Source organism: Podarcis bocagei, assembly GCF_964188305.1.
Source record: "Podarcis bocagei genome assembly, chromosome: 13".
NCBI classification, from domain to species: Eukaryota; Metazoa; Chordata; class Lepidosauria; order Squamata; family Lacertidae; genus Podarcis; species Podarcis bocagei.
This window is the reverse complement of record NC_138138.1, coordinates 46704515-46775666: the sequence shown is the minus strand read 5'-3', so window position 1 is coordinate 46775666 and position 71152 is coordinate 46704515. Positions and strand designations below refer to the sequence as shown.

The 71152-nt window shown below is 47.6% G+C and overlaps 2 protein-coding genes across 4 annotated transcripts in view; both read right to left on the bottom strand.

Annotated features, from left to right (window-relative positions):
* Nucleotides 1-6595, bottom strand: part of SLC25A35 (solute carrier family 25 member 35) — an 11194-nt gene extending 4599 nt beyond the window's left edge. For both annotated transcript variants that reach the window (XM_081168155.1, XM_081168156.1), the window contains exons 1-3: nucleotides 5173-6595; nucleotides 2425-2490; nucleotides 868-1020 (exon numbers count right to left, since the gene is read on the bottom strand). In XM_081168155.1, the coding sequence (XP_081024281.1) occupies nucleotides 868-1020; nucleotides 2425-2490; nucleotides 5173-5547 (594 nt within the window). In that variant the 5' untranslated portion in view covers nucleotides 5548-6595. The remainder of the gene's footprint in view (nucleotides 1-867; nucleotides 1021-2424; nucleotides 2491-5172) is intronic.
* A 4383-nt stretch (nucleotides 6596-10978) lies between these two features.
* Nucleotides 10979-67594, bottom strand: LOC308571997 (vigilin-like). Of its 2 annotated transcripts, XM_081167707.1 has the most exons (29): nucleotides 67348-67594; nucleotides 65617-65696; nucleotides 43855-43934; nucleotides 42180-42292; nucleotides 40523-40671; nucleotides 38329-38544; nucleotides 37891-38097; nucleotides 36212-36427; nucleotides 34756-34962; nucleotides 32687-32794; nucleotides 31095-31199; nucleotides 30256-30334; nucleotides 29805-29944; nucleotides 28224-28328; nucleotides 26959-27072; nucleotides 25870-25956; nucleotides 24981-25112; nucleotides 23933-24151; nucleotides 22332-22553; nucleotides 21500-21718; nucleotides 20407-20545; nucleotides 20196-20323; nucleotides 18705-18809; nucleotides 15958-16092; nucleotides 15654-15797; nucleotides 14595-14774; nucleotides 14296-14412; nucleotides 13333-13464; nucleotides 10979-12840 (listed from the first exon to the last, which is right to left on the bottom strand). In XM_081167707.1, exons 4-29 carry the CDS (start codon nucleotides 42253-42255, stop codon nucleotides 12748-12750), a joined length of 3774 nt encoding a protein of 1257 aa, XP_081023833.1. In that variant the 5' UTR covers nucleotides 42256-42292; nucleotides 43855-43934; nucleotides 65617-65696; nucleotides 67348-67594; the 3' UTR covers nucleotides 10979-12747. The 2 variants fall into 2 exon arrangements, with proteins under 2 accessions (XP_081023833.1, XP_081023832.1); XM_081167706.1 differs by lacking the exon at nucleotides 65617-65696.
* Nucleotides 67595-71152: the final 3558 nt, after the last annotated feature.

Sequence of the window (71152 nt, the reverse complement as noted above, 5' to 3'; positions counted from 1 at the left end):
AAAACTTCCAGTAGATGAGGGAGGAAGAGTTTCAGCATCTTACTCTGCTCCTTGGCACCAGAGCCATTTTTTCTTCCCCACAACAGGTAAAAGTAGAATAAATTTACACAAAGCAATCACACAGATGCACATTTCTTTTGTCTGCATTATCTATTCAGTTTGCAGGGGGAGGTTGGTATAAGATTTGAACCAATGTATTAATTATCTTAAAAATGGGCAGCAGCACACACACAATCCTGGCCTCAGCCGTCCTGAACGCAATAGAGAATCCACTTGCAACCTGCTCTCCTGGCACAAATCAAGCCTGACTCGTAATGCAAATCACAATGCAAACACAATTAAGCCCTCTAGGAAAGGTTAGCAGGTTGACATCATACGTACAACAAAACCACCAAACAAACAAAAACACACACTTGTATGGATAGATTCTGAAATACACTATTTGGGCTTGAATGCTCAGAGGTGTGAGGGTAAAGAGCAATGTCACCATGACTTACTTAGGGCAGTTATGAAGAACCTTTGCCCCTCCAAATGTTGATGAACTACATTTCCCATCAGCCCCAGCAGAAAAACGGCCAATGGTCAGGGATGATGGGAGTTGTAGTTCAGCAACGTCTGGAGCACTCAAAGTTCCTTCACACCTGACTTAGGGAGTTCAAAATAAACCAAAGATGCATACCAACCTAACTTTGTCAGGTGTGGGCTGCTATATTGCAGCTATACGGCAACTAGCATCTATATCCATCAGAGCAGAGTGGATCCCCAAATCCCACCAGCACCATTGCAATCCAAACCCAGGATGCTGTTGCAGTTGCTATGGTAACACACAAAAGCCCAGTCACCTCTACATCTCTGCACCCTCTTTACCTCAAGTCGGCTAAAGAATTCTTTGGAAGAAGAGAAGGTAGCAAGTTGTGTAGAAGAGCCAACCATGACACGAGGTGAAGCTGAGAGGGACCCGCGCCACAGTCCCAGCACGCCGTGCTCTTTGTGGATCATGGCCAGAGCATGGAGCATCCCCTGAGCATGGGAAGAGAGAGAAAACGAGAACCAAACGTCCCCCTGAAATGTCATTGGTCAGTTAGGACTGAAACGTGCAGCCAGTTCGATCGTATAAAGAGCTTGCTACATCAAGCCAACATCCTGTTCTTACAGTGGCCAAGCAGACGCCCTGGGGAATCAGTTGAAGATATTGTGATATATTGTGACAATATAATTGATATTGTGATATATTGTGCAATTAATTGGGCACCCGGTTTAATGGTTCGCAATACAAGGTCTCGTACTGTTGGACTTCAACTCCCATCAGCCCCAGCCAATATGGCCAATGGTTAAGGATGATGGGAACGGCAGTCTAACATCTGGAGTCCCAGAAGCTCCCACCACTGGCCAAGACATTTCCAGCATGGGAATACAGAGACTTACTCTGTTACACTTGTAAGGCTGAAGGAACAGCATCCATTTAAAGCACATGACTTCCCCCCAAAAAAAATCATGGGAACTGTAGTTTAAGGGTGCTAGGAATTGTAGTTCTAAGGGGGTAAACTACACTTCTCAGAAGAAATCATGTCCTTGAAATGTCCCTTAAATGTTTGGCGGGCACACAGTCTAAGTGTAGACATTCCGTCGTTGAGTGTGAAATGCACAGTTTCCCAAACTTGGCCCTCCAGATGTTTTGAGATTACAATTCCCATCATCCCTGCTCACTGGTCCTGCTAGCTAGGGATTATGGGAGCTGTAGGCCAGAAACATCTGGAGGGCCGAGTTTGAAGAAGCCTGCTCTGGTGTAACACAACCCCATCCTGCAATACACATTTTTGCCATTGGGGGCAGCCCGCTGAGAACGAGACACAGGTGGGCAACCTGTGGCCTTTCACATTTTTGAGCACCAAACCCCGTCAGCCCATGTCCATAGAGCAAATGGCCAAGAACTATGGGAGCTGGGAGTCCAGCAACATACAGAGGGCTGCAGGTCCCCTACCCATTTCCACACGATTACCTGAAGCATGTGAATGTGAAAAGAGAACATCACCTTGTCTCTCTGGAACCCAGCCATCCTCTGTGGCCGTTGAGTACACTTCATCAACGGTGTTGCTGGCTGTTCCTGGTAGTGACCCCCACGGGGATCAGGTTGCTGGGCAACCCTGAGGGTTGCCAGGGTAATAAAATCTTTTCATGGGAGATACTGTCCCCTTGGTACAAGCAAGCTGGGAGTTCTTAAAGGGCCAGCATGCCTGGCTAGGCCCCTGAAAACTATCATCAATGCTCTTAAGGAAGGGCCTTAGCTCAGGAGCAGAGCTCTGCATGCAGAAGGTTCCATGTTCAATCCAGGAAAGCCACTGCAAGCCAGTGTAGACAATGCTCAGCTAGATGGACCAGTAGTTGACTCTGGACAATGTAAAAAACTGAGCGAGCCCCACATACCTGGTGCTGGTATTGGTGCCCTACAGCTATCTCAGCAGCGGACTGAGCCTGGATGTGGGTCTTCACCTGCAGTGGAAATGAAAGAAACATCTTGTCACAACATAGGTAAAGGTAAAGGGACCCCTGACTATTAGGTCCAGTCATGGACGACTCTGGGGTTGCGGCACTCATCTCGCTTTATTGGCCGAGGGAGCCGGCGTACAGCTTCGGGTCATGTGGCCAGCATGACTAAGCCACTTCTGGCGAACCAGAGCAGCGCACGGAAATGCAGTTTACCTTCCCGCCGGAGTGGTACCTATTTATCTACTTGCACTTTGACGTGCTTTCGAACTGCTAGGTTGGCAGGAGCAGGGACCGAGCAACGGGAGCTCACCCCGTCGCGGGGATTCGAACCGCTGACCTTCTGATCGGCAAGCCCTAGGCTCTGTGGTTTAACTCACAGCACCACCCACATCCCTGTCACAACATAAGGGGCCTATTAATAAAAATACGGATATGCCTCCCTATAGAGAAATGCCATCTCCGAAAACCAGAAACGACACTTCCGTTCCAGGTCAGGGAAGTGTTTCTCAGGTGGAACTTTGTTCCATGAACCAGGGCATTCAAACGCCTACATTCAAGGCTGTCCAATATTTCCAAGTATAGGAAAACAGAGTGCGTTACTTAACACTTACACAAACGCACACAAAGGCTGTCCTGTAGCATCTTGCTGTTGGCCAGTGTTGGCAGGGAGGAGGATGCAGGAATGGATGGACCACAATGACAAGATGTCCAGAAAGTCAACATCTGACACTGTGTGACAGATAATGACAGTGTTTTGATCTCAGGGACTTTAAGACCCAGTTGGTTGTAAATGAAAGAAAAATAACAGCTGTGTGTGTCTGTCCCTCTCTGTGTTTTAAATGCTGAGGACTAGTGTGGTGTATGTAGCATTTAAAGGAGGATCTTTTCAGCCTAGGCACCACATCCCCTCTTGGCCAAATCCCCAACAGCTAGCAGCAGTGGGTGCTGTCAGATGGATAAAAAGGGAGTAATTGGAAAGTCATTTTTGACAAGACTGTCAATGAACTTAAATTGGCCTTAAGACCAGTGAGACAAATCAAGACGTACGTTTTGAAGGGAAACTGGGACTTTACCTAGGAATGATTGCGTCGACAGAAAACCACAGAAGAACTTCAAGTTGGAACTCAGTGATAAATATATATACCGTATTTTTTGCTCTATAAGACTCACTTTTTCCCTCCTAAAAAGTAAGGGGAAATGTGTGTGCGTCTTATGGAGTGAATGCAGGCTGCACAGCTATCCCAGAAGCCCGAACAGCAAAAGGGATTGCTGCTTTTGCTGCGCAGCGATCCGTCTTGTTGTTCTGGCTTCTGAGATTCAGAATTTTTTTTTCTTGTTTTCCTCCTCCAAAAACTAGGTGCGTCTTATTGTCTGGTGCATCTTATAGAGCAGAAAATACGGTATATATACATGCCATACCAGCAACAGAGGCTGCTGGTCCATTAGAGGAAATCGGGCACTGTGCCACCAGCCCCACTGGCCTATTATTCCTTACAACCAGCCCAAGGCTTCCTCCTGAGTCTCAGTGTTGCTTTTGTGAGACTCAGCAAAGAGCAGATGGGGAGAAAACTAGAATCAGTGGGCTCTGTTTGCCACTGGTTGTGGTGGTGAACCTACTACTGGTCTCCCTGCCTTGTACCCTACCAGTCTCCATTGCGCATCAGGACAGACACATGCAAAGTTTCATGCATCACCCAGTTCTACACAGCGCACAAACCTGACTTTCTTGCCACTCAAGATTGCAGAATTCCGGAATTGGGACGACGGAATTCCACCCACCCAGAGGCGTAGGAAGGTCTGGTGGTACCCAGCACAGAAAATTTCTTGTCACCCTCCCCCCCCCCAATGATTTTTTTTTTTTTGCCTGCAAAAACGGTTTTACATTATTTTATATTTTCTTACAAAGGAATGTGAATTCTGGGCCTCTGATAACAAGTAGGCGACTGTGGACAATACTTAAATTTACAGGATGGATTGTGTTTTGGCTTGTGTTATTTTATTTATATTTATTGTTTATTTACTTAATAAAATTTATTTTTAAAAACCTGCAAAGTGGTTTATCAAAACAAAAACCAAAAAAACACCACAGCAGTAAAATCAAGAAAAATTAACAATCCTACTTTAAAACAAAAGCTAAATTATTAAGATCAAAATTACTTCAACTTCCTAAGCATCTAGGAATGCTTGCCTAAAGAAGAATGCTTTTAGCAAGTGCCCGAAAAGAGTCTAGCAAAGGCACGTGCTTTGTTGCAATAGGCGGGGAGTTCCAAAGTGCAGGTGCTGTCACAGTAAACAATGCAGTACAGACATTATGTATATATCTTGACCCTGCTCCACTGAACTGAAATTTCAGCCTTCACGACATAGGAAAACGGCCAAATAAACAGCTGTTTTGTGGAGGAGGGTCAAGATATTAACTGATAAGCATGAAATTTCATATATAGCTATATAATCCCTAGTGGAGTAAGATAAGACCTTTGGAGCAGGCATTTTCATAAAAAGTTTTTTTATGAACCTCCCTAGTAGGGCAGCAATTGTTCCTTGATAATTTGTCACCCCCCTCCATGATGGTACCTGGGGTGAACCACCCCCCGCCCTCCTACGCTCCTGCACCCACCTACCCAACGGCTTGCAACCCCCCTCTCCATCCATCCCTGTACTGATTCCCCACGCTTTGTGACCCACCATATAGATGGGGCTGCTCACGGTGGCGCTGACCACCCCAGACAATGCCCCAGCCACAGTGGTGCGCAGCAGGCTGATGCTCCCGTCGGAGGCGTGAATGTAGCCCGCCGTGTCGGCGATCCCGTAGAGGCCCAAGCGGAGTCCGTTAAAGCCAAACTGGTAAAACAAGGCAGGCAAGAGGCCTCGCTGGAGAGCTGACAGGCCGTCCACCCGTCCAATGGTGTAGAAGGCATGGAAGACGTTCCGGTAATGGCGGGTGTAGGTCCCCGGAGCACGGAGCTCTCCTTGCAGCTGCATGCGGGTCTTTACCACCTCCAGCGGGTTGGTAAACAGGCAAGCCCCACAGGCTGCCACCCCACTGAGGAGGAAGTCCATTGTTGGGGAGCCAAGGGAGAAAGAAATATGGTTGGGGTGGGTGAGGGGAAGGCAGGCGATGTGGGTTTTCTATGGAAGAAGACCAGGTGTTATAAGGAGCTGGGGAGAGGGGGACAAGGGACCTGGATGGATTAGGGGGATATACCCCCCCAAAAAAAAAACACTGGACCTTGGTTATAGGTCTCCAGAAGGCCAAAACAGCACTAGTGCTGGCATTAGCAGATAAGAAATGGAGGGAAACAGATGCTGTGAAGGATGGAGTAGATACATTTATGGAAGGGTCAGCTTTGAGAAAGGAGGAAACAGGCAATCTAAAAGGTCCCAGAAACTTTCAGGCGCTAAGGGTTCAGAAGGGGTGGGAGGCAGCGGGGTGACTGGCGATTTTAGATTTTCCTTTTTTCTAGGTTGGGGGCCAGGTGGGGGAAAATGATATTCAAGGAACTGGGGAATTAAGGGCTGGAGGAAACAGGTACTGGTCTGAGAGGTGCTAATTTGAAAGGGGTCCAAATAGGGGCATAATTTGGGTTTGGCGAGGCTAGCAGGGGGAAATGTTATTTTCAAAGCAGCTGATCGGTGGCTAACGGATCTCTGGCTATTTGGGATCCAGTCTCTGGGGAGGATTCTGCTGCACAGGGGGTTCTATTTTGCGGGGTGGGGGTTAAAAGAGAATATAGTGATGGATGGAGAAAAAGGAGCAGGACTTCTGCACCAGTAATGGGAGCCGGGATGGAGGACTGCAGAAAAGACAGGGGTGGTGTTGGGGAGCAACCTTCCAGGGAAATCACAACATTAAGGACAGGGTGGGGGCATTGGGTGAGAAATCTGGGGAAATTCGGGGTGGGGTCCGCTGTCAGATGGGAAGCGGGATCCCCGGTTCCTCACGTGGCCAGTGCGCAAAGGCGGCGCTCCCACCAAACACCTTCGCCCTTCGCCTCCTCCTCTCCATCTGAGCCGGCGCCGGCTTTGCCGGGAGGTAATACCCGCAGCGGCAGGGATGGGCCACGCCCCCAACCGGCGCAGTTGTCCAACGGCCGGCCACTTCCCACGACGTCGCTCCTCTGGTGCACCAATCAGGGAAGCGATGCCTGACGCGCCCCCTCCTTTTTCCTTCTCTGCACAGCCGTGGTGGGCGGGGCCTGTTTAGCCCAGCCTGACCTGGGCGCTCCAAGGGCTTATGAATGAAAACCTGGCGGGTTAAACCAGGACAGGCGGGAGGGGAAATGCGATTTTTCTTGGGGGGGTGGGGGCGGGTCTGTCTATCTTTCCGCGATCATCTCGATATTAGAAGCTACTGTGCCAAACTCAGTTTCTGCAGAAGCGATGCGGGTATGAGGACAGGCAGACTTGCTCCGGAGTCAGCCCAATGCCGCGTCCAATGGGCCTTAATAAACTGAATTCTTAGCGCGTAGGATCAGACCTTTAAAATCAAAATGCTAATATTTTCGTTGGGGCGAGTGACGATGCAGGAGGGCTGAATGCTGCAAACGGCCCGAGTGTACACCTATCTGCGTCGCTTTCAAGGGCATTGGTGGGCGTGAGTAATTAAACTGGATTAAGTTTGCAAGGCGCGCTTGCATAGGGCACATGCCCTTTGGAGTTCCGGAGCGATGGACAGGAAATGCCGGGGCCTGAATCCCCGCGGCGGAAAGGTGGAACCGAGATCCGCCAGGGGTAGCCAACGTGGTGCCCTCCAGATGGTTTGGACCACACTTCCCATCATCCCTGGCGGTTGGCCATGCTGGCTGGGGCTGATGGGAGTTGCTGGCGCCGCATTGGCTCCCTTTGCAATCGCTCTCCCGGTGATTCCCCGAGGGCTGGGCGAAATACAAAACACGCGCACGCATGCAAAGCATTTAAAGCAGGGATGGGGAGGCTGCGCAGCCCTCTTGGCATTGCTGAACTACAACTCCCATCATCCCTGATCATTGGCCATGGGGGCTGAGGCTGATGGGAATTGGGGTTTATCCACAGATCCAAGAGATGGTCTGCTCAATGCATTGCTGTTTGCAGAGCCGACTTGAGCGCCTTCTACCGCACAGGGCCCGGAGGCACGTGTGGCAGGAACCGGCTTGCGGGCACCTAGCTCAGAGAAGCGTACCCCCGATGTGTCCCACCCCGGACTTCGCGTAACGAGATACGAAAGAAATCCCCAGACTTAAGCCGCCTAGTAAGAAACGTGGCTGTTTCATGGATGACCGCAGGATCTGAACTCGGCTCCACTCAAGATCCTCTTCTGTTGGAAACATTTCTCATCTTTGTTCTAAATGCGGGGGCTGATCTAATTTGTCATTTTTGGGTACCGCACGCACAATTTCTCACCCACTTTCCAAAGCTCAGCGGCCGGCCGGTTAGCTCAGTTGGTTAGAGCGTGGTGCTAATAACGCCAAGGTCGCGGGTTCGATCCCCGTACGGGCCAAGGAACGTTTTTGGGAAAGGCCATTAGCTCTCTTAGAGCATCTTCTTTGAATGCAGAAGTTCGCAGGTTCACTTTCCAGACTGGGCTGGAACAGTGGAGGGTCGCTGCCCGCTACTCTGACTAGTCTTTGGAAGGAAGTGGATCCTGTTTTGCTTAGGGCAGCGATCCACGCTGGCAGCGTATGAGCAACCCAGCTGCTGCTTTGCTAAACAAATGGCGAAAGTGGGCTTAGACCGGCTGCTTTAAACAAATCCCTTGGCATCAGTTATCTTAAGTTCTTCCCTGCATACTTGGTTCCCAAACTTTAAAGGGAGTGGCAGGTTTGGTCATAATTTAGTTTTTCTCCTGGATAAAGTTTTAAATGGAAAATGCTAAGGTTTCTGTGCATTCCTACCTTTTGCAGTGCAGAACTAGCTGCTTTTAGGTAGTGTATGTAGTAAACGTCTGTTCTGAGAACATCGAAAAAAATAATTTGTCCCTGTGTGCATTTGTATTTCAATAAAGGCTTCTCTTTTCACTTGGAGCCTGCATCTTTTACCTTTGGGTTTTTGTGAGGGTAACCTCCAGTCTAGGAACCCTCTTTTAAATTTCTCCAACGCTAGCATTGCTTCTCCCCAAACAGTGCAGGTGGCTTGATCCGTTTGGGCCAAGAGTTCCTTTGGGGGAAAGGGTTTCCTTGCATGCAAAATTTCCAGGTTCAATTCCCATAATATCCAGGCAGGGATGGGAGAGACCTTGCTCGAAAACCCTGGAGAGTTGCTGATACTGAGATAGATGGATCAAGAATCCAGCTTCCTATGTTCCAGAAGTGGAACTCAATGTTTCTTTTTGGCTTCCACCCACGAAGTGTCAAAAGATGAACAATTAATGGTTCACAAAAATCTCACTAGGTGTGCTCCCAGGTAAAATACTTTTATTGAGCCTTTCTCCCAATTTGCTTATGGGGAGGGAGGTTAGGCAACATAAAGCGAGTGTTATCCCCACCCGTTCCAGAGATTTCCCCATCTCTTCTCTTGTTGCATGAAGTCTGCTTTGTTGGGGAAAGATTGGTTGAGTAAGACCTCTCAATAAAATACAACCTGAATTTGCTGGGGTGTGACTGAATCCCACCCAAAATAGTGTGCAGCTGGAAGTGCCCCAAGTCAGTGATATGGTGTGTTTCCTCCCAGCTCAGCAAGAGCAGATGGCATTTGGGCAATTCACAATAGAACTTGCTTGTCCGCAGGAAGCCACCGTTGTATCCTTACAAGCCGGGCCACTGTCCAACTCTGCTCTCATGACCAGAGTAGCTGGATCCTGGATTAAGAAACTAGAATCTTAACCAGTATTTCTACATAGAAAACATTGTGGCAGTAGCAGCACAGGAGCTGCTGATAGGCACCTGTCAATCTAGCTTGCCACTGTGGCCATTCTTTGGGAGTTTCTGCAGGCTAGTGACACCAACCAGTTAGCTTTGATAATATTAGCAGTACACTATCAATTCCCTGACTGCTTTAGGTACCCCACTGTGACTAAGCGGTATATAAATTGCTAAAATAATACAGTGGTACCTCAGGTTAAGTACTTAATTTGTTCCGGAGGTCCGTTCTTAACCTGAAACTGTTCTTAACCTGAAGCACCACTTTAGCTAATGGGGCCTCCTGCTGCTGCTGCGCCACCGGAGCACAATTCCTGTTCTCATCCTGAAGCAAAGTTCTCAACCCGAGGTAATATTTCTGGGTTAGCAGAGTCTGTAACCTGAAGCGTATGTAACCCAAGGTACCACTGTATGCCATTTTTTTAGTTCTAGCCATAGCAACCAAACAAAACTATTTACACATCTCTGCTGCTATGAATTGGAAAACAAAGAATGTTATTCATCTCCTTTCTCACCCTAAACACACCTGTGTTTTCACAGCCACAGGGGCCTAAAGGAGATTTCTCCCCCAATTTCTAGGCAATTTTAAGCACCCAAAAGACAGGCAAGCAAGGGTTCAAGGGGCAACCCTCGCCCCAAGCCTGACAGCTGTCAAGAATACTTGCCAGAAGTTTTGATCTGCTATGGGACACCTGTGCCCAGTGAACCATGCGGTGTTTGAATGTCTGCAGATAAAGCTTTGCTAAGCCATCATCCCAATTCATGGTATCGTGTTACTTGCTGCATTCCGAGTTGCACAGCGGAGGTCCTTTACGACTGTAAACATACAGATCCAAATAACTGGTGGTGGTGGTAGCAGTGGGAAGGAGGTCTCCAATTTCATAGTAATTATTTGGAGAAGAAAAAACAACAATTATGGATCTGAAAGGCTCCAGCATTTACTGATCCTGTAATTGCAACCTATATATTATATGGATGCATGTAGAATGCCTGCAATGGTTCTGTAGCCCAACAAAGACCGCTTGGGAGAGACAATTCGAAGTTGAACTGAAAGGTCAGCAATAAGCTGAAAAGGTATTTCTTCACCAGGGATGGCTTGTATTTCTAAAACAGTAGATCTGGGGAGAAGTTAAGCAGGGTAGCTATTGCATAAGGCTCTTGTTGACCTCTGCCTTGTCTCAGTTCCGCAGGCCGACATGGTTCCCATACACACCTGACTTAGGAAACGAAGTGCAGTGCAGATACCTCCCTCCCCAATCTCAAAATGATGGAAAACTGAAAAGCCAGTGAGATGTGATGATCTCACCTAGGTTAAAGGTGTGGGCTTTTGCAAGTTTGTTATGGGCTAGGGCTTTGTGGATTTGCTGTCAAAGGGTTGTGAAGCTCACATGGTGGTTTGGAAAAGTCCAGTCCGTACCAAGGGAAAAGCAAATTACCAAGTTAGGGCTCATCTCCTAGCCCCAAGTTCTCAGCCTCCAGTGTTCTCTTCTCTTCCGCCAGCAACACCGAACAGAAAGGGAACAGAAGTTTCCTGCAATTGGTTTGAGTTCTCAGCCTCCTGTAAAAACTCATCCAGATGTTCCTTTTGCCCATCCTTTGGAACCTGCATCCTCCCCGGGGCCGCCAAACACATAACTTTCTCACGCCGAAATTGCCGCTCAGTTTTTCGCTCCATTTTTATTTGGAATTAGAAAAGTCCACAGTCACCATCATGTGACCTACAGAGTTTGCATATTTCCTTAAACATTAAGTTCCTTTCCCCACCCCCTTTTACTCTCTTTTGTTTTTTTTTCTTTTCTTTTAAGGCCAATAGTGTTCTCTGCCATTTTTATTTTTGTTAAATTCTCTTTATTTCTCCCCAGAAAACCCTGCCTTCAAAAAGAAACAAAACAAAAACTTGGTTACGTTGCTCCACTATAGCTTTTCTTTTTTTTTTGCCTTGTCATGTTGACACAGCAAAAAAAGAAAAGAAAAAAAGAGGGGACGGGGGTTAGTTGGGTCGGTGGAGCCACTAAGCTCACTCGCATCTCCACCACACACACACACACACACACACACACACACACAATCACTCACGCAGACACACACAGTCCAGAAGTCACAGTTTAAAAATCTGGAGAAATTGGATGTGGACTAGAAACTGAATGAGAGAGAGAGAGAGAGAGAGAGAGAGAGAGAGAGAGAGAGAGAGAAAAGAGAAGAGAAGAGAAAGAGCTTGGCTCTTAAACTTTCTCTTTTGTTCAATGTTGCATATTTTTCCCCTAATGTTTCAAAGCAAGTGCATCTTGAGGAAGAGACGAGGGAGGGGAAAGAGGAAAAAGCGTGACAGAGAAAGGGAGGTTGAAAATGGAAAGAGAAGAAAAGGAGCAAGTCGTAACAGACTCGACACCGGCTTTTGCCAACCTTGGCTGGCGCTCCTTTCCCCCGATGTTTCAGCCAGCAGCTCCCACCTGGGTCAGAGCTGCTGTCCAGAACATCAGGAGGGAGCCAGGTTGGCAAGGCTAGTCTACACTGTGCCATGGGATGAGAAAGACTGGGTGGGGAAAGTGGGGGTGGGAGAGGAGGCAAAAGACTGCCGAGTGCCAAAGTTTCTAAGTGCTCCCTGCTTCTGAAGAGCTCCTTCTGGTCACAGGAGCTGGAAGTCTCCTTCCAGAGGTCCACATGCACAGATTCCCGCAAACCTTTCTCTATGGTGCAGCTCAAATCTTAATGGTTTGTCGCCCGGGAGAGGGGCTATTTGCAAGCTTGGAGGAGAAGCGATTAACAGGCAGACTGGCTGGCTAGGGGGAAGGGGGATGCAATCAAGTTAGGGGTGGCAGTACAAGAGATCTGCCTGTCCTTTGAGTCCCCCTAAAACATTCGGCCTTTCCCCTTGGTTCAGGTGTGTGTGTGGACAGTACGAGAATCCTACACCTGGGAGGACAGAGTCAGAGACAGAGAAGAAAGGAGTCCTTGCCTCCTCCTTTTTCAGCCAGGAGGGGTAAGTAGGGGTGTTACAGCCAAATTTGGGCAGGAGAGACTAATGCCCTGAAATTTGGCATGGAGAGAGGGAGAGAGGGAGAGAGGGGGGGGGGGAGAGAGAGAGAGAGAGAGAGAGAGAGAGAGAGAGAGAGAGAGAGAGAGAAACGAGTTAGTCACATGAGGCTCGTTTCCACTTGTGTGCTTACAACCTGGCCTGCTTTGGCTCGACGAGGAGAAGGAAAAGGGGGGCAGCAGGGAAGTGGAAAGGGGGCTGGCTATGGCTTTTGATTGGTTAATGGATTGCACAGAGTCATGGAAAGAGAGAGTGCAGGCGGAGGAGGAGGAGGAAGAATCTGCCACATCCCGACAGCAAGAGGAGTTGATGGTGCGAGAAAGCCGCCACGATGCCCAAGGAAGGCGGGAGCCGTGTTTGGCTGGCAGTGCGTCGTCACCGCCTCCCGCCGCCTCAGAACTTCTTGGGGCCCCAGACCGACGTCTGCTTGGGGACCACGCCAGTGCCGAAGACGGGAAACTCTTCAGCGCTGCTCACATCTGGGGCCTGAAAGGGGAGAGGGGGGGAGATGTATTTCCGGTTCTAAATGGGTAGTGCATGCCACAAAGACCCTCTGCCTTTTGAAGAAGAAGAAAAAGAAGAGTTTGGATTTGATATCCCGCCTTTCACTCCCCTTCAGGAGTCTCAAAGCGGCTAACATTCTCCTTTCCCTTCCTCCCCCACAACAAACACTGTGAAGTGAGTGGGGCTGAGAGACTTCAGAGAAGTGTGACTGGCCCAAGGTCACCCAGCAGCTGCATGTGGAGGAGCGGAGACGCGAACCCGGTTCCCCAGATTACGAGTCTACAGCTCTTAACCACTACACCACACTGGCTCTTTGAGCAAGCTGGTTCCGCTTTTAAAAGGACCCCAAGGCACTAGGCCTCATGGGTCTTGAGGTTTTCTTAGCCCCTTCTTCACATGCAGTGCTTCTTAATATTGGCCAAAGCGGGCAGCTTCTAAGGCAGACTCTGTTGCGATGACGGACCCAAGACATACCTTGTTCCCAGACGCGTTCCAGGGGGCATCGCGCACCACAAAGCCCTTGGCCGGGCCCCGGGGCTCCTCTTCCAAGCGGGACGGAGGCTTCATATACGCAGCCATGGCTTCGGTCTCCACCACGTCCATCATCTGTAAGGAGAAGCCTCCTGTTAAAATTGGAGGGTGCTAGCGGAGTCTTGTGGTCAACTCTCGGGCCTCTCGGGATGCAAGACAGATTTTAAAAAACTGGAATAAGGAGCAGTAGCTGCCCTCACCCCCTCAAACCACCAACCACACCCCTACACTACTTGTGCCAATCTTGCACAAGCAAGGCAAAGCCTCAGGCACTTCAAAGCACCTCGCAGGGCTCTCTTTTTTTGCAAGTCCTGCTGGGACTTCAAAGCGCTCAGTCCCCTGACATCATTGTTTTATTTATCATTATTTTCCTTGAATTTTTATTAAAGCTTGAGAACACAAAGAAAGAACAGTATGGAAACATCAAATATCAAGCATTTCTTGAACAGAAAAATTAAAAGGAAAGAAAAGGAAAAAGGAAAGGAAAAAACTCCCGATTCTCCATCTACCAGCTTTAAAAGCTTGCATAAAATTCTTACTTCCTAGTAACATTCAACTCTCTTACTTTCCATAAACCAACCTTCAGCTCTGTCCCCCAAAGTCTTCATACCCTGATACCACAAGTTCACTTGCGCAGAAAGCCCATAAGAGGTTTCCAATCATTAATAAAACAGTGATTATTTTCTGATTAAGCACCACCAGCTCTGCCAACCACCTGACAGCATCGTGACATCAAGGTGACTTGACAGGTGGGCAGCCCTGGCCACCGGTCTAATTTGGCCCACGCACCCGTGACATGGCCAGAACCTCGCCCATGGTGTCTCTCAGACGTGTATATATAGCTAGAAGCTCCCCCATCCATCAAGCTGCTTGAGCAGCCCTCCCAACCATCTCCCTCCTCCTCACATATTCCTCTTCCAAGTTGAGCATGTGGTCTATAGCGTCGTCCACGTTTTCGGGCAGCCCTGTGACCGTGACTCTGTCAGGGTCACTGGAACCCGGCTGAGGAAAGCGGATGTCGACCTGCCGGGGCGAGAAGAACAAGGTCACAAGTTGCACAGTCCAAAGAGCATCGACTGGACGAGCGAGAGCCTGGCCGTCACGATTTTGCTTGCCCGCCATTGTTGGTGGGGCAGACTGCAGAAGGGTCAGGCAACTTCTGCCCCTCAAACACAGAACAGCCACTGGCAACCCCCGCCCCTTACCCGAAACTCCTCCATAAGCTTGCGGATGGCTTTGCCCCTCCCGCCAATGATACGGGCGTGAACCCGGTGATCCAAGCGGACATCTTCGCTGACCATCTCCTCGAGGTCGGCCACAATTTTCAAGATGGCGTCCCGGGCCCCCTCGGCGTTCTTCTCGTAGCCGGTGATCGTGATGAGGTCCTGGACCCGGGCGGGGGAAGGAGAAAGACCGAGATAAAAAGATGGTGGGACTTATAGAGAAGCCCCATTCCCTCGCCACTACAGATTGAGGGGGGCGGGAGGCAACCCCACAAATGGGCATCACTTTGACCAAATAGGTTTTATGCAAAGTTAGGAACATGGAAATCTGATTCTAAGTGAGGCTATTATTTATCAAACTTCTTGCTCGCTTGTTACTTCTGGAGGTCTCCAAGCAACTTACATTTGAAAAGAGAAAGATAAAAATATATCATACAGTGGTACCTCTGTTTTCTAGAATCTCGGAAGCCAAACATTTCGTTTTTTGAATGCCGACAACCCGGGAGTAATTGCTTCCGTTTTCAAATGCGACTCAAAAGTCGAATGGCTTCTGCTACATGTTTTTCAATTTTCTCCATAGACTTTGTTGACCGTCCCTGGTGCCTCAGTTGCTGAACGTTTCAGAAGTCGAACAGTCTTCCAGAACGGATTACATTCGAAAACTGAGGTACCACTGTACCATAAAGGTTAAAGGACATACAAAGCGTTAAGCTTTTCAAAATGTTCCTTTTAAATGAATTGTGGAAGGAGGGCTTATTGTGTTGCCTTTGTTTTCATTTTTATTATGTATTTGTGGTTTTCATATTGTGATTGTAGGTTGTGAACTACCCCGAGATCTACGGGTATAGGGCGGTAAATAAATTTAACAAATAGAAATAAAATAATAAAAAAAACAAAAACAAATTGCAGCTCTACTTATAAGCGAGCATACACAAGTTTTATGAACGTGGTGGAGCATTACGGAGCCACTCTCTGGGTCCCATAATCCCCCTGGGTAGAGGGGGCCAGCGACACACAGCAAAAGAAAGGAGAGAGACTCACCTGATTCTCATCCCCCTTATCCGGGAACTGGATGGTGACGTCATGGTCCTTCCGGATCTGGGAAATGACCGCCCCTTTTTTGCCAATGATCTTTGGGTGGTATTTGGGTTCCACGCTCACCGTCAGCTTGAAGCCACGCAGCGCCTGGGGAGGAGAGGGAGAGGGAAGCCGGGAGTTACTGGCTGGCCTCAGGAACCCATCCCTCAGTACTCCACGCAGAGCTCTGGCGGGTGGAAGCGGTGCAGCTGGGAAGCCAGTGGGTTGGGCGGGTTTATGTCTTGAGGTGCTGGGCTCTGGCAGTTACCCGGTCTTCCTGCTCTGCCTGCAGCTCCCTGACCCTCTCCAGGAGGCCGGCCCTGGCCCGCTCCACATTGGGGACCAAGCCTGTGATCTTGATGACGTCCGACTGCTGCTCAGGCTGGGGCACCGAGATGTTCACCTGAGGAAAAGGAGAAGCGTCACTGTCTTTAAAAGAAAGGCGGTGCAGGCTGCAAACCTGTCGGGGCAGGGGACCTACGGCCTAGCGTCATTTCCTACCTTTCCCTTCAGGTAAATTTATAACCCAGCCCAAACAACTGTGTATACAGAACATTTAAATCCGTTGCTAATATGCAAATATAATGTTCCCTGCTCTGGGACGAACGGCGCATCTCAAAGGCTCCCATTAGGCTTTCGAAGTGTTCCAAGTTAGATGCAATGTTCCCAGGATCCTTTGCAAAGGCCTGTTCTCAGAGTGGTTATGAAAGTCCCTCCCTCAGGTGCTCCACAGAGTCCTCTCCTACAAACTACTTTCTGCTGCTGCCACTGGAGGAAGCAGCAGGCCTCTCCCTTCACATCATTTCTCAAGTACAATTACACCAAACATGAGTGAATTATATAAAAATATATGCATTCCCTGGAATCCACCCAGACTAAAACAGGCAGCTAAACACACCTATAATTAAGTAGCATAATCTTCAGAACAAAAAGCCTCTACAAACACACAGTTCTAGTTTCCTGATCTAGCTTAACTGCCCATTAAGTTTTATTCTTTTAAATATCATTTACACTGCATAGAAAATGCAGCAAGATGGAAGACAAAATACAAAAACAACAACATAAGACCACCACCACCATGAACAGCTTGGTTTTGTTTTTTAAAAAAGTCCTCGTCCCAAAGGTCTGTCTGGACAGCAGCTTTGAAAAGGTGCCCTAATGGAGGCAGAGAGGAGCCCTGCCAGACGTCTCTTTGGCAAAGAAGAAGAAGAGGAGGAGGAGTAGTTTGGATTTGATATCCCGCCTTCCACTCCCCTTCAGGAGTCTCAAAGCGGCTAACATTCTCCTTTCCCTTCCTCCACCACAACAAACACTCTGTGAGGTGAGTGGGGCTGGGAGACTTCGAAGAAGTGTGACTAGCCCAAGGTCACCCAGCCGCTGCATGTGGAGGAGCAGGGAAGCGAACCCGGTTCCCCAGATTACGAGACTACCGCTCTTAACCACTACACCACACTGTGCCTCAAGGCAGGGTCTGCCACACTAAAGGCTCAGTCCTGGTTCAATGCTGGTCAAACAAAAGGGTCTCCCCAAAAAAGAGGTACCTAGGTTTAACTTTCTAGTGTTGGGTAACTTGGTAAATTACAGATGATTAATGAGCCAACTAATTTTTTTTTTTTTAAAGTTCTTAAATCACCCACCAGTCCTCTTTAAATAAGTGCTCAGTAAACTATGTACCTTGGAAAAGCCGCTTGCTGTGAACTGGGCCCAACCAAAATTTCCCCCAAAAGGGCTTTCTACATACAGTCATACCTTGGGTTAAAGTTGCTTCAAGTTGAGCGTTTTCGGGTTGCGCTGCGACGACCGGAAATTAATGGAACACGTTACTTCCAGGTTTCGTCGCTCACGCATGCGCAGATGCTCAAAATGATGTCACGCGCATGCCCAGAAGCGGCGAATCGCGACCCGCGGGTTGCGTTCTGCTCTGGATGCGAACGGGGCTTCAGAACAGATCCCATTCGCATCCAGATGTACCACTGTACGACATTTGTTTGCAGTGCCCCCTTGTGGGCAGTGCCCTCTCTGAAAGCAACAGGGCAGCCTTGCTGGCGACAGACACAAACACACATTTTGCAGTGCGCTTGTGTCTTCACCCCTTCCCCTCCTATTCTCATACTTCCTTAGCTGTGGCAGGGTTAACGTAGATGTGCTGCTATCACGGGAACCTGATCTGTCACAAGGAAGCCCAGGGCTGCCACGTGAAATGCAGAGCAAGCTTGTTTTCTCCTGCTCCAGGGGGTAGGGCTGCAAGTTACAACTTTCTGACAGTAAGAGCTGTCTGACAGCGGAATGGGCTCCCTCAGGAGCTGGTGGACCCTCCTTCCTTGGAGGTTTTTAAGCAGAGGTGGGTTGGCCACCTGCAATGGATTGCTTTAGTTGATATTCCTGTATTGCAGGCCGTTGGGGCTGGATGACCCTTGGCATCCCTTCCCACTTTACGATTCTGTGAGTCTATGATTTGGCTCCCTAGTCAATCTGGTTGCAGACCGCTGAAGCTTCCTATACCATCGACAGCGAACCCAGAACACACACACACAGCATTTAAAGGAAAAGGTAGGCCCAGTGCTTTTTTTCTTTAAAAAAATGTTTAGGGGTACTCTCATTTTGACTCAAGGAAATCACCATTTTATCGTTCAAATCAGCAAAAATAAATATACAGTCATACCTCGGGTTACAGATGCTTCAGGTTGCGCGTTTTCGGATTACAGAAGCGCCGAAACCCGGAAGTACTGGAACAGGTTTCGGCGCTTGCGCATGCGCCGAAGCACTAAATCGTGCTTTGAGCATGCGCCAAATCGCAACCTGCGCATACACAGATGTGGCGCTGAGGGTTGTGAACGTGCCTCCCGCACGGATCACGTTCGTAACCCGAGCGTCCACTGTACAGTAAATGGACAAAAGTACAAAGATTCACAAAATGAATCTGCATCCCCCCCCCCCCAGGAAAAAAACATTGAGTACGCCAAAGGCAATGCTGAGGCCGCAAGCAGGGCTGGAAGGAGGACCACGTGTTCCTACCTCGTACTCCTCCATCATCTTGCGAATGCCGGCTCCCTTCTGCCCAATGATGTAGCGATGGAGGTCAAAGGGGACCTCCACGTCCACTGTGATGGGAACCAGAGCCTGGAAGGTTAAGAAGAGTAAGGATTTCTGCAGGGAGCTTCAGAGTTGTTTTGGTGCTCCATGTCTATAGAGGCTCCTTTTTATTTTATTTATTTTTATTTATTGAATTTATATACCGCCCTATACCCGGAGGTCTCAGGGCAGTTCACAGAAGTGAAAAACCAACAGAGCAAGGCTGGAGTAACACATGCAGGCTCACAACCCTGGATCAGGCCCCGCCTCATCTCTATGGCACTTTTGTACCTACCCTACCCATGTATTTAGCCTACACTCAAGTAGGACCCTGGCAGAGACACATGCCCGACTGGCATGTTCTCTCCCTCCTGGTCAATCGTTCGGGAGCTTCAAAAGCTTTCTTCAGCCTGAACATCACAGCGGCTGATGCCAACAGACATCGGCACACTTAGGGATCCGCAGAGTTTGCGCATTTCGCGTGACAGACCTCAGCAACTCAGCATTTTGGCTAATCTACTTTATTTACATATAAACACACACGGAGCACTGCAACATGACTCCCTCTCTCTCTAGCATCAGACAGCAAAGAGAAAAAGAACAAAGGACAATAGTCCCACTTCACGGAACACAGTAACACAAACATCCTGTCTCCATCACTTCCCACTCTGTGGAGTCAAAACATAACGTCATGTGAAAGACAACAATCCCATGACTGCAATCATGGAGCAGGAATTCTAACAGTATTAGGTAGGGAACACACCTTGTGATCTCGCTCCCTAAGAACTGTGAAAGGCGGGAACCCAAATGGCGAAAAGCACAAGGGATCATGCCATCTCCAGATGCTGGGAATCGCACCCAGCTTGCAGTCTTCCCAGAGGCAACAGGTCGGCCGCTTTGAGATCAGGAGGCTGGACTAAGTAGGATGCGGGCCTGACCCCAACAAGGCTCTGCTTACACTCTCACGGTGCCGAAGGTAGCCCAACCGAGCAAAAAAGTCCAAATCAAAACACTCCCTATGGGCAGGTTGCCCTGACTGGGCATCCAAAGAACAATAAGGTCCCCAATATTTTGCCTCTTTTCTCCAACTGTATACTCAGTTCAGGGCTTGACCAAATTCCTCCCCTGCCATGAACCTGCCTGGGCCTCTGTATTCTCAGCATTGCCCAAACTGATGCACCTTACAGCTGTTGCTGGACTGTGATCCCCCTCTCTCCCCATCATCCTTGACTATGCTGGTCAGGACCCATGAAGAGCTTCAGTTCAAAACATCAGGAGGGCAGCAGCTTGGAGAAAGCTGTCTTTAGACTTAGATCAACATCAGAGGTCCTCCTCCAGGTACTCCCCCCACCTTCTGAGGAAGGTCTGAAGGGGGGTGGACCAAGGAGAGGGCCTTTTCTATACTCGCCCAGGACAGAGAGAGAAGATTCCTACCAGCAGAGCTGCCCGCGCCGCCTCGCATTTCTCCTTGCGCCCCGAGATAAGGATGATGTCACATTTGCGGGGGGCAGAGTCCAGCTCGGGGCTGATGTCGCCGTTTTCCTGAGACTGTGCTTCTGAACCTAGCGGGGGGTGGGGAGAAAACCAGGTGAAAATATTTCCCTGCATGGAATCTCCCCTCCCCTCTACCTGCCATCCCCTCTACCTGAATTGTCATCTCGCTCCGGGAACTTGATCAGCACGTCGTGGTCCCGAGTGATCTGCTGCACCTTGTAACCTTTGGCTCCCATGACGACCCGGTGGAAGCGCTGCGGGATGACGCACTCAAGGACCACCTGGGCTTCCTGGAGAAGAGATGGGAAGCAAAAAGAAAAAGAAAAAAGTGGGACGGGGCGAGCAAGGCGAGTTAAGGTTGCAGGGAAGGGGCATCGGGGCTAAGTGTGCTTGCGGCGACTTTGAAGCCAACAGAGGGGGAAAGGGATTTCAATCCTGCACGGTCGCCAACCTGCAGCTTAAGGTATCGTTCTCATCTTAAAAGAGAATTACAACATGACACATGTTGGAAAGAGGGGGTTGTTGTTTTTGCTGTTATTATTAATATTATTATTAATTGAATTTATGTACCGCCCTATACAGGGGGTACAAATCAAGATATTAAACCACAAAATACCTAATGAAAATTAAAACAACCACCCAATAGCCCCCCCCCAAAAAAACACACATTTTAAAAGGGCATAGGATGTAAATCGGATCAACCAAAGGCCTGGCTAAAAAGGTGTATAATGAAGGCGCCAGGTGAACTTCCCTGGAGAGAGCATTCCACAAATGGGGAGCCACTGCTGAGAAGGCCCCGTTCTCATGTTGCCACCCCCTGGACCTCTCAAGGAGGAGGCACACGAAGGAGGGCCTCAGAAGATGATCACAAGGTCCGGGTAGGTTTACAGTGGTACCTCAGGTTACATACGCTTCAGGTTACAGATTCCGCTAACCCAGAAATAGTGCTTCAGATTAAGAACTTTGCTTCAGGATGAGAACAGAAATTGGGCTCCAGCGGCGCCACGGCAGCAGTAGGCCCCATTAGCTAAAGTGGTGCTTCAGGTTAAGAACAGTTTCAGGTTAAGAACGGACCTCCAGAACGAATTAAGTACTTAACCTGAGGTACCACTGTATATGGAAAGAGGTGGTCCTTGAGGTATTGCGGTCTTGAGCCGTTTAAGGCTTTATAGGTCAAAACCAGCACTTTGAATTGGTCTTTCCAAACGCCCTTTCTGACCCAGACTCTGGAAACGGAGGCCTACCAGGTCGCTGATGATCTCCAGGATGCGTCTCTTGGCAGCTTCCACGCAGTCCTTCGCTCCCTTCAGCATCACGCGGTCGCTCTGGACGCCCGTCCGGGGGAAGCTCACCGCAACCCCGCCGTACTCCTCCGCAATCTCCCGCAGCACGTGCCCCCGGCGCGCCACAAAGTGGCGGTGGTACTTGGGGTCAACCATCATGGAATCCTCGATGACGTTATCCTGGGGGGCAGGAAGAGGAGGTGGGGGGAAGGGCCCGGTAGCCTCTCCTTCCACGGCTACAGTCTCTCCCCCAAATCATGGCCAATGCGGAAAAGGGACGCTATCCAAGCTTTGCGCAATCTCACTCTCCAAAGGTTTGGGCTCTTTCCGGACGACTAGTAGTCCTTTGGCAAGGAGATTGGGGGCAATGAGCTTTATGGAGGTTTCCGGGTGGAAGTCAGCCTAGTATTGCTGCTCACGTTTATTGATTCATATCCTGCATTTTCTCCAAGAAGCTCAAGGTGATGGGCATGGTTCTCCCCCTCCTCATTTAAACCCCACAACAACCCTGAGAGGTAGGTCAGGCCGAGAGGAGGCCCAGGCTCACCCCAGGAAGCTCCGTGGCCCAGTGGGGATTGAACCCTGATCTTCCAGGTCCAAGTCCAGCACTAACCACTGTGCCGCTGAATGCTACCAACTCGATAGCTAGTTAGCGGCTGGTGGCTAAGCAATTGCTAGGCTGCCGTTTACCCAAACCAATTCTAGGGGTGCTGTATGCTGGGCATGCATATAACCATCCAAACCAGATGCAAATGAAACAGCCGAGCATCCACACTCATATATAAATATATACCAGGTTGCAAATGAGGCTTTCCAGTTCATGCTGGGCTTGCCGCACCGCATCTTCCTTCCCCACAATGGCGATGATCTCCTGGTCCTTGTCGTCGGGGCTGGGGAAGATGATGCGGGCACCGGTGCGGTCCCTCACTCTGCGGATGTTGGCGCCCCCTCTCCCGATCAGGAATTTGTGGTACTCTGGCTTGGCGTGCAGCTCTGCCGAGTGGTTGTTGATTTGCTGCGGGTGGAGAGGGCAGAGGGTGGGCAGCTGAAAGCTTGGCAAGGAGCGCCCTGCTCTGTGGCACAAATAATTACTCCTGCCTCCTAAACCGAACTGTAGAACTCGCTGCCAAGGGAAGCACTTTCCGGACAGTTTTCTGTGCAGCCGATCCAACCCGTGGAATCGGCACGCTACTTATTCATTTTAAAAAAAACATTTCCATGCACAACAAGTCTGTGTGAGGATGTTAACGTTTTACAAGAATTCTGAATTTGTGGGGGTTTTTTTGAATGTCTGCAGATTTAAGTCAGCTGGAGACCTCGGCAACGTGGGACTGATCAGCCTAATCGATAAAAATGGCAAACCACCTCTCATGTCAAATCTCAAGGCGGTGTACAACTATGTCACAATACAAATAAAAACATTAGAAGTGTGGGAAGGAACGCAAAAACTAGGGCAGAGTTAAAATTATACTGTTAGCTGCAGCAGCCTCAAGCACAACCACTTCGAAAAGGGGGAGGGGTTTTGTCTCATAGGAATCATAGGCGAGATAAGCCGCAGAAGAACTCCTAAAATGCATTTCCACTAACTGCAACCAGGACAGATAGTTGCTCATTATTTTTTTATCTGCTCTGTGTGGCCATGAATGATCCAAGCTCTTTGTGCGATGGACCGCAGTTTTAAAATCCGGCTGTTTTTCTAGGGATTATTTCCATGTCTTTGATTTATTACATTTAAATTCCAGTCCTTCCTTCCTTCCATCAAGGAACCACAGCCAGATTAAAGGGGGGGGGTAAGCAGGGTGACCTCCCATCCAACATCTGACCCGGGAGGGACATACTTCGCTTCAAACCATGTTGTGTGCCTTTGAAATCATGCCTTCATAGGCTAGCAATTTAGGAAAGCAAATGGAGCTGCAATATGGAGTTTTAAGGCCACATTCGCACGCTATTTAAAGTGCTATTATACCACTTTAAACGGTTGTGGATTCCCCCTCAAAATCCTGGAAATTGGGAGTTTGAGACTTGTTAGAGGAGACCCATCTTCCCCTTTCTCTGAGTGGTTTGAGAGCTGTACCTCTGTGAGGGGGAAATGGATCTAGCTGAGATTCCTGCATTCCATGGGGCTGGACTCCCAACTCCACAATTCTATTCTAACAGCTCTCAAGCATCTTTAACAAATTACAGTTCCCAGGATTCTGTTTTTTTGGCGGGGAAGCCGTGACTGATTAAATTGGTATAATTCTGCTTTTAAAGGTGTGCCCATGGCTCAAAGGAAAATGGGGAGGTGTGAAGGATGCCCTCTGTTATCGTAGCAACTTGACTGCCAAAAAACAGCTGTTTTCTCCCCACGCTCTCCCACTGATAACACCGGGCAACCTCCGATATATTTGGTACCTTCTCTTCCGCGATCTGCAGCAGCTGCCTTTTCGCTTTCTCCACCTCCTCGCCAGGCCCTCGGATGGTGACCTTGTCGCTGCCCGACCCCTCGGAAGGGAAGTGGATGTGCACCCCACCACACTCCTCCATGATGGAGCGCACTAGCCGCCCCTTGGCCCCGATCAGGGAGTTATGTAGCTTGGCTGGTATAGACACATCCACTTCTTTTATGTTAGCCTGGGAGGGAAGGGGTGGGTGATAGAGAGACAGAAATAGAGAGAGACAAGGGCTACAAAACCCTGTCTCCAAGGCCAAAGTTGGCACTTGCTTCCAAAGCAATTGCCGTAAAATTTTAATATCCTGCCTTTCCTGTAAGGTTCAAGGCGAGCAAACAATTAACTAAGATACAAGAAACTGCTGAACTTGCATCCAATGGCAGAAGCAAGGGATTAAAAGATCTGGAAACAGGGGTGTCCCAAGAGCAGCCCCCCATACAACATGCAACAGATTGCCTTTGGCCCAATCCAAACAGTCGTCACCATAAACCATGGCTTATTGTGGAAAGAACAAATGTAGCCTTCCCCTAGGCACTGAATCTCCCCACTTCCACTGGCACGGCAAGGAAAACAATTGAAGCTTTTACTTCCAGTGCTTAATGTGGAAGCTTTTGGTTCCAATTTTCTATTCATTGCAGCCAGACCTAAAACTGTAGTTAATCCTATCCATGGTTTGTTGAAACAAGGCAGTTTCATCAAACCACGGTTAGATGGTGCCTTGGTTCCAAACAAGCCAGAGTTAAGATCAACCGGTCTGTTAAGGTTTGGATAACATACCAAGCCACGGTTAATCTAAAACGGAAGCTGAGAACTTCTGACCTCATCTCCAAGGTGATGAAGGAGTGAACATGCACCCCCGAGGAGAGGCTAGGCTCACTCCTGTCACAATAAACTGTGGTTTGATAGCGTGACTTCCAACTGCAGCCGTTGTGTTAGAGACTGGAACATGTCCAAGCCGTTTCCTTGGGATCTGGAAAGACTAACAGGAGGAAACTGCTTCACACACCCACCAGCTCCCTCTGGATAGCCAGGATGCGGTCCCGGGCGCACTCGCAGTTGGCCTTCTTCCCAGTGATCAGGATCACCTCCGAGTTGCTGTTTTCTGTGGGGAGGTCAATCTTGGTATTGGTTTCCTCTCGAATCTATTGTGAAGAGACAACATCAAACCCAGACCCTCAAGGCTAGGCTACCGTAAGGGACTCGACAAGGAGCAGCCCTTGACAATGGCTTGGAAGAGGGAGGCAGGCAGGTGAGCAGGTAAAAGGTAAAGGGCCCCTGGACGGTTAAGTCCAGTCAAAGGCGACTATGGGGCTGCGGCGCTCATCTTGGTTTCAGGCCGAGGGAGCCGGTGTCTGTCCACACACAGCTTTCCGGGTCATGTGGCCAGCATAACTAAACTGCTTCTGGCACAACAGGACACCACGACGGAAACTAGAGCGCACGAAAATGCCATTGACCTTCCCGCCACAGTGGTACCTATTTATCTACTTGCACTGGTGTGCTTTCGAACTGCTAGGTTGGCAGGAGCTGGGACAGGGCAATGGGAGCTCACCCCGTCTCAGGGATTCGAACCAACAACCTTCTGATCGGCAAGCCCAAGAGGCTCAGTGGTTTAGACCGCAGCGCCACCTGCAGTGACCAAGTGAGCAGACCGTTGTCCGACAGCAGCAGTTGGTTAGGACCCCTCAGACCAAAGCTCCAGAGGTTTGCATTGGTTCTTTACAACATCAGAGGCGTCAGGCCAACATGCTGGAACTGACTCTCCGATTCTTAACTGGCTTGGACCTCTACCCACAGAAACTACTTCCTTCCTCAGAAACTGAGACACTACCACCCCAAGCCCAGTTCTTGGGGGAGGGGAGGAAATCGGAAGGAGGAAACCCCCCCACACACTTTTACCTTTTTGATGTTGGCGCCTCCTTTCCCAATAATGTTCTTGTGGAACTGCTTGAAGATAGGGACTGGAATAGAAAAACTGTTTTCAACCTAAGGCAAAGAAGAAGAAGAAAATCCATGAAGTTAAATATGGTGCCTGGATGAGTGAGACAGACAATGCTGGAGGAGAGGTATGGAACCATTGATAGAGACTTTCAGAAGCATCTTGAGATGGCAGAGATAGAGCTGAGACAGAAAGGATCCTGGGTGCAAGGGCAAAGGGCAAACTCAAAGGACAAAGCCACCAGGTTTCGGGCAATTCTCCTGGAGAAAGAATGGAAGAAGCAAAAATGGAAGGGACTTTTCTTTTTAAATTAGGGCGGGAAATCATGGGCAATAGGAAATGAGACCGGAAGATATGGAAATAGGTATGAATTAATGAATATAGAAATAATTATGGATTATTATTCCAATAAGGAATGAGACAGGGCCTTCTCAGAGGTGGTGCCCTGTTTAATGGAAAACTCTCTGAACTGAAATATGTCAACCTTCCACATTAGCTATATTTAGATATGTTTTCACTTATTTATTTGTCCAGATATTTGGAACCTGATGCAGACACTGGCTGGAGTTCAGGCCTAGTTTGGCTGTTTTTACAATGGTGGTATGCTTTTATTCGGTTTTATTGTGTCTTTTTTATATGATTACTGTTGCGTGTTGCATCGGAAGCTGTCCTGTGCTCCAACCTGGAGGAAGAACAGGGCGTATAAACTACTAAATAATAAAAATAAAAAAGTTTCCTTGTATCCAACCAAGCTTCCTTTGCCCGCCAGTCATCTCAGGCCACCACTGTGCTACCCCCTTTCTGACCACATGAGGTGGTACCTCCCAAGGCCACTTGCATGGGCAAAAGAAGCACACCTGGCGGAGCAGCAACACTTCAGCAAGACAGCAGAAAAATACACCCTTCCCCTCCTCCCTCCCGTCCCAAATAGCCCAGTTCTTGGGGGAAAGGGTGGGTTTCACCCCGATGGGATTCCGTCATGTTGAGCAAAGGGGGGGGGGCCAAGCAGCGGCCCTGTTCATCTGCAAGCCTAACCAGGTGGAACTCACCAGCTCCGCAATGACTTTCTGGAGATACTTGGCGCACTTTTCCACTTCGTTCTTGGGCCCACGTAGCTGCACGATGTCGCTCTTCTGAGAGGGGTCTGGGAAGTTGATGATAACCTGTAGGGGTGGAGCAGTTATCAGTGCGCAGAGTCAAGGGGTAGGCACCTAGAGTCCCCTTCTTTCGTGGGGAGGGATTAAATGAGGACAGAGTTAAAAACGTGAGCTTCTAAGCTGCTATGCAACTCTGGAGATTGTGCAGGGTAAGGCAATGACAGCAGCTACAAGTTGCTTTGCATCTTTAACTCGGCTTTCCCTCTCTCCATGCACAACAATGAGTTATAACAAAGAGTGCCAAGTCCTTATCCTCTGACTTTCAATCAGGTATTGCCCATACTTCTCTACAGTCAAACCTCGTTCTGCGTCTGCCTTGGCGAACGTCTGCAGCAAACCCGGAAGTACCGGAACAGGTTACTTCCGGGTTCACCACTTGCGCATGTGCAGACGCGTCGCTTCGATGTGCATCATTTTCGGGTTGCGGCGGGGCCTCCGGAAAGGATCCCCGCCATAACCTAAGGTTCCACTATATTTCGTTCATATATATAATTTTTATTAAATTTTCAGTTTTACAATTTTGAATACTCATTTAAGCATCCTTATAATATCAATGACTTCCTTTCTTCTCTTTCCATGGTTCATTGCACAACATACATCCCTGCATATTTTATATAAACTAAACCATTCAAATATTCCATTATTGCATCCACCAAAACTTATTTACACTGTTGAATTTATCTTAATGCTGCCCAAGTTTTCAAATAAACACAATTTTCCTCCATATATTCAATAAACATTTTCCAATCTTCTTTAAACATATGTTCTTCTTGTTCTCTTATTCTATATGTTAAGTCCGCAAGCTATTTCATCAGTTTAAGTTGCCATTCTTCTTTAGTTGGGACTTTGCTTGTTTTCCATTTTTGGGCTAGCAAAACACAAGCTGCTGTAGTGGCATACATAAATAACCTGGATTTCTTATGGACAGTGCCAATCCTGAATGCATTGGATTTGTGACTATTATGCTCATTTGCCTTCAGTAGCAGTAAAGCTCTGCTGGATGAAATATTAATTGCCTCTGGTCCATTTTTGGGGAATCTTGCAACGTGTTTAAGTTTTCACTCTGCTAACTATACATTGGAATCTACTCTGGATCAATACTGAGTAGACTTTCATGACAAAAATATATATAAATGTAATATTTTTTTCTTTCCTACCTCAGGAAACTTGTCACGGATCTCCTTGATTTTCTCGCCTTTCTGCCCAATGATGGTTCGGTGGAAGCGCTGCTCGATTATGAGGTCCTTCGTGCGTTCGTTTTCCTAGGACAGAAGCCCACACAACCAGTCAGCTGCATCCGCCCTGAGAGAGACTCCTTCCTGCTCAATGGGGCTGCTACAAGCACTGTCCTTGTGCAAAAGATTCTGGGAGGGGATCCACGAAGAAGCACCCAGAGTCCCGCCTCCTTTATCTGTCGTATTATTTCCCTTTCTTTTATTTTATTTCTATCACACCCTTCCTTTAAGGAGCTTCAAGGTGGAATACATGGTTCTCCGCCCTCCCCGTTCCATCCTCACAATGAAATTGAGAGGAGGTGGCTAGCCTGAGGTCACCTTAGTGAGCTTCACGGCCAAGTGGAGATTCGAACCCTGCTCTCCCAGGTTCCTAAGCCCAACTTTCCAACCAATTCACCTCGCTATGTGCTGCTCTGACCCTACAGAAGGCAGAATATTTCCACTTTAAGAGGCTCTGGTTTGCATGGAGCCAGATCACTGCTCAAATTTAGTCTAATCTTGCCTGCTTTGGCAGAAGCTGACTATCAGCGCTGACAATCAGTGAGGGCTTGGTGGTGGTGGTGGTGGGGGTGATGCCTAGCTGGAAATTTACCAACAGGGCCTTTTCAGTGATGGCTCCACATTTGTGGAACACCCTCGCTGATGCGAAGCGCCTGCCACCCTCCTTAAGGGACTCCCAGAAGGAATCTAAAAGCATCCCTGTTGACCCAGGTGTTTGATGTCTGAAAATCACTGTTCATGGCATCTCTTCAAGCTGAGAGTATATTTTAGAACAATTTTTAGAATGCTCTTTAAAACAGAAATAGAAATCACATTTTACAAGGACAGGAAGAAACATCACAGAGAGAATAATTGCCGCACACAGGAAGAACAAGGATATAGTTTGAGTGTTGTTTTATAAATCATTTGATGTGTTAACATGAATAGATGCTATTAATATTGCAGTTGTTGTATAAAGGATTATTATTTTGACCGGAATGTAATAGAAATTAGTAAGATTTTGGAACGCAGAAATAAAGAAAACCATCAAACCAGCAATTCTAGCATGCTGGGGGTGGGCAGGGTGGAACCTAAATTATATAATTCAGTATCTGAACGATTGGTATTAGTAAATGTATTATAATTTGGCAGTGTTAAAAACAAGGCTGTTATTGGACTGTAATTGAAAACTAATAAAATTATTATCAAGATAAAATAAAAGTAAAATAAACATAAATATAGATGTGTTTGCTGGCCTGGGCTTCTTTGGGACGAGGACGGGATACAAATTGAAAGAATAAATACTGAGTTCTTAGCCCTCCATCTCCACCCCCCACCAAATAAGATCTTATTCACCCCTGTAACCCCTCCAACCTCACCCCCTCCCACTGCCCTGCATTTCCCCTTCCAATCTCCCCTTCCCTCTTCCTGATTGGCTCCTGCTTCTTCTTCCATCCTAACTCCAGCCTGGGGAGACGAAGCAAGAGACGAGGGTACCAGCCGAGATGCTGGCCTCTCCCTTACCATGCGAGCAGCCATCTCCAGCAGCTCCTTGCGGGCCAGCTGAACCCCTTGCGGGTCTCCCTCAATCCGGATCAGGCTGCTCTTCTCGTTGTCGGGCGGGATGCGGACGGAGACTTTGTGCTGTTCCTTGATGCGGTTGACTGGCAGCACGTAGAAGGGGAGAGAGAGAGAGACAGGCAGGATTACTATGGTATTAATTTTGGATCAAGTTCAGCTATGATTTGTGTTTGTTTGTTTGTTTGTTTAAAAATGTGGAAAATTAATAATAAAATTTGGGGGGGGGGGAGAGAGAGAGGGAGAGAGAGACAGGCAGGATCAGAGACACAGAGGCCAGCACCAAACCTTTGCAAACATTGCCTGGCAGGTGTCCTCAATTGTCACATAGCTGCTACCCACCGCAACTTCTCCAAGACAAATTGCCCAGCGCTTGTGTTGGCACACCAGCACTCACTGTTGGCTCCATTCTTCCCTATCAGGTGACGATGGAACCGCTGATCGATGAGCACTTCGGTGTAGTCCATTCGGCCGAGCTGCAAAGGAATATTTTTGGGAGGGCAGGAGGGAAAGAGAAGATGGTGAGCTCACCTCGTGGCCTCCGCCCACAGTGGCTCTGTTGCAATTCTACTGTGCCCTCTGGAGATATGGACTCCCTAGCAGAAAAGCATTGATGCTATTTCTGCCCGGTCTACTCTCAGCATTCTCCTGACCTGTCTGCCAGGAATGGTTTTATCTGCTTTTATAACTGTACTGCTGGAACCCACCTTGGGACCTTGTGGAGAAGGGCAGTTAGAAAATTATAATCTAATCATATTCCTAAGGTTTCTTAACAGATTCGGTTTCCATGTCATATGTTAATGGGGGGCATCTTATTTACCCCCACCCTGTGGAACGCCCTCCCATCAGATGTCAAGGAAATAAACAATGATCTGACTTTTAGAAACAAAATAAAAAAAATCCTTCCAGTAGCACCTTAGAGACCAACTAAGTTTGACTTTTAGAAGACATCTGAAGGCAGCCCTGTTTTTAATGTTCGGTGTTTTATCGTGTTTTTAATATTCTGTTGGGAGCTGCCCAGAGTGGCTGGGGAAACCCAGCCAGATGGGCGGGGTATTAATAAATTATTTTTGTTTTCATTATCATCATCTTAGCTCTCAATATACCAAGCCCCACTCTATGCTAGGGGGCTCCTGCGGAAGTGAACTTTTTCACAAGATGGTGGGATTTTGGTTCATGCTCCTGCGACTGGGTCAGCAACAGACAACTCTGCGGCAAGAAGCTGCAGCGGCTCACCAGGTCCCGAATAATCTCCTGGATCTGCATCTGAGCCAGCTCCACCTCTTCGGTGGGTCCTTCCAGCGTGATCTTCTCGTCGCCGTCCGTGAATTCGATGTGAACCTGAAAAGGGACAAGCAATCTAACTTCTGATATGCCCGATGAAGAAAAAAAAGATGACCCAAGTATCCCCCCAAAGGCATCTTTTTTAAAAAGTTTTTTTAAATTTTTTATTTCAAAACCAATTTTTTTTTGCAAACATCAAATTCAAAATCCATATTCATTTTCCAACATAAGCCTATTACATAGATTACCTAAATTAAAATATATCTAATTGCTCTAGGCTTCCCTTTGCTATATGTAAATACAACGCAATTAGCAAATTATATTATAAATGATATTATAGGTTCCCATATACCCCCCCACTCCCCTTCACCCATGTGTGATCTCAATATTTTACTTCTTCCATCTTGTTGTGTGTTGTTATAATCCCCCCAAAGGCATCTCTTATGTCCTGCGTGCCTAAGGCAGGTTGGCAAACTGCCACTTTCCTGCGGCGAGTAGTCATTGCCTCCAGGTGACCACCTCACGATGCTAAAATACAAGCTGAATAGGCAAAAGGATGGGCAAAAGGAAGAACGTCTTCACAAAACATGTAGTTGAATATGATAGCCATGTTCAAATATATAAAAGGATGTCACATAGAGGAGGGAGAAAGGTTGTTTTCTGCTGCTCCAGAGAAGCGGACATGGAGCAATGGATCCAAACTACAAGAAAGAAGATTCCACCTAAACATTAGGAAGACCTTCCTGACAGTAAGAGCTGTTCGACAGTGGAATTTGCTGCCAAGGAGTGTGGTGGAGTCTCCTTCTTTGGAGGTCTTTAAGCAGAGGCTTGACAACCATATGTCAGGAGTGCTCTGATGGTGTTTCCTGCTTGGCAGGGGGTTGGACTCGATGGCCCTTGTGGTCTCTTCCAACTCTATGATTCTATGAACTATAGAATCTGGTGGTACACAACGCAGTGGCAGCCACTGACTTGGACAGCTTTAAAAAGGGGATTAGATGAGAATCCCCCATGAAAGACTAGCAAAAGCTACTAGCCGTGATGGCTACCTGCTACCTTTAGTATTAGAAGCAGCCTCTGAGTTATCAGCTGCTGGAGAAACCCATGGGGAAGAGCAACCTGCTTGTGAGCTTCCCAGAGGTGTGTGGTTGAATCCTGCAAGTAACAGGAGGCCTTTGGCTTGATACAGCAGGATTCTCCTTATAGTCTTAAGTCTTGCTCCTTGAGGCCAGCAGTACACCACAGGTGACTGGCCCTGGTCTAATGGGTGAGGCACGTAGTAAAAACTTGTGGACTAGTAACCTGCAGGTTCGTTTGCTAGCTGCCCATTCTATCCGTCAAATTGGCACATCAGAACACCCAAACCAAGCCTCCTAGTAACTCAACCTAGCCCATGTCTTGCTGCTTGGGTATCACGGGAGGGGGGGCACCCAGCTCTTCTTCAGGGTACAGGGATCATACGTTGCGTATCGAAACAGAAACACGGCGAAAAGACATGCGGTTTCACCCCCATTACTCCAGTCTCTTGCACAAGCGATACTTGCCTTCGGAAGCTGCTGGGTGATCCTGCCAATGTTCTGTCCTTTCTTTCCAATTATAAAACGATGTAACCAGGCTGGGGCGGTTACTTCAGCTACCATCACACTCTTCGCCTGGTGGGGTGAGAGAAGAGGGAGAGTTTTGTGGTCAAATCACAGTTTCCCAGATTTCAACACGGGCACCGCTGTTCTAGTGCAGCAATGACTGCGTTCTGTCTCTAGGTGCCGCCACAGTACCGTTTCAAACATCCATCTCAAGTCGCAATGTTTAGCAACCCAGGGAGAACAGGGTTCGAATCCCCATTGAGCAGCAATGGGTGACCTTGGGCCAGTTGCCATCTCTTGGCCTAACCTACCCCACAGGGTTGTTGTGAGGATGTACACCATGTACACCACCTTGTACACCACCTTGAGCTACTTGGAAGAAAAAAGTGGTAAATAAATGTAATAATACTCAGCTCAGAAAGGACTGTCTCTCCCCATACAAACCAACCTGTGCTTGTCATCTGAGGCCCTTTATGTACACACACAAAAACCCCCAAGAGGTCTGAAGGGTGGTAACATGAGAATGGGCCTTTTCTGTGGTGGCTCTCCGATTGTAGAATGATCTTTCCAGAGACACTCGCATGGTGCCATCTTTAGGTGCCTGGCAAAAACTTTCCTCTTTACCCAAGCCTTTGCCCATTAAATAATCCATGGCCTGTTAAAGCTGTGAGTGGGTGGGTGGGGGACTGTTATTACGATTATTTTGTTATTATCATGACTGTTATTATGCTTTTTATGTTTTTATCAATGCTCCATAAAATGTGTTTTTAATGTTGTACACCATTCTGGGATCTTTAGATAAAGGGCTGTATAAAAACTGAATAAATACTAAATACAGTTGTACCTTGGTTCTCAAACGGAATCCATTCCGGAAGTCCTTTCGATCTTCCAAAGCATTCGGAAACCAAGGCGCGGCTTCCGATTGGCTGCAGAAAGCTCCTGCAGCCAATCAGAAGGCATGTCAGATGTTTGGCTTCCAAAAATAGTTTGCAAACTGGAACACTCACTTCCGAGTTTGAGGTATTCATGAGCCAAAATGTTCAAGAACTACGCTGTTCGAAAACCAAGGTACGACTGTAAATAAATCCCAACACAGGTCTAAAACCTGTGATAAAAGAGAGACCAGGTGCAGTCTCTTGAACGGCACCATTATTTTTCTTTTCCTCCGCTAAGAAAAAGCTAATTTTGGACAGAGACGGGAGGGGGGGGGGAGCAAAGAGCCTCCTATGAGAAGATTACTCTCTACAGTTGCGTAAGACAATTCCCACTAGGCCAGGTGTCTGCAACCTTTAAGACAAAAAGAGCCACTTGGACCTGTTTCCGAAGAAAAAAAACTGGGAGCCGCAAAACTCGTCATTATAAAAATAACTTTTTTGTCACTTTTTTATTATTTCTTTGTTTGACCCCTCAGAATTACTCCTCCTCATAGAAATAAACATTAAATTAACAAGTTACCTTTTTTGTGTGTGTGTTCTTCACTCCCCTTCAAAACAGTGACCAGCGTACATGCCCCCTTTCAATGCAGTGACCAGCATACATGCCCCTTACAATGTAGCGGGCGGGAAGGTGACGTCGGGACGGTGCATGACTATCGCACGCACCGCCCTCATGCGACGTCACAGCCAGTACAGCGCCCGCCACAGTGGGGAGTGTCGGGGCGCACAATGCGCCTCCTCCCCTCGCTAGTATCCGCCCCGGAGCCGCGGCAAAGGTGTAAAAGAGCCACATGCGGCTCCGGAGCCGCGGGTTGCAGACCCCTGCACTAGGTGCTTTTTAAGACCTACATGGTTGTAAGGAACAAAACAAAAAAATCTGATTACATAAACTTGCTTTAAAAGAAATGGTAAAGGCCTTTTTTTTTTTTTTTTTTTGCAACAGCAATAAAACTGCCAAGCCACTACAGATGCACCTTCTTGAACATCCTTAGTGGTGCAGTCAAATCCACCCTTGGTGTTCAGATGGCCCACATGGTTCCAAACTGCGCATAAAGAGGACCAGGCAGTCCAGCACAGATGCTCAGAGCCCTTTACCTTGGCGTAGACCTGAGTCAGAGCGGGACCCAGCTTGTCGGGCTCCCCTCGGAGGATGATTGTTTCCGAGCTGCTTTCCAGGGGTGGCATCTCTACTGAGACTCCGGTGGCTTCCAGGATCTCCTGCAGGGTGTTGCCTTTGGGACCGATGATGTACTTGTGCTGGGACTTCTTCACCTCCACCGAGATCGTGGTTGTCTTGCGCTTCTGAGAGAGGAAGGGGAGGGGAGCAGCAGCTGCTTCACAGCATGGAAACGGGTAAAGCCACCAAAAGCCTCCCAGCACGCCCAGAGAAAAACAGCTACTACCAAACCTTCCCCGCTCATCCAGCCAAACCAAGTTGGGGCGGCTGACCGCACTGCACTCAGGAATAGGGTAAAAATTAGGGCTGCAGCATTTATCCTGCAAATGGGGTGATGGCAGCCCTGTAGGTGCTGTGTGCAGCCTCCAGCACCAATCAACCCCACCCAACATGGACCATGGGCTAGGGATGATGGGTGCTGCAGCCCAGAAACATCAGAAGGATCATAGAGTGTCTTCACCACATCGTTCAGCCTGGACACTTGAGGTCCAGCACCGAGGGCCTTCTGGCGGTTCCCTCACTGCAAGAAGTGAGGTTACAGGGACCAGGCAGAGGGCCTTCTCAGTAGTGGCGCCCACCCTGTGGAACACCCTCCCATCAGATGTCAAGGAAATAAACAACTATCTGACTTTCAGAAGACATCTGAAGGCAGCCCTGTTTAAGGAAGCTTTTAATGTTTGGTGTTTTTAATATTCTGTTGGGAGCTGCCCAGAGTAGCTGGGGAAACCCAGCCAGATGGGAGGGATATAAATAATAAAATTATTATTATTATTATTATTATTATTATTATTATTATTATTATTATTATTATTATTATTATCATCATGGGCTCCCCATCCCTACTTTATCCTGTTTAATGGCCCATAGGAAGTTATAAGCATTCTGGTGCCCCTGATTAACGAGGGGGCAGATTTTTCTCCTGCACCTTGCAAGCGCCGTTTTCGAAGGTGGATTCCCTCCAGTCAAAAGGGAGGAAATGCTTTTAAGAGGATTTCTGCTGCAAAACACATGCAAGTTCTCAAAAAGGGGGGGGGTGTTTCTTTTTTCTGCTGCTCCTTTGCAAATTTCAGCAAGGTGACGGCCCCAAATCCACCCATTTCATGTAGAAAGTGCATGTAGAAGTGGCCACTGATTTCTTTAGGGCAGGTTTTTGCCAACCTGGTGCCAGCTAGATGTCTTGGCCTGTCATTCCCATCCGCCCCAGGCAGCGCCGGGACCACCTGCACTCAAAGGGGCTGCTTGATGTAGCTGACACTCCCTTTCTTACAGAAACTGCCAGCTAAAACGCTAAACAACAGAGCTCTCTACAGATTTGGTGCTTCCGTCAAAGTGCCGTTAAGGCCGCCTTTTGCAGGGACAGGCAAACCCACCCACCTTGTCCTCGTAGATCTTGCGGATCCGCAGGAGTGCCTGGGCCACTGGCTCCTTCTCGCCGGTGATGATGATCTCGTCTTTGTTGACGCTGGGTGGTGGGATGTTGATGCGAGCCCCGGTCTCCTGCATGATCTCCTGGACCACCTTGTTGAAGGCTCCAGCAATGAAAGGGTGGAAGGCCTTCTCCAGGTTCAAGCGCTCCACGGCCCGCTTATCCTGGAACACAAGGGGAAATCTGCTGATCCACGTGAAGAGGAGCAACCTCTGCTTGATCACAGGCTGCCCTGGCCTCGTATATCCAAAATCTGTGGATCAAGTCTCAGTTCTTCACTATTCAGCCCCTCTCCTGGAATAAACAGGGAGGCGAATTGCTCACTGTATGCTTTCCCCTTCCAGTCAGTCACCCAAGACTGATTTCTTTTCCCCGCTATGAGCTTCCTTTTGAAGAAGGGAGCTGGGACACAGAAGCTCCTGTCCATGAAATGGAGTCAAGGCCAATACACAGAATCCGGAGAGCAGCCTTGGCTGGATCACACGAAAAGCTAATCTATTCTACTTAGGCGTTCTGAATAAACGGTATCGTGCATCAACCTGAAAACTGTGGGATGTATCATCACTGAAGCAGTCAAATGCAACATTTCCTGTTGCCCAGAGTAGACACACAGGGGGATGTTACTCTAGCCAGGAGGACTTCCTGTCACACCTGTCTGAAGCATCCTCCCCCTGTATGTGACCAGATAGATGGGCGTGACCCTGGAAGAGCCTATAAAAGGGCTAGTCACACAGCCATCTTCCTCTTTTGCTCTTTCCTTAGAGAGGATGGAAGCCACAAGGTAAAAAGTCTGAGGCCAAGCTCGGACTTCTTTTCTCTACAAATGTAACTGTAACCACAAGATAAAGCCTGTCTTCGAAATACTACGGTGGACTGAATGAAAGTAGGCTTTACTCTTATTTTTAATCAAGACTGCCGTGTTATTATTATTCCAGAGGGAAATAAAAGGGGAAACTTACCAGGAACAAGATAGACTGGACAAGCCAGGCTGGATTGCTTGGCTTAAATGATTCTAACGAATCCATCAACAAGCTTCGAGCCATGTGCACAGGAATGTGCTCTGCTGCTTGCTCACTAGCGTGAGTGAGGAGGGATAATATTTAATCAATATATGCTCTCCTACTTTCCTCAACATTCCCACAAAAATTAACACAAATAGCTCAGCATCCTGGTTCTCACAGTGGTCAACCGGATACCTATGGGAAGTCTGCAAGCAGGACCAGAATGCAGCTAGGAATGGGTACCTCCGAGGCAAACTGTCTCCGACAGCCAAGGGGAAAGATAGCCATCATGCCTAGTACCCCTTCCTAGCCTTCCCAAAATACCCCACTGAAGCTGGTATCCCAGATTTAGCAATTTAGCACCATATTGTGCCTTGCATAAAACCCCTCCACGTTGTGTCTAGAGCCGCAAAAATTCCAGATCTTCTGTTGGGCGGCTTGCTCTAGCCATGGAATGCAGCGTGCCAGAGTCCACTGCAAAAACCTGCTCGCTGGTTTTAAATCGAAGAGGAGAAGCCACGAGGCAGGCCATCAGAAGTCTCTTGCGCAACTGCTTCCCACGCCCACTACCTTCCGCCTTTGGAGGTAAAGGGTGGGGAGTTGCGACTCTTTCCCCCCCGGCTCACCTGCTCTGCCGAGATGAGCAAGATCTCGTGCCGCGCTTTCTCGATGCCTTCTTTGGTGCCCGTGATCTTGATCTGGTTGCTGGGGTCCTCAGGCCGCGGGATGTTGATCTTGGTGGCCGTCTTCAGCTCGAGCTCCTGTAGTTTCTCGCCGTTCTTGCCGATCACAAAGCGATGGTGTTCCTTGGGGATTGTGACAGTAGCTGAAGCCTGTGGAAAGGGGAGAGGACAGCGGCTTTGCTGGGTTTTCCAAATGCAGTTTTAACAAGGGCTGCTTGATACAGAAACACAGGGTGCTGCCTTACTCATTTGTTACATTTATATCCCACCCTTCATCGAAAGACCTCAGAGCAGTTTGCAGAATAATAGCCACTTGCAGAAAAGCGAGAGGTGCTGGGGTGGAGGGAGACGCACTTTGGGGTGGAAGGGCTTTGCACACACCTGGGTCTGAAGCCGAGCGACTATTTCCTTCCGAGCTTTCATGACGGAGTCCAGTTTGCCGGTCACCATGATGGACAGGCCCTGGTCCTTGGCCAAGGAGAGCTCAATATGAGCCCCGGTCTTCTGCATGATGTCCACACACACCTTGGCCTCGTCACCTTCTCCGAATTGGCTGTTGTCCTTGTAGCGTCGCTCTTCCAGGGGGACGTGAAACACCTGCCAAGGAAGGAACACCTCAAGGGCCAGGTCTACATGCCGCAAAATGTCTATTTCCAAATGCAAAAGCAGTTAATGCTGGACCGGACCAGAAGGCCCATCCAGGAAAGAATCTCGCTTCCCTCTGTGCCCACCAGGCATTTCCTGGTAATAAGCCCACAGACTAGGCACAAATGCCCCCGTTGTCCTCCTGCACATGGCATGGGGCAGTGCCTCAGAACATGGGGGGTTCTGTTTAGCTCTCAGCCCGCCAATGGCTACTTGCAAACAGCTATCCTGCATGAGAGCCAGTGTGGTACAGCGGTTAAGAGTGCTGGACTAGAACCTGGGACACCAGGGTTCAAATCCCCGCTTGGCTGTGAAGCTCACTGGGTGACGCTGGGCCAGTCACTCCCTCTCAGCCTAACCCACCTCGCAGGGTGGTTGTGGGGATTAAAAGGAGGGGCAGCAGGAGAACCACGCCATCCACTTTGAGCTCCACAGAGAAGTGAGATATAAAGGCAATAGATAAATATGCGCAATCTGCTTTAAAAGCCAACCGTGGAGGGTTCCACGCGTTAATATAAGTGTAGCATGGAGCAGTTTCCCTTGCTTGCCTCTCCCTCCATTTTCAATCTACTTAACTGGATGAATGCGAGTTTTTTTAAAACATACTTTTCAAGTTTGTACATTTCACTAATTTTACAGTCATTTTGACATTTCAAAGCTTTACTTCCTTTCCCCTCTTTCTGCGGTTCCTTAAATTTTTAATATCTTCTGCATATCCAAATTAACTTGATTTGCTCATTTACTCATCTTCTTTAAATACAGTGGTACCCCGCAAGACGAATGCCTCGCAAGACGGAAAACTCGCTAGACGAAAGAGTTTTCCGTTTTGGAGGTGCTTCGCAAAACGAATTTCCTATGGGCTTGCTTTGCAAGACGACAATGTCTTGCGAGTTCCTGCTGGTTTTTTTCCCTCCCCCCCCCTTTTTCTAAGCCACTAAGCCGCTTATCAGCTGATCCGATCAGCAGATAAGCCGCTAATAGCGCTAATCCGCCAATGGGCTTGCTTCGCAAGACGAAAAAACCGCTAGACGAAGAGAATCACAGAACGGATTCTTTTCGTCTTGCGAGGCACCACTGTACATACTCTTATGAAGCTGCAGGTTATTACAATAATCCTGCCAATGTTCTTATCTGTTTACAATTTATCTGTAAATATTCAATAAGCAGTTTCCATTCTTTTATAATAAAAGAATGTTATCTTGGTTTCTTATTCTTCCAGTAAGTTTCGCCATTTCTGCATATTGCGTAAGTTTTTGTATCCATTCTTCCTTTGCTGGGACATCAAAAGGCCCATCTAGTCCTGTATTCTCGTTATTGCAGCGGCCAACCAGTTGCTACTGGGAAGCCTACAAGGAGCTACCGTGAGTTGGAAGGGGCCACGAGGGTCATCTAGTCCAACCCCCAGCAATGCAGGAATCCTTTTGCCTAACTGGAGTTCAAACCCACAACCCTGAGATTAAGTGCCTCATGCTCTATCAACTGAGCTATCAAGCAGGATAGGAGCACAACAGCACTCTCCTGCTCATCCTCTCTGAACTGGTACCCAGAGGCCTCGGATACTGGAGGCGAGACAGAACAACCATGACAATGCTCTCCTAATAAGAGAAGGATGCATGGAGGCTTTTTCGCACAGTCGCTGCCAATCCTTTGCCTAGCGTACATCCAAGACACTGGTTTCAAGCGAGGCAACACAAATACTTCAGTTCAGCTTTACTGCTTCCAAGTTCGAAACCATCTTTCTAGGTCTGCTGATTATTTTGGCTACGCACCCAACAATGAGATAAACACTTCACAATTAACATCCCCCATAGGGAAGCCTCCCTCCCTTGCACACACACACACACACACACACACACACACACACGGTATTCTGCAAAGACACGCCAGCAGCTGAAGTGCAACTCTCTCTGCCCTGCCTCTACACACTCACCTGGGTGATGACAGAGGATTTGATAGGCCGGATTTTGTTCCATACTCCCGTAAGCTCACTGGACTTTTCCCCGGGGGCTCCCTTTTCTGGGAGTGGCGGAAAGGCTTCCAAGTAAGTGGGGATGTAGGCCTCATCCTCTGGGACACCACCTGCCCAGCAGACAAACATAGAAAGAGACAGCAAGATCACACACGAGAGTGGGGGGGGGGGGAATCCTGGTTTAGAGAAGGGATTGTGCAGGCAACACAGAAGACACAACCAGGCTTCTGATCAAATTACTTCGTGGACTAGAGACCACTTAATCAGATGCATCTACTCTGTATTTTGGAAAGTTGTCCGTTCACTGTGCATTTGAACCCAGCAACAAAAGAGGCAGCATCTCAAGATGCTGAGAAAATGAGTCAAAATAAAAAAATTCCTTCCAGTAGCACCTTAAAGACCAACTAAGTTAGTTCTTGGTATGAGCTTTCGTGTGCATGTGTATCTGAAGAAGTGTGCATGCACACGAAAGCTCATACCAAGAACTAACTTAGTTGGTCTTTAAGGTGCTACTGGAAGGAATTTTTTTATTTTGACTATGGCAGACCAACACGGCTACCTATCTGCAACTGAGAAAATGAGGATGTTGTTTTCAAAACAGCCCAATGTCGTTTCAGCCACTTATTGCCTAAAGGCGCTTCTTCAGGGGTCAAATTGAAGAACAGCTTGCAGAGTTCTTGCCAGATGTATCTCCTATTCACACGAATTTGCAAATATCTAACAGATATTATCTCCTAAGGCTGTTTTCTCCATGTGACCCCACCCCCAAAGGAAGCATCGAAGTACTTCAAAAGCTTCATTTTCACAGCATCTTGAGATACAGGTTTGTTTGGGGGTTCATTTTGGATGCTCTCTGGTTTTTGTGGGGGTGGGGAGGGGGGTTTCTGTGATGCATTTGGACACCAAACCTTGAGCAATGATTCCCAAGATCAATGAGCAGATTTTCATCTATGCTTGGATGCAATCATACGGCACTTTTAATCAATAAGGCAGATGGAACCTTTCAAAACTGCACTGATTTTTTGGTTTGTTAGAATTCCCAAGCAATGCCTGCAAGTGAAGTATAAACCTCAGTTGGCAGGAGTAAATAAATGCACACTGTGGTGTAGAGTAAAACAAAAATTAAGCAGAGAGGTCCACAGGGGAATGAAATGCAAAGCGGATTGTGACCATCATGCCACAAGCTTGAAATATATTATGTAAAATAAGTGCAGCCGGCTGTTTACAAGCCAATGTTGCTGATAGCACAAAGCACCCTGCCATTGGTTAGCCAATAAGGCGCTTGTAGTGGGATAAGAAGCCATTATTTTGATTCAATTCACAGGTGATAGAACTGAACTTTTGACAAGCTTCAATAGAGCAAATTCACCCTAGAGTTTCCCTTCTGAATGTCAACTTTAGGGCCAGTAACAAAAGCGTCCCAGGAAGAGTGGAAGTTTCTTCTACCGGTGTCTGAATATTTACCTTTCCAGAGAATGTTGGTTTATCAGTTCCGCCAGTGGATTCCACTCTAGCTTTTACCCAGCCTTACTTACCCATCAACAAACACGCATCTCATTCACTGCGTGAGCAGCAGCCTCACGACACACCCACACCAAAAGATTCCTGCCCACCTCACCTCGTGTTTCTTCATCCCTCAGCCCGCTGCGGTGCTCAGCAAAGCTTTCGGGTGTTAACACTGCTACCGAGCTCATAGCTTCAAACCCAGATTTGCGCGTTTCCGGTATTCCACTGTTGGAGTGATGAAAGAGAGAGTTAGGTCAGGAGTTGGCAAAGCTTTTGTGACTCCTTTATAAAGAGCGACCACATCACTTAAGTCAGCCTGCCAATAACCTGGTCCCTCCAGGTGTTTTGCTGGCTGGGGCTGATGAGAAATGTAGCCCAAAACATCTGGGTGAGCCCAAGATTGTGCAGAGGTTGCTCTAAGTGCATCGCTCACCTTAGATCAACCATGTATTATTATCCAAAGTTCTTAGACTTCCCAATACCAAATGAGCCATGCCTGAACAATAAACTCATCAGCCCAAGGCTCCCCCTTATATCTCACTACCAACACCACTGTTTGAATTCAGGTAAACAACCAGAGAAAAATGGGATTTTTTGAGTTGCGCTGCCCCATTTGTGGTGCTACTCAGGCATCAGGCAAAATATTTTTTTGCTTGTGGAGGATGCCTCAGAATTTGAAATGCTCTGTCCTTGCCAAGTGTCAGCTGTTGTTGCATCAAAGCAACCAACAAGAAGAGTCAAGCAAAATAATATGGGTCCCCTGTCCCTCCACTCAGACTGGTAGTGGAGGAGTGAAGGAAGCTATTTTAAATGAGACTCGGAGGATGTGATCTGTTTCAGGTTTGAGGGAGGATGCAACCTCAGCTCCTATTTTCTTCCACTTTTCCAAGGCAATCACCACAGTAATATTGAGGCATGAGAAACAGGCGCCATATATTTTCAATTGTTTTTGAATTCTTAAGCGTTTGCATGAGTTGCATTAATCGCTCGCTGGATGGCTTATTTCCGCTTTACTTACATATTATTCCATTTTTTGATAGGATGACATCAACGGCAATGTCATTTGCTAATTTTTAACTGTTGTGCTCAAAGTTGTTAATATAAATATTTCTATACAGTGGTGCCCCGCAAGACGAATGCCTCGCAAGACGGAAAACTCGCTAGACGAAAGAGTTTTCCGTTTTGGAGGTGCTTCGCAAAACGAATTTCCTATGGGCTTGCTTCGCAAGATGACAATGTCTTGCGAGTTACTGCTGGTTTTTTCCCCTTCCCCCCCTTTTTCTAAGCCGCTAAGCCGCTTATCAGCTGATCCGATCAGCAGATAAGCCGCTAAAAGCCGCTAATAGCGCTAATCCGCTAATCCTTCAATGGGCTTGCTTCGCAAGACAAAAAAACCGCTAGACGAAGAGAATCACAGAATGGATTCTTTTCGTCTTGCGAGGCACCACTGTATTAAAGTGGTTTGCGGCAATAAAAATATAAAATCATACAATAAAACCTTAAAGTTGTTTTTAAAAATCAATTAACTATTGTGGAAGAATGTATTCTTAATTGCCTGTGTAGGCCTGGAGGAATAGAAGCTTTCAGCTGGCGGTTTAGTGTTGTTGGAAAAGCGGCATACACATGTTACAAGCAAAACACATGCACAAATACATTGCCCACCCCATGGCGCAGTTGGGAAGGATGCCCCCATGCTTTCCACCTTGGCAGAGGCTCCCAGCAATCCCGGATCCCCCTGTTGCACCTCACTCTTCCCTTTTGCTGGATGTGGGGAGCGGGAGACTCACCTGCAAAATGGTCAAGTGCCAGAAGGGTCCGTCCTGAACGAGGCTACCTGTGGCGCTTCAGCGTGACGGCTGCTTTGGTCCTGAAAGAAAGATTAAGCGCTGTCAGGAGGACCCACTTACGAACAGGGCGAAGGGAGCCCCTTCCGCCTGAGCTTAGAAACAAACTCTTCAACACAGCCCTGTGCCGAAACGCAAGGTAGGTTATCCCTGCAAACTGTGACCAGCTGTAAGCAGTATAAAAATGAAATTAATACTAATGCTAATACATTTTACCATTTAAAAATGGCGCCTAGACATTCCATTGTGGTGACATTAACACAGGTTTAAGGTGCCATTTGGCAATTAGCTTATATATCTCAGGTTCTAAGACAGTGTACAGAGAGAAAGAAAAAAGAGAGAGAGAAAGGGATATCTGCTCCATTTTGGAACAATTTTTTTTTAATGAAATCATTTTTGTTTTTAGAAATATAAAATTTTAACAATCCAAATGCTTATTCATATATAGACATTACTTTGAATCTCGAGCCTTCCCTCCACACCCTCGATGGATCCTATTGCCAGCATTTACAACTGTGTATTATTCTATATTCCAGGTGCCAGCTAACTTTTTCAGCAGGGGGCCGGACTATATTTTTTGGGAGGGGGGGGGAATGAACGAACTCCTATGCCCCACATATAACCCAGAGATGCATTTTAAATAAAAGGGCACATTCTACTCATGTAAAAATACGCTGATTCCAGGACCATCCGCGGGCCAGATTTAGAAGGTGATTGGGCTGGATCCGGCTCCCAGGCCTTAGTTTGCCTACCCATACTATATTCTATATCAATCCGTATGGTCCATAATAATTGTTACATTGCAAGCAGAGTAAAATCTGCTTGCAATGGTCTATTAAATAAGAGATTATAATTTTTTCCCATTCTTTTAAAAAGTTTTTGTCCTCTTGGTTCCTGAGCTTTCCAGTCAGTTTTGCCATTTCTGCATAGCCCATCAGCTTAGCTTGCCTTTCCTCCCTGGTAGGGACTCTTTCTTCTTTCCATCCCTGGGCTAGTAGCATCCGTGCAGCTGTTGTCATGTACCATAAAAAGTGTTTTCTGGTCCCATTTCGGGATAGTTTCATTGTGTTTCATAACTGTAATTCTTTTGCCTGTGCATATAAATCTACAATTTGATTCCCTCCGCCCCCTTTTTCTTTTTTCTTTTCCTTCTCCTGCAATGAGGCTCCATTTTAATATTTTAATGTTCCATTATTTTAATGTTGTATTTTATTTTTGTTTTTAAGTTGTAATCACTCATCTTGTTTTTATTATTGCTTGTAAGCCGCTCTGAGCCCGACCTTGGCTGGGGAGGGCGGGGTATAAATAAAAAATTATTATTATTATTATTACTGCAACCTGTCCTGGGACTTTCTGGAGAAAGACAGGTGAGGAAACCTTATAAATAAATAAATAAATAAATAAATGTCAAAGAATACGACCGAGCTCAGTGTCATCTTATACTGCCCATTATATCGAGACTCAAGAAAAGAGCTGATCGAGCCGATTCTGAGGAAAATACCTCGTAGTACAGATGACACCTATATCAGACACCTCTTAGCTGACAAAGACCCCAAAATCAACAGGCCTGTGGCGAAGAACTGTTACATTGCAACAAGAATAAGACGAGCAATGATGACAGCAACGGAGTTCAAATTGCAAACATCGAAGGAACGATAATAAACAGTAATGACATTTGAATTGAATCCTCAAAACCTTAAAAGTCGAAACCTGGTTATAAACATAAGTACCAATTTTGTGATTTGGCCATATCTCCACTGTTATCTGTAGTACAATAGTACTTATATTGCCAATTTTATTTTATTTTATAAATTGCTTGTTGGTCATTGACCGTATTAAAGATTTTGAATTTGACCGAGCTCAGGTTATGAGGCACCTAACTGGCAAACGATAAGGTCTGTGGTTTAAGAAAATAAACAGCGGGCCTGCAGGATCAGCCCAATGTCCCATCTAGCCCAGCACCCAGTCCTCATCTTCCCTTCCTGTCCATGAAAAGACGGCTCACAACTTGCAGCAAAAGGTGTTTCTCGTGCCCTCGGCTTCCCAACCCCCATTAAGAAAGCGAGGCGGAGGTGGCAGCAGCAGCAGCAGCGCTAAGCTCTATGGGGAGGATTTGAGAGAAATCCTCTTAAGGCAACCGTAAAGGAAGGAAGAAGAACGAACCTCCTTGCACTTGGCAGGGGCTGCTATCACCTCTGTGTCAAAGCTGCATCCAGTATAGGAAAGGTTGTTGCAGGAAGGGAGAGAGATTGCTAGAGAGAATCCCCCCCTCGGTGCACATGGCCCGTGAACTCCTAATCCCCAAACAGCCTTAAAGCAGCACAGCTGAAGAAAGATCCTGCCCCCACACCCCATCGTTGCCTCTCACAACCTTGACTATCTTTTAGGGAGCTGAATATCACTAAAACGGAATTTTATTCTGTTCTTTTTCTTCCAAAAAGCAGGAGTAATGCGATGCCAGCCTTTCTTTTTTTATAAAATATTTATTAAAGTTTCACAAATTATACAGACAAACACAACAATACAAACAAACACAAACGAAAAAAAGAACAAGTATAATTTCAAACCCTTATTTTCTTATAACTTACTTCTCCGACCTCCTCATACCTCCCCTTTCTGCATTCCAATTTCAAATTTTAATTCAGCAAATCCTCACCCTTAAATTTATCTAATTTTTAACCTTTCTTTTCTTTTAACTTAATCCTTACAACTGTAATCCACTTAATTTCTAAACCAGCATCATTCTAACATTCATTAATTTTACAATGTTTCTTAAGGTAGTTCTTAAATTTCTTCCAATCTTCTTCCGCTGTCTCTTTTCCCTGGTCTCGGATTCTGCCGGTCATTTCTGCCAGTCCCATATAGTCTACCACCTTCATCTGCCATTCTTCCAAGGTGGGTAGATCTTGTGTCTTCCAATACTTTGCGATGAGTATTCTTGCTGCTGTTGTAGCATACATAAAAAATGTTCTGTCTTTCTTTAACACCAATTGGCCGGCCATGTCCAGGAGAAAGGCCTCTGGTTTCTTAAGAAAGGTATATTTAAATACCTTTTTCATTTCATTATATATCATTTCCCAGAAAGCCTTAATCTTTGGGCACGTCCACCAAAGGTGAAAGAAAGTACCTTCAATCTCTTTACATTTCCAACATTTGTTATCAGGCAAATGGTAGATTTTTGCAAGCTTGACTGGGGTCATGTACCACCTATAAATCATTTTCATAATATTTTCTTTTAAGGCATTACATGCCGTAAATTTCATACCGGTGGTCCACAACTGTTCCCAGTCAGCAAACATAATGTTATGACCAATATCTTGTGCCCACTTAATCATAGCTGATTTGACTGTTTCATCCTGCATATTCCATTTCAACAGCAAGTTATACATCTTTGACAAATTCTTAGTTTTGGATTCCAACAACTCTGTTTCTAATTTTGACTTTTCCACATGGAAGCCAATTTTCCTGTCCAATTTATAACCTCCATTATCTGATAATAATGAAGCCAATCTCTCACTTTCTCTTTCAATTTTTCAAAACTCTGCAATTTCAATTTGTCTCCTTCTTGTTCCAGAATTTCCCAATATTTCGGCCGCGATGCCAGCCTTTCCAGGATTTCTGCATTTCACTATGCAGAACTTGCACTTACACTTGGTATTATCTTGTTTCCAAAAATCAAGAAGAAATAAAGAGACAGATCGTGTTAGATTGCTAACATTTCTTTTTCTTCTATCTTTCGTAGCTCTAATTTTATCGTATTACGGTAAAAGCTCAAATTTTTTAAAAAAATTATCAACTAGCAGAAGCAGGTATGTTTAACACATTTTTCCCTCTGGGTTGTATCCGATGCTAGTGCTACTCATCACACTTGTAAGAAGCTGCCTTACAGAGGGTTGGACAATTGCTCCATCTAGCTAAATACTGTCTACACTGACTGGCAGTAGCATCTTTAGCAAGGACTCTTCAGACCCACATGGAAAGGCCAGCAATTGAAATTGGGACCTCTTGCATGCAAAGCATGGGCTCAACCATAGAGCTGTGCTATTGGTACAGCCTCAAAGGAATAGAATTGTAGAGTTGGAAAGGACCGCAAGGGTCGTCTAGTCCGATGCCTGCAATGCAGGAATCTTTTGCCCAATGGGCGCACTAATACTAATATCCTCCTTTTCCTCCAAAAGGAGCTACGGCTCAGTGATGGAGCACACAGAAAGCCCCACGCTCATCCCTGATGGCACCTCCAATTTAAAAGACTCCAGGGTAAGCCCTCTTTCTCTGTCCAAGACCTTGGAGAGCCACTGCCAGGCAGTGGACAAGCTAACCAGTCTGACTCTGCAAAAGGCAACTTTCCAGTGTTCAAAAAATGCACCCGTGATTTTGATGGACGCAGTGAATGCATTTTGGCACAGCTTGAGTAAAGGTAAAGGTAAAGGGACCCCTGACCATTAGGTCCAGTCTCGGCAGACTCTGGGGTTGTGGCGCTCATCTTGCTTTATTGGCCGAGGGAGCTGGTGTACAGCTTCCACGTCATGTGGCCAGCATGACTAAGCCACTTCTGGCGAACAAGAGCAGCGCATGGAAACACCGTTTACCTTTCCGCCGGAGTGGTACCTATTTATCTACTTGCACTTTGATGTGCTTTTGAACTGCTAGGTTGGCAGGAGCAGGGACCGAGCAACGGGAGCGCACCCCGTTGCGGGAATTCGAACCGCTGACCTTCTGATCGGCAAGTCCTAGGCTCTGTGGTTTAACCCACAGCATCACCTGCATCCCTTAAAGCTTGAGTACAGTGGTACCTCGGGTTACATACGCTTCAGGTTACACACTCCGCTAACCCAGAAATAGTGCTTCAGGATAAGAACAGAAATCGGGCTCCGGCGGCGCAGCAGCAGCAGGAGACCCCATTAGCTAAAGTGGTGGTTCAGGTTAAGAACAGTTTCAGGTTGAAAACGGACCTCCGGAACGAATTTAGTACTTAACCTGAGGTACCACTGTACCGTACAGCAAAGTTCAAAATAACACACCACGGGAAGGGTAACTGCACCACAATCAGCACATGGGTCCACAAAGTATGGATCAAAATTCATAGAGGGCAACATCCCTATTCCAGCGTTGCCTGCCTGCCTCTGCCTTTCAGTCTCTCAGATACCCGAATTCTGCTCCTGGGACACAGATATCAACTCCACAGATCTGCCTAAGCTAAGCCGTTCATGTAGGGAGAGGCAGTCCAATCCACCACGCTGCCCCGACAAGGACGGATGGGCAATGCCTTCCTACCGCAGCACTGCCATGTTCCCTGGGAACTGGCCCTCGTTTGCCACTCGCCGCCCTGTTGCCGTGCGTCCCCTCTCCCCCCCCCCCATCCCAAGCTCCCGGCTCTGCACCGCACGGTGACCGAGTTGCAACCTCTTCTCCTTGATGCAATCCGACAGGACTGCGGCCTCTGGCCATCAATAAATAAAGAGGGGAGAGAGAAAGAGCTAAAGACGTAAACAAGGAAAGCTGCGGGAGAGGCAGGGGAAACCCAGCGCTGAACTGCAGGAGCCTGGCCTCCCAAGATGGAAAGAGGACACCTCCGGAATCTACAGAACCAACAGCTGCTTCTTTTAAAGAAAAGTCAAGGCATGGCTCTAGCCCTCAAGGTGTTCAGGAGACACGTGCATCTGAAAGCAAGGGAGATTTCCCCTAGAAGGTCAGGGGACACAGGAAGCTGCCTAATGTGGAGTCAGACCACTGGCCCACTGACTGGCAGCAGCTGTCCAGGATTTCAGGTGGGGGTTTCAAGGAACCCTACCTGGGTATGCCAAGGGCCCGAAGCTGGCACCTTCTGCTTGCAAGTGGTGTTAGAAATTAGCCAGGTGTTTTTTGTGACTGGCGCAGGTCCAATTGCAACCACATGGAGATCTCTGGATGACAGGTTAGCAACTGACACCTCCATCTGGCTGGCCCCTCCAGCTTCCTTAAGCAGGTAAGCAGAAGAACTTATGTATTGCATTTATACCCCATTTTCCCCCTGCAAGGATTACATGGTTCCTCCCCCCACAGTTAATCCTTACAACAACCTTGTGAGGTAGGCCCAAGATCACCCAGTGAGCACCATGACTGATTGGGGATTTGAACCCTGATCTCCCAAGCCCCAGTCTGACACCCAGAGATTTCCAAACTTTTCATGCTGATCACGCTTTTTAGACATGCATCATTTCGTGACACCATAATTCAGTTTAACTAGCAAACCAGAGGTTAAACTAACCCCTTATAAGAGCGCAAGGAGCATTTGCGTGACATAACTACACACTGTAGATGACACACTAACGTGTCACGTGACACTCAGTTTGGAAAGCTCTGCTCTAACCACTACACCACACTGGCTCCCTAGAGTCCTTCTGCTATGGGGCAGCTCTATAAATTAAGTACGTAAAGAAATGTGGGGAAAACAAAATGTCACTTAGAGAAGGATCGGAAATATTTTCTTTGAAGACTTAGTTTGTTTTATTCTGGATTGTTTTATTTGAAGTTGTGTGTTGTAAGCCGCTTTGTGGTTTTTTCTTTTAAAATATAATGCGGTATAGAAATGAAATGAACAACAACAAATTTCACCATAAAAGGCGCCTAGATAGACCGTTGTGGCAACCATAACCTAGGTTTAAGGTGCCATTTGGCAATTAGCTTATATAGTGGTACCTTGGGTTAAGTACTTAATTCATTCTGGAGGTCTGTTCTTAACCTGAAACTGTTCTTAACCTGAAGCACCACTTTAGCTAATGGGGCCTCCCGCTGCGCCACTGGAGCACGATTTCTGTTCTCATCCTGAAGCAAAGTTCTTAACCTGAAGCACTATTTCTGGGTTAGCGGAGTCTGTAACCTGAAGCGTATGTAACCCGAGGTATCACTGTATATCTGAGTTTCTAACATGACCTGCAAGGCAGGTGCTCTAACACTGAGCTGTGGGGCTATTCATACAGCCGTTCTCTCTGCCTTGCGAAATGAGACCAGAGCGACGAGGCTGAGTCACAAGCTGACAGTAGACAAGCAGAAAGTTCACCAGGTTGAAGAGAGTGACACTGTATGGGAGAGGAAGCTTTCCAAGCTCCCTGTCCCAAGTGCTTACTGTCTGCAGAAAGTGGAACACCACTGGACAGGAAACGTCACCTGTGTGTTGATTCATGTGTGGGTCTGGTGGGAAAGGAGGGGAGGACAGACATATCACCGGTAGCAAGAGTTCTGAATGAGGCATCTGAAAATAGATTGTGCGCCCTGCCAGCACAAGGGAGAAAAGGGAGGGGTGTTTGCAGGCAGGGTGGAGAACAGCTGCTTCTGTGCAGGCTTAAGTCATCTGCTGTTTTGCCTCTGGTTGAACTTTTCAACCTCCAGCTTCTTGTCCTGCCATCTTGCCTCTCTTACTCCTTCGCACAAAAAGAAAAATAACGCAAATCTGGTTCTCAAAGTGTACCAAACCAAACATTTCTCCAGGCTTCCCATTTCCTGCGCTAGCTGGCCGAATTCTCTGCCAGAGTGGAAGAGCAGCGCATAAAGGCCGCAGGAACAAGCTGGGACGGCTCCGCTCCAGTTTGATTACAGAAGATGGCTGGGCTCTGGCTTTTAGCCTGGCCTCCAAAGCAGCGCAACTTTATTCGTCGGGAAATCTCTCGTTTACCCGGCTGGCAGCACAAGCAGAGCTGTGCAAACACCAGGAAGGCCAAGAGGACGGCGAGGGCCAAAAGCAGCCGTCGGCCACAGAACGAAGAGAGATGCAGGCCAAGCAAGCGGTTGCTCTTTTTTTTTTTGGACTCCGAAAAAAACTGCAGCCAATCAAGGCTGTGTTGGCACTTGAGGATAAGCATGAGCCTCTAGCCAGAATGGGGAACCTCAGCCCCAGGGTTCAATGCAGCTCTCCTGATAGCCTTCCCCCCAATTGTTTGCATGCTCCAGTACCCATGAAATTTGGAAGAACCTCAGGGGGGGGAACAGGGGGCAGGAGAGAGATGCCTTTCTGAGGTCTTGGCCAGCAAATGGGGCAGGAGAAGGCACATAGCAAAAACCATGGCACTCACTCCTACAAGATGTATGGCTACCAACCTGCAAACGTTAGACAAGTTCAGGGATGGGAAGTCCATCTTTTCGCCATGGTTATTTTTGACCTCCATAGTCCAAGACAGGATGATTCTGAATGCCAGCTGCTGGGGGATGGCAAGGAAGGAAAGCACAGTTGTGCTCAAGTCCTGCCTGTGGGCATCCAATGGGCATCAGCTGGCCTTCACCAGGGACCTAACCTTTAGCATGGCAGGCCCTGCCAGCAGCGTTTCAGCAGGAACCACCCCCAACTTCTTTCAGACGCCTTCTGAAAACGAGATTGTTTAGACAGGCCTTTGCAATATGAGTTTTCACTTCTTCACCAACTGAGAAGCTTTTAGAGATGCTTTTTGTGGAGTTTATTCACCGTGTGCCGTATATCACCTTGACATATTTTAATGGAGGTGTGGATTACAAATACGTAAATAAAATCTGGCTGGCTGCTGTGGGAACAGAATGCTGGGTTACACTGGCCTTTGACCTGATCCAGAAGGCCTCACCTTACATACAGATATTAAGCCTGCAAACTGAGAACACCAACTGCCTCCCTATCCGTCCCAGACTCCTGGCATATGGTGATAACAAATGGAGCTGGCGCTCTCCCGAGTTACCGTATTTTTCGCTCCATAGGACGCACTTTTCCCCCTCCAAAAATGAAGGGGAAATGTGTGTGCGTCCTATGGAGTGAATGCAGGCTCCTTGGCTTCAGCAATAGCAACGCGAAGCCTCCGAAGCGCAGAGGGAGTGCTCCCTCCGCGCTCCGGAGGCTTTGCGCTGCTTTTGCTTAAGCCTGGAGAGCGAGAGGGGTCGGTGCGCACCGACCCCTCTCGCTCTCCAGGCTTCGGGGATAGCTGCCTGAAACCTGGCAAAAGGAACCCGAAGCCTCCGGAGCGCAGGGGAACTCGCGCTGTGCTCCGAAGGCTTCGTGTTCCTTTTGCTGAAGCCGGGAGAGCTGCGCAGCACCCCTTCAGCCAAGCGGGAGGAGAAATGGAAGGGGCTCCGTTTCTCCTGCCGCTTCGCTGAAAGGGCGCTGAGCAGAGAGGGGGAGAATATTTTTTCTTGTTCTCCCCCTCTAAAACAAGGGGGTGCGTCCTATAGAGTGAAAAATACGGTATATGAAGGAAACGGTTGCCTCAGAAGCAGAAGTTTTAATAATGCCCAGTACTGGCAGCCAGGCCTGCCTTGCTCCCTAAAAGGAGCCATGAGCAGCGATTGTCACCCAGACTACAGGCCAGACTCTGTATTCCAAGCTCCAAAATGTCTTTTGAGGAAAGCACCCTCTAAGGGGGGCTGTGCTGCTAACTCTGGAGCAAACGCCTTGGGATCTCATTAACTCCAACTGAAAGTTTCAGAGTGTTTTTCTCGGCCCAATCCCATTGCGCAGATGCGTTCAGGAGTGTTTCTCAATCATTAAGGCTAAAGCCGTTGAGATGAGAAGGCATGAGAATGGGTTTCACTTTTGCCAAACCCTAGTCAGCTGCTTAGCGCCAACTGGGCTGGCATACAGTTCCTTCCCCTGTTTTTTATTCCAGTTGTGTAAAAATCTGTTTTGGAGGGACCTTGGGGGTGAGCAGGCTCTGAGCAGTGGCTGTTCATACCCAAGCTGTCTTCCGTAACCATGAGGACCAGAGCAATTATACATACCCTTTCCTACTACTCATGGGTACAGAAGACTGTCTGCATACCAATAGCCACTGCTGAGGTCCTGCGTGGTTAGGAAGAAGAGGGTGCAATAACACTGCAGCAGCTAAGCAGGTCTAGGTCCAGTCAGTGTTTAGATGGGAGGTTCCCTAGGAACCCTACGTATAGTCTTGAGATCCATGGTAGAAGAAATAATAACTGTGTACTTTCGAGGCTGTGTACTTAGGGGACATGGGTGGCGCTGTGGGTTAAACCACAGAACCTAGGACTTGCTGATCAGAAGGTCGGCGGTTCGAATCCCCGCGATGGGGTGAGCTCCCATTGCTCGGTCCCTGCTCCTGCCAACCTAGCAGTTCGAAAGCACGTCCAAGTGCAAGTAGATAAATAGGAACCGCTCCGGTGGGAAGGTAAACGGTGTTTCCGTGCACTGTTCTGGTTCGCCAGAAGCGGCTTAGTCATGCTGGCCACATGACCCGGAAGCTGTCTGCAGACAAACGCTGGCTCCCTCGGTCCATAGAGCGAGATGAGCGCTGCAACCCCAGAGTCGGTCACAACTGGACCTAATGGTCAGGGGTACCTTTGCCTTTACTTTCGAGGCAGGTTTGACCACAGCAGCTTCATTTTAAAAGCGGACCGTTATGCAGAGCATTATATTCAGAGGCATACTACCTCTGACCGTGGAGAGAAACATAGCCGTTGTGGTCAGGGCTCGAAATTAGCAGGGCACCAGGAACATTTCAAACCTTAAAAATTCTCCATTTGCAAGCACCTCTAAAAGTCTGGGTGCCATTTTTTGCGCCTGGCTGACACTCAAGGATCACTGGAATGTATGTGCTATGAAACCTCGAAGTATATGTTAAGGATAGACAATATCCTTAAGGAGTTTAGCAATAAGGAGTAGAGTGTTTTGAAAACTGAAGTAGGGTACCAATATTTTTATTGTAAACACCAAATTTAACATGCATTCACAATTTCTGTTAAAATGTGATATTAACAATCTGCTTATCAAAATAATAAAAAGTGTTGCCAATCTCCCCAAATGTAGACTAGACCTTCTGTTTTGGAGCCCACAACCAAGGTCCCAGGAGCCACTTGGCTCCTAGCTTTTCTATCTCAGTTTCTAACACTGATGGTGGCTGGTAGCAATTGATCACCTTATCCTCCATCAGCTGGGGTACTCTTTTCAAGCCATCCCTTGCTACATCCAATTCCACTGTTTTAATTCGGTGTTGTGTGAAAAAGTATTTTATTTTTGTCTGTCCTAAATCCTTAGCTTTATTGGGTGGTCCAGGTCCTAGTATTATGAGAAAGTGAGGAAATACATATCCCTTCCCACTTTCTATAAACCATGCTATGCCAGATGTCAACCAATTTGCACAAGACAACAGGTGACTTAAGGAACAGTAACATACAGGCGAAATGACTGACAGGTCCCAGCTACCAAGTAAGTTGAGGCGGGCTTAAGAAGTGAAAAGGAAGCAACGATATGCGGTTATTGTTCCCCAACGTCACTGACTGAGGACACAGCAAGACACTATACTATACAATAGGTTGAACACTGTCAACCAGTTGCCTTTCTCTGACCTGGAAGCAAGGGAAGGGAACCAATGACCCTTCAGATGTTGTTGGACTCCAAATCCCATCAAGCCCAAGCCAGCATAGCCCAGTGATCAGGGATGATGGGAGCTGTAGTTCGGCAGCAACTGGAGGGGAAGAGGTTCCCCAGCCCTGGCCTAGAGCAAGCCTTCTGACCACGACCAAAGATACCTTCATCGGGGTTGCTAGGCAACAGCACATTGACCACATCTCAACTACCGCAAGCCAGGAAAAAGAGAAAGAGTGGCTGAGGAAGGCATTAAGTGGGATCTTGGGGGGAAAACCATTGCTGAGATGACAACATGAAGCATACTTATCACGGGGCACTCTTCAGTCTTTGATCTGAAGTTCTGGGGCTGCTTCATAGGGTCTTCAAGGAGGAAAGAGTTAGGCCCAGAGATGTCACAAACTGGGGCACAGCTATGACTTACTATGACTGACCCTTCCTTGTTACCATCAGTCTACTGGGGGGCCCCCTAAGGCTGAAAGTGACGGACTAGGCCTGCCGAGTTTTCTGGGAAGGGAGGGAGGCTGAAAAAATAGTAGACAATTGCAGAAGTTTCTCTACAGAAGGTGGGGTGGGGTCCGAAGGCCTTTGCAATCCCATGATAGGAATTCTTAGGAAAGGGGCTGAAAACAGATTTGACAGCATCATTTTCCCAAGCCCACCACAAAAGACAGTGGTAAGACCACTCACATATTCATAAAAAGGGATACTGTAGAGATGGAAAATGCACAGCAGGGTGGAAGTGGGGTTTCAGTCTGGAGGCCACCTTTCCTCAAGGAGAACGTTCTGGGGGGGCTCCATGGAAAGGGTGGGGAAACGTTTGTGGAGAAACAGGTGCAATTCTTCCCTTTATACAGTAAAAGTCAGAGGTTTACACGCACAGCCACATCCCCACTCATACCTCCTGAACCTGGACCAGACAAGCGAGAGGCAGTATAACTGCTTGACCCATTCCAGCCAGGAAAAAGGACTCAAGGAACACAGAGCAGAGTGGGAAGAACTCCAGGGGCCAGGTAGAACGGTCTGAAGGGCCACATCTAAACTCCGAGCCCCAAGGTTCCACACACCTGATGTACAGTGGTACCTCGGTTTACGAACTTAATCCGTTCCGGAAGTCTGTTCTTAAACCAAGGCATGCTTTCCCATAGAAAGTAATGGAAAATTGATTAATCCGTTCCAGACGATGAAAAACAACCCCTAAAACAGCAATTTAACATGAATTTTACTATTTAATGAGACCATTGATCCATAAAATGAAGGCAATAATCAATGTACTGTACTATAAAATAAATAAGACAGTATTGTAGATTAATTTTTCTTCTTACGTGGACTGATGATAGTCATTGTTTGGAGGGGGGACTTTTATCCATTTCTGCAGTCATACAATCAACCAGTAGCTGAACTGGGTTCCACAGTGTCACAAAAACGAAGACACAAGCCACAGTCACAAATCAGTCCCACAGTCATAGCAAAAAATAAATAAAAATAAAAAGCCTCACAAACAAAACCACAACAAAATAGCAAAAACAAAAGCTCCAAATATCACACCTCTGTGTTGAGTGGGTGCTCAGGACTCAACAGCCGACAGACTCAACAGAAAGCCTCAGATTAGAAGCGGGGGACTCAATTTACAAATGGAACACACTCAACAGGAAGCGGAACATGTTCTGCTTCCAAGGCAAACCTACTTCCGGGTTTGCAGCATTCTTATTACAAGTTGTCCATAAACTTAGCTGTTCTTAAACCAAGGTACCACTGTACAGGAAAGGGCAACCAATATCACCAGCAGGCTGAGGCACCTTTCCTATAACAAGAGGCTAAAAGGGGAATTGGGGTGTTGAATTAGCAGGCCTCCAGCGTGGCCAACATTGGCTTTCCCCAACCAGGTGTTTTCCAGATGTGGTCTGACTCCCATCACCCCCAGTCAGTATGGTCTGGGATGTCGGGTATCACAGTCCAAAAACATCTCAAGGTTGGGGAAAGCTGGCTTACACCATTCTAAAATGAGTGTTGTGGAATTACTGGTTGCCGAACATGGCCCCAGGTCCAAATCTCTGCTTTTGGATACCTTCAAGCGGCGGCAAGCGTAGCCGGAGGAACAAAAGGACCGAAACGCAGGCGTTGTTTTGCAGCCCCACCGCCTGCGATTGTTCATTCAGACTTCTCAAGAACCTTTAATTGGGCTCTGCAGCGACTCTCTGGGTCTCGGAGGGCCACGCAGGTGCAGGTGCTAAAAGCAGCTCCTATTTTCATATCAGTGGGAGTTGCCATTTCCCCCTTGAGTTGAGACAGAGAGAGCGCTTGGCGAAAAGCGAGAGGTTGCAGAGGTGGGGAGGGAATAAAGCTTTTATTTTGTCTTAACACATTTGCTGGTGTATGTAAAGCCACACCCATTGTACTCTCAGCACTACCATCCAATGATTATGCATTGTCTCTGCCCAGAATTCAATCTTTCTCCCCGTCAGTCATAAGCATGCGCCAGTGGAAGAGCTGACCCCCTTTTCTAGCCAGGTAGCAGAGATATTAAAGCAGGGAGCCAGCAACCTACACAGCTTTGCAGCTGATATCACACAGGTGGAAAGAGAGTTTTGCATGCAGAAGGTCCCAAGATCAATCCTCAACATCTCCAGGATGGACAGGGAAGACCCCCTCACCTGGCTGAAGTTCTGGAGAACATCTGTCCATCGCTGTAAGCAATACAGAGCTACACAGACCATTTGCCCAACTCCATAGAAAGTAGAGCATCAGTCTTGCACAAGGCTGGCCCTGGCATCAGTCCCTGGCATCTCCACTACCAGACTACCAGTGAAGGCAATATTCAACTAGTAATACCAAGGGTCTGACTTGGTAGTATCCTCTGTTCCTAGAAAAGGGGTCCCCAGCCAAATTTGGGGCTTGGCTTCTATGACTGCCACCACCCCACTCCAAAATTACCGAGGGAATGAAGCCCTCAACAGAAATGATTTCCCCACCCTGGTGTTAAAGCATGTCAAGGAACATAGTCTGAAAGCAGCAGACGGCACCATAGGGCAGCCCAACATTTGATGGGAGTGGCCCAGCTCAGTTTCGAAACCAAGATTTGACTGTCATAGAGGGGACTGAGTGAGATGTTGCTTTTTGCTATAACAGGGATGGGGAGCCTGTGGCCCTCCAGATGTTGCTGGACTCCAGCTCCCATCAGCCCCAGTCAAGCATGCTGGGATTGGCAATTCAGCAGCAATCTGGTTAGCATGACTTTCGGTTAGTGGGGAACAGTAGTCCACTGCAGCCAAACCATGGTTTCCACTTCACACACCAAACCATGGTTTTTCATCCACGAGGTAAGGTTATCTGTCACCAACACTTTCTGAATGGGGCTCCAGATGATTTAGAAATGTGACCACAGGAAGTACGATGCAGTGGCTGGCTTAACCGCACCACCTCTCAAAGCTGCTACTTAAACTTACTTCTTTTTTTGCCCCTCAGCAAATGTCATTTGGCGACAGCTCTACCACCCACATCTATTCCCACTAAATCAGGTGAGCACCTCTTCTCATCCCCTGCAAAGATGTGACATCTAAACTAATATTTCCATTGTGTATTGTGCACTGTTAAGGGGTGCGCGGAAAGAGAATTCACCTGATGTTTCTGCACATTGCAAGAAAGGTTCAGCTGCTCTGTGGCTGCAGCAAGCGTAAGCAATTGACCCTGCAGACTGGTCAGGAGGCCAAAAGGAACCGAAACCATCTTATAAAACTAATCGCTACACCCTAGTCAGCAGGAGATGGAAGCCAGGAATTGAGATGGGGTCGGACTAGTTAGCTACTGGGGCAAACAAATAAGCAACAGAAACGACAGCTTTCACTGTGTGTGCTATAAAAACTGTATTGGATTTTGAATGCAACGTTCAAGGAGCTGGGCCACACAGATGGCCAGCCTGTGACCTAGTCGGCACAGCCAGCCTTGACAGCAGGGATGTGCAGCATGGCTGGGCAGTGACTAGGAGGCCAGATGACCACATATTTCAGGAGAACTCTATAGATTTACTCAGAAGCTTGTCCAGGCTTCCCTAATGGCCCAAGAAACATGCCAGGAAAAGGAACTCCCCCACTACGAGCTACCTTCCACTCAGTGTTAGAAAGTCAAATATGTAAGCTAGATTTAAAAAGCCTAGAAAAATAAGGATAGGCACTAAGCAGGAAAACATTCCACAATTGCGGTGCCACCACGGAGCAGACTCTACCAACTCATGAGAACATAAGGAGAGCCTGTTGAATCAGGTCAATGGCCCATTTAATCCAGCATCCTGTTCTCACAGTGGCCAACAAGGTGTCTGTGGGAAACCCACAAGCAGGATTTGAGTCCATGACCACCCTCTCCTCCTACGTTTTCCAGCCACTGGTATTCAGAAGCACTGCTGCCTCCAACTGTGGAGGTAGAATAGCTATCATGGCTAGAGGGAGCCAATGCTATCGTCTTATCCTCCATGAATTTGTCTAATCCTCTTTAAAAGACTTCTAGGTTGGTGCCCATCACTGCTTCCTGTAGGAGGGAGTTTCATAGTTTAGCTATACTCAGCCATCATTATACACCTTTAGGCGCCAGGCAAAAACGTTCCTTTTTAACCAGGCCTTTGGTTGATCTGATTGACATCTTAAAAGGTAAAGGGACCCCTGACCGTTAGGGCCAGTCGCAGACGACTCTGGGGTTGCGGCGCTCATCTCGCTTTATTGGCCGAGGGAGTCCACAAAAAGCTTCCGGGTCATGTGGCCAGCATAACTAATCCGCTTTTGGCGAACCAGAGCTGTGCATGAAAACGCCATTTACCTTCCCGCCGGAACGGTACCTATTTATCTACTTGCACTTTAACGTGCTTTCGAACTGCTAGGTTGGCAGGAGCAGGGACCGAGCAATGGGAGCAATTCAAACCACCGACTTTCTGATCGGCAAGCCCTAGGCTCTGTGTTTTAACCCACAGCGCCACCCACGTCCCTGTGATTGACATCTTATGCCCTTTTAAAATGTGGCTCTTTTGAGGGGACAGGTGTTGTTATTGGGTTGTTGTTTTTATTTTGATTATATATATTGTGGTTTTTAGGTTGATCTTTTCTGTGCACTGCCCTGAGACCTCCAGGTATAGGGCAGTATATAAATTCAGTAAAAAATATATAATAATAATAATAATAATAATAATAATAAGAAGAAGAAGAAGAAGAAGAAGAAGAAGAAGAAGAAGAAGCCATCATCATCATCATCTCTTTTGTCTGTCCTGAATCTTCCAACATTCAGCTTTGTTGTATGTTGACAAAATATAGCATTATGACTTTTTCCTATCAATCTTTTCCATGCCATGCATAATTTTATAAAGTTATGCCATGTCACCTCTTAACTCTCCTTTCCTCTGAACTAAAAAAAGTCCCTGACGCTGCCACCTTTCCTTTGATCATTTCAGTTGCCCCTTTTCTAACGCTACCATATCCTCTTTGGAGTGAGGAAACTCATCTCCTGCTCCTCATGACATACACGTGGGCCAGCCATTGTGCAAACCAACTCCCCACTCCCACCCCATGCCCTACAGATGTTATGGGATTGCAAGTCCTACAGTCCCAGCCATCATAGCTAGTGGTCAGAGATGATGGGGAGTTGCGCCCTAAAATGTTGGGGAGGGTACCAGCTTGGCAAAGGCTCCTGTGAGCAACAGCGGAACAAGCAGATGTACATCGTGTGCGGAGTGGGTAAAGCATATTAGGATAAGACAGGTATTTGGATGCAGTGGCCCAGAAGCCCGCATTTCCCCCCAAAACACTCCTCAGCACTCAAGCACAAAAATCAGCACAACGCCTACCCACAATGGACTGAAAGAGATGCCAGCAGTTAGCTGGCAGGTGTCAATGCTGCCAGAAGAATCCATTTATCCAAAGCCTCAGAACAATTCTCTGCACACTAGCCTATGGGCACAGGCCAGTTCAGGTTGTAGAAACACCATATGCCTCTATATCACTCTTTCCAAAAAAAAAAAGACTGATTTACTCCACACATTAACTTCGGCAGTAAAATACTTCACTTTGGTACTGTTTGCACAGCTGTCTTGCTAAGGATTCCAGTCTGGCTATTCCCTCTTTGCTTTGACCTCATGCCAAGGGGGAGGGGGGGGAGACAGACAACAGCCATTCCACCTTCAGACAGTTATTTTCTTACATTTTTATCCCACTTTTTTCCATCATGGAACCCAAAGTGATGTAAATCTCTCTTCCAGGCACTGACCAAGCCTAGACCTGCTTAGCATCAACAAAGCGGTGGATTCAATTGTCTTGAGTATGCATGGCTCTCCCTGAAGGGGCCTGAATCCCAGTTTGCATCAAGCAGCAGACTCCAAGTTCCTAGTCCATAGGGATGTACCACTTCAAGCTTGAAACGGAGGGAAGACTGGTAAAAATTCAAGGCAGAGTGGTGGAGATTTATCAGAATATGACTTTAGAGCAGGCCTCGTGCTCCACAACTAGCAGAAAGTATTTGTTATGCAATAGAGCTTTCGAATCCCCGAACAGCAAACAGAAATATATAGCTCTGAAAGTGGAGGGAACATCTTTGGGAAAGGGTACCCAATCCATTGCAACCAAGTAACACTCTAAATACAGGAGCCATTGGGTACTGGGGAGAAACAACAGTCTAAAGCCACTACTTGTAACCGGTCCAGCTCTCCCATAATTGCGTACTTCAAATTCTCCAGTTGGGCTACAACTCCCATCAATGCTCATTGATGGGAGTTGTACTGCAAAACATCTGGAGAGCAGCAGGTTGAGGAAGGCTGGCCTAAGACTGCCACCAAGGAGGTTTCCCCCCAGCTCATCTAGCTTCCCCTGGTTCCTACCCCCAGAGAGAGGCAGCCTCGCTTTATAAGGCACTCAGAATTCCCATCAACAAATTACAAGGACAGTGTCACAATTTCACCTAACCATATTAGCAAACAAAAATAAGTGGCAGGCTTCTTCAGCATCTTTGAGGAGGTCTGCGCAAAGGTAACAAGTCCATGCTGGGATGGCACATCCAGCAGCTGCCACAGCAAATATAACATTGCCTAAGAACAGGGATCTCCTCCCCACCCACCCAGGATCCCCAAGAGGACACTTTGCAAGAGTTGCCCATGGATACGTACCCAAGAGAAGCTTTCTGAAGCAGACACAAGGTCCCTCCAGTTCAGCATCCTGCCCTCACGGCAGCCAATGAGATGCCTATGGATCTCCCATAAGCAGGACAGGAGCACTATAGGCCTTCTCCTGCAGTTGCTCCCCAACAACTGATATTTAGGATCTTGCTGCCTCATGGTCCTGGAGGCTGTATGACTAGTAACCACTGACTGCCTTTTCCTCTGTGAATCCGTCCAATTCCCTTTTAAAGGCATCCAAGCCGGTGGCCATCACAACCTCATGCGGGAGCAAATTTCACGGTTTAACTGCACACTGCATTAAGTGGTACTTTCTTCTTGTCTGCCCGAAATCTTCCAACATTCAGCTTCAATGTGGGTCCCTGAGTTCCAGAATAATGAGAGAAAGAAGTCTCCCCACCTGCTTTCTACTAGATCAGGGGTCAGCAACCTAAAGCCCATGGGCCACAAGCAGCCCACGGGGGTCGTTTAACTGGCCCACGAGCCACCCGTTCGGCGAGTCCCCGCATGCTGCACCAAACCAGCGCAGCGCAGCACAGGGACTCACTTCCGCAGTGCCGAAAATCACGTCTGCACATACACAGACACCAGAAATCACGGGCACACGCTCTCAAGTGTGCACGCAATCCGGCCCCCTGAGGGATCTCCACTGAAGTGAACCGGCCCAGGTGAGGTAAACCTTGCCGACCCCTGTCCTAGACTATGCCTAATTTCACACACCTCTATCATGCTTCCCTTACGTACCCACCTTTCTCCTAAACTAGAAATCCCCAAATGCTGTGTGACCTTTCTTCCATGGAGGAAGAGGCTCCAACTTATAGATCATTTTTGGTTCCTCTTTGCTGAAAATTCCTCTCCAGCTCCTTCTAAATGAACGGTGACCAGACATGATGTATGCAGAATTCAATATGCAGCCTCACCACAGATTTGTAGAGTGGAATAGGGAATGTGCGTTTTCCAGAGCCGCCGCACATTGGGTTGACATTTTCATCAAGCTACTCAACACTGACACACCCTCAAGATTCCCCCTCCATGCCTGTCACTGCAAGCTCAGACCCTACTTGTGGATATACTGGGTTGCTTATATAGAGATAGGGGAACACCAGATACCACAAATCAAGAGGATCTATACTTTAATCCAGGTAGCATTTCCCAAGCTGATAATTAAAAAAAAATCCCATGTCCACACTTCCTTTTCCCCATGATATTCAGGGCTCTGAATATTCACCCCATACATTCAAATCACTCTTATGCCACGTTAACAGCCATAAAGGATCACAGGAACTGTAATTTAACAAACTACAGCTCCCATAAGCCTCCTAACTGTTACAGTGGTACACTTTAAATGTGTAGCATGGCTGGGACCATCTCTCTGCAATTTAAGTGAAGGCGAAGAACCATTTGGCCTTTCTTCTCCCAAGAGAGCATCTCTCCCTGGCTTGTTTTTCCACCACAGGATCTCAGGGGAGGATTCCGCGAGCTCCAGCCACCGATTAGACTAGGTTGGAGAGCCTGCTCCAATTCTAGCATCTCCCACAAGTGGTTTCCACCTCTGCAGCTACCCTCCATCCCAGAGGCCTAGGTGGAGCAGTGGGAGAGCAGGAGGTGTGGAAGAACACACAAGAAGACTTAACACCTGACTGCCAAAAAAACCCCAGAAACCCTGACACACTATCATGGCCATCTTTGAATCACTTCTAGGGATCCGTGATCTCCACCAAGCTCTGCATATCAGAGCAAAAAGACCTGCTTCTGTTTCACAATAACTCCCATCTTCGAACAAGCAGTCATATGCCAGCCCCTGCACATCTCAAATGGTACAGCAGTTACGGTCGTTCCTGGACCAAGAGTCTGACCGAAGTAGTACAGGAACTGGTGACTTCAAGACTGGACTACTGCAATGCACTCTATGTGGGGCTTCCCTTGAGCTGGACCCAGAAGCTGCAGCTTGTGCAGAATGCCACAGTGTGGTAGTTGAGAGGAGCGAGGCCCTGTCCGCATAGAACACCACAGCCTTTAATAGGTAAAGCCCTAAATAGCTTGGGACCACTTTACTTACAGGATCGCCATGTCTGAGAAATAACCACTTTTCTGCTTCGATCTGCAAAACTGGCACTGTTATGGGTGCTGCATAATACTCGGTTGTGCATTTGTAAGAAATTTATCCTTAAGTGTAGCAGCACATACACTTTGGAACTCCCTGCAAATTGACATCAGGCCAACACCTTCCCTGTACTCTTTTTGGCACCTGCTTAAACATTTTTGTTTAGGCATGCCTGTCCAGACATTAAGTTACATGTGCTTTATCTCTTTTCAGCTACTGTTGATGTTAACTATCTTCGGAATGCTCTTCAATAATGTTTTTAACTACCGTATTTTTCGCTCTATAACACGCACCCGACCATAACACGCACGTAGTTTTTAGAGGAGGAAAATCCATAGGCATGCCACCTGTAGGCATTTCCTCCATAACACGCACAGGCATTTTCCCTTACTTTCTAGGAGGAAAAAAGTGAGTGTTATGGTGCAAAAAATACGGTATTTATTGAAAATTGTAGTATTTTATTTACTATTTTTGTAAACCATTTCAACTTTTTTAAAAAATCGAGCAGTGTATAAATCTTCTTAATCATAGCATATAGATATAAGTTAATGGGAATGAAGACTTAAGATCACCCTCACGCAATAGGCACCTCACCCTGTACCTTTGAGAAGTGAACGTCGAAACCAGTGCTGCACATTTCAGAACTCAAGCTTGTCTTAATAGTTTGTCTGCAGCATTTTGCAAGTCCCTCCACACTCAGGTGAATTTCTATGTCCCACCAAGGTTTTTATTTCCACGCACATTAGCTTTTGCCCCATAGAGATAGACGATAGCTGCATATGAAATCGGGGTATGAATTACAGCAATCCATACAGTCAATCTTGACCTGAATGGGTTACAAACTACAGTAACCAACACTAAGAGTAGGCCAAAGCCATCCTCGGAGTAACTGCAGAACTGTTAAGGCAACAGGCATCAAATTTAGTAGTTATCGTAACAGTGAAAGGGAGAGAGCTTGGCTTGGCACTATTCTCCTCCATGCATTTTCCAAGACAGTTTATTCCCCCATTTTACTAGTCCTCTTGATGGGAGCAGATAAAGTCTACGATCGCAATAGGAAAGAGGGATGGGGAACCTCAAGCCCAGGGGCTGAATGCAGTTCTCCAGGCTTTCATTAGGCCTCTAGTACAAGCCACACCCACTCACCATCCATGCTCTGCGCCTTCCTTGTGCACTTCTGCCTGGCTTGAATGAGTCCTCAAATTGTGACAATGCTTCTCACTTGCCTAGATGGATGCATGAAAATGCAGAAACCTCTGGCTTTAGTGTAGCTTGAACGCAGCCCATTGCATGCCAATGTATGGTAAAAGATGAAGAAATGGGCCTCCAGGTGCATGTTAGGGTTAAAAATAGGTGCTGGGCTTGAGAAGGCTGAAGATACCTGCATTATGCTGAGGGATAAGGCCACAAAAAAGCTTATTCATCCTCTTAGTGAAGTCCCCACATTCCAACTGTGCAGTCAGCATCTTATTCCCCATTTTATCTATTCTTGTTTCAAAGCCAATCTCTCACAACAGCCTTCAAGGGACACACCACCACCTTAGGGCCCCTTGCCACTATTTTAACAGCCATATCTGAAATGCCCTATCATACCTCTCTACTGCCACAATCCATTTCCCACAGCTTAAAAAAACCACCCTATTTTATGCAGAGTCAACCTAAGCCTACATTATCTTCCTTTCTTCCCAATGGTGCCCTGAACCCCTCACCATTAATTGCCTGCTCTCTCACACATGCACACGCTTCTCTCAGCATCCCACTGTACCCCTGAATCTGCTGTTATCGCTCTCGGGTGAAGAACCCCCTCACCCAATGAAAGATACCCCAATATCACTGCCTACCCTGTTTCCATCACCCTAATCTCCACTTACCTGCAGCAGTTTCAGATCTCCCTTTAACTTTAGAGAAACCCCAATCAAATCCCCCCCTCACCTTTCACCCAGGGACATCTGTAAAAATGTTATGGGGGCAGGGGGCCAAAGTGGGACAGGGTAGTTTCACACACACACAAAAATGAAGGGGAATCACGCTTTTATGTTTTGCCTTATACCCCAAGGGTCAACAAATGCTGGAAACTTCCCATTTTTTAAAAAAACCTGAAGAATCCTGGGAATTACAGCTCATCCACAACAAACTGCCCTCCCCTTCGCTGCAGCTAGCCATGCCAACACCTCTGTGCATCCCAATCTCCTTTCAGCCCTCGCTGCTTAAGAAACCCCCATCATTTCTCAGTGGGGCTCTCTGATCTAGGCTCCCCATTCTCCTGGACCCCCTTTCCATCACCACAGCCCCCTCTCCTTTCCCTTTAATCCCCTCTACACCACAGTCACCCCATACCATCCTCTATATCCCCTTCAACCCCACCTGCTCGACAGGCCCGCACTCTCCCCCACCCCATTTTAACGTCCTTCAAACCCCTCCGAACCTCCCTGGTGGGCATCGCTACATGGACCCCCCACATCCCTTTAGTCCCTTCTCTGGTGGAGACACCCCAAAGCAGAGCCCGTCGCTTTCCTTTCACCGCCAGCACCACGCCATCACTGGCCCCCTACACCCTTTCGAGGCACCCCACCGCCCGCCCACCCCACATCCCTTCAAGCCTCTCTGCTGCTCATCCCTATATCAGACCCCCAGATATCATCCCCACCACACCTCTGCAATTTCCCTTCCACCTGCTCTTGCAGAAGACCACATACAACGAGCATCCCCATCTCTATTTTTTTTTTTTTTTTGCATGGGAGCCCCCCCCCCGACTCACCCCCACCCCAAAATCCCTGGCTGCCCTGCGTGCTCCCTGCAGCCTCGCACTGCATCCCTCGGCCTCTCTGCGGCCAGGCCCCGGCGGAGTGACCAGGCTCTTCCCCCGCGCCGCCTCACCTGCGCTGCTGCTGCTGTGGCGGCGGCGGCGAGTCCCGCTGCTGGAGGCTCAGCGTGGCGGTGGCTGCGGCGGCCGCCGCCGAGGCCGGGAGGAATAGTAGGAGGAGGGGAAGGAGAAGAAGCCGCGAGGGGGAGGCGGGTGGTGGAGGCTGCTCCGACTCCTCCACCGCCGGCGCCGCTGCTGCTGCTCTTGCCGCAGCCTCCGCCCCCTGCCGCTTCCCGGCGCCGACTGACAAGGAGCGCGGCTCGGACACGCCTCCCCGTCCCCGCCCTCCGAGCCTCCTTAAATAGTGCACCGCCTCCTCTCCCCGCCCACTTCGCCGCCGAGGCCAATCCGCGGTCACGGCGGCGCGAGGACCGCCCACCCCCGCCCGCGGCTCGGGCCCCAGCGCGCAGGCGCGGGCGAGCCTCGGGTTGAATATAGGCATGCGCCAGGTATATAGAGGGCGCGCGCTCTCTGCTCTTCTCCACCCCCCCCACGCCTAGAGATACGGAGGAAAGTTGGCGCGCAGGCTTAACTTCCGGCGTTTTGCGGTTCCGAAGGCAGCCATATGCGGGGCAGGAAGCACGTGGCGGCCGTTAGAGAGGCTGCTATGTGCGGGGACAGCTGATAACGAGCCTAAAGAGATTCTGAGAGGAGGCGCCATGGGGTCTATTTTGAAGCTTTTGAAAGTCAGTGGGGGGGGGGGAGCCGCTCTAGGCCTACAGTTGGCTTTGCCATGGTAGCACAGCGTGTTCAATTGGGAACCAGAAGTGGCGAATTGGGAATTTGTCACATTCTATTGCGTCACTGTTCCTTCTGTGTAGTGTTGGGCGCTTTGAACACAATTTTCTTTAGTGCACAAATTTAAGGGGCCGGGCCTACCATTAGATGGAGTGAAGTGGTTGCTTCGGGCAGCTGGTTTTGGGTGTTAGGGAACGACAGCAAATCGCTAGCCATTTAATCTATTAATATTATTGGCATTATTTTCCAAAAAAAGTGGTCTGCCTTCAGCACCATCTCCTGCATTCTCCCTGATATTTAGGATCCAATATTAACTGCATCTTATTATTAACCCTGCCAGATGGTGCAAGGCACTGAATTACTGTGTTAGCTCTTTTGCACAAATGTTGTGTTTGTGTGTGATAATTTCATCTCTTAACCTGGCCATGCTCAATTGTTTTTCATTCTTTGAAGTGGCGGAATATTTCATTAGTTCTGTTATATGTTTAAGAAAGAAAGGAATCCAGGATAGATCAGTAACGACACACTCCTTCAGTCTGTCCTCTGGCAAAAGTAATCTCACCTAGGCTATGTTTTGTCAAACCACACATTTTATTATCTTGCCCAAGACTGGCCTCTGATTCCATGAATTCAGTAGGTCTGGAGAGTTTCTCTTTTCATTCCTCTCCTCCCCTCTGAATGCAAAAAGACAGAAACCATTTTTTTCCCTGGAGGACAATATATTACCAAGTTATCTGAAGGTCTGTTTGCACTCATACAAACCTACTGGATCCCTGAGATCACCACCGAAGGCCCTGTTTTCTGGCCTGTCATTTGTTAAGATCAGATTGGCAGGACCTTTGGGTGATGGCACCACAACTGCATGTTTCCGTCTTGGGCAAAATCTACACCCCATCTCTTCCCATTGTCAGACAAATTTTAAAATCCTTGTTATTTCCTCAGACATGTTAAAATTGATTTTATTCTTTTCGTAGGCTCTCAGACGAGATATTTACTGCAATGCATTTTTAAAAGTGTTTCATATTGCACAATATAAAATTGTTTTCGTTTACCCTTTTCTGAGAAATGCCTTGGGAGTGGGATACTATTTTAACTAAAATGAATATTTTGGGCTGTATGCAGAACTAAGGCCCACTAGGTACGATTTTCACACTGACCAGCTAGCTGCCCTGAGGAAGCTCATAAACAAGACAAAATGATAAGAGCTGCTGCTTTGTTCCTCCCATCAGGAAATCATAGCTATGCTGTTTGTAAGTACAGAGGCTTCTTGCTCTAATCATAGCCAACTGGTCCTTAAAATAAAGCCTATTATGGTGGCAGCCATAATCAAATCCTATAGCAGTGAGTTTCACAGAAACTGCATTCAGTGGCAGGGGTCATTCTTTGACGTAATCATGAGAAAGGTAATGCCCAGATGTTGGAGAGGGTGATACATTCAGGCTAATGATGGCTTCCTATCATCCGTATCACTCCTGCCACAATCTTGCAGCATTGCTTGTGCTCCAGAAAAATTTCTAGTGATTCACATTTTTTAATGGAACACAGTGACACCTAGAGGCTGTAACACAACACTGCAGCCAGGGGGAAATCAGCAGCTGAATTAGAGGGAGCTGAGGGGGAAATCTGAAGAAATCTCTAAAATCAGTTTGTTTGTTTTCAAATAAAGGGCTTGCCACAGCTCAGACGTAATGCAAACAAGTCATGTGACGTGTTGGTGGCCTCACTAAGCAGGTGGGAAACTAGGGAATGAGGAAATGCAATGAGGAAGTTTCTTAGGACGATGACAATGCTGGAGATTAAGAAAAGGAAGAGGAGAAAACCCTGAGGGTTTTCATCAAGGAAAAGTGTTAATGTAAATGAGGACAGTCTGACAGAAGGCACTCTTCCCTGGCAAATATAACCTCAGCTCTTTAGGCTGGCCCCGGAAAAGACTGTTCAAGTTTGTTTATTTTGATTTGATTCAATTTACGAATTACCTTTCTGTAAAATATCTCCAAAGCAGTTTCACAGTAAAAACAACGAAACTGAATTTCCCCCCACATATATACAAATAGGGTTGTTGTTTTTTTAAAAAAATCCATATAGGAACACAATTAAAAACAATTTCAAATTCAGAACAGATACAGACACATTTTGTTTTGTTTATTGGTTGTATTATATTTGTTCGTTGCTTTTTCTCGCACAAGGCAACTCAAAGCTACTTACAGTGGGATCTCGGTTTTCAAACGTAATCCGTTCCGGAAGACCGTTCAAGTTCTGACACATTCGAAAACCAAAAACTCAAAGCGGAAGCCTCAATACGGAAGTCACATGTCATGTTTGACCTCCGAGGCGTGTTCGAAAACCGAAGCATTTACTTCCGGGTTTACGGCATTCGAAAACCGAAATGTTTGTCAATGAAGACATTCGAAAACTGAGGTACCACTGTTCAAACAAACAACAAACAAACAAAAACACTACATAGATACATTAAAACCAAGGGGGGAATGTATTAAAAACATCCCACCCACACTAAAAGGCCACAGGTGCCTAAAGATGATGGTGTCTGAGAAATGCAGGCTCAGAACGTTCACATTAAGATGCAAACCAAATTCATTTATTCTCTCCGCTTAGTTGGAGATGTCAGGATTGGAACCTGGGACTTCCTGTAATCTTCCAGAGGTGCTATGAGCTACTACAAGTTCAGCCAAGTGGATGAATAGCCCAGGATCTCTGGGAACGAAGCCAAGCGCCCTTCTTGGAACCAACTTGCAAGATGTTGACCAACCCAACCCTACACAGAGTAGGCCCACTGATGAACCTAGCCTACCTTAGATTCATTAATTTGAATGGGTCTGTTCCAAGTAGGGCTAGTGTTGGATGGTTGTTGTTTAGTCGTTTAGTCGTGTCCGACTCTTTGTGACCCCATGGACCAGAGCACGCCAGGCACTTCTGTCTTTCACTGCCTCCCACAGTTTGGTCAAACTCATGCTTGTAACCTCGAAATCACTATCCAACCATCTCGTCCTCTGTCGCCCCCTTCTCCTTGTGCCCTCCATCTTTCCCAACATCAGGGTCTTTTCCAGGGACTCTTCTCTTCTC

Excerpts from the sequence above, each read along its gene's own strand:
- LOC308571997 (XM_081167707.1), bottom strand. The coding sequence starts at position 42,255 with ATGAGCTCGGTAGCAGTGTTAACACCCGAAAGCTTTGCTGAGCACCGC. Across the intron at positions 22,554-23,932 it reads TGCAGATCGCGGAAGAGAAG|CAAATCAACAACCACTCGGC; the intron begins GTACCAAATATA and ends CTCCACCCGCAG. Across the intron at positions 20,546-21,499 it reads TGGAGATCATCAGCGACCTG|GAAGCCCAGGTGGTCCTTGA; the intron begins GTAGGCCTCCGT and ends TCTCTTCTCCAG.